Genomic DNA, 72,089 nt, shown 5'->3' on the forward strand with positions numbered 1-72,089 from the left:
AGCTCTTTGGAGCAAAAAACCAAAGCCCTTGTTTCTACTAGTGCTCCAACATAATATATACGGGATTTGTGCAGCTATACGAAGAAACGATCTAGGGCAGGAAGGATGTCAAAGCGCAAGAGCTCAGTTGACCACAGCGCCACCACCGCCAAGAGGTCGGCGGAACAGGAGCAACAATTCCTCTACCTGGTGCTAGACGACTGGGAGAATGGCTACAGCATCCGAAGGTTGAACGTGGACACCTTCCAGCCTGACGACCACCATGAGGCGCCAGAGCCCTTCACGGAGTCGTCGCTGGCTCGCTTCGACATCGTTCACGGGTTAGAGTCCCATTTGTCTTCCTTGCTTCTTTTGGATCTCCTTATTTCACTTGAACCTTGTTATTGTTTTGATAAACATGGTTGAGCGATGATCTCGCATTTGTGCATTTTGTATTCAAACACAAAATCCTAAATGGTGCACTAATTTTGGGGGAGCTCTCCTATGTTTGCTAGAACACTCCCTTGTTTCAAGAATTTAACTTTGGAAGGCAAACCTTTTCTTTTCGGTACTTTTGTGCCATCATGAAAAGTGTTGAGGGTTTGGTTTATTTGGAACCTTTCTTTCTTTGGGAGTTGGTTATCTCATTACTTGATTTTTGGTTTTACTTTCCTATAATGAGATAAGTCCTTGAGCATGCTAGTTTTGGATATCTTGCTCTATCTCTCTTGTACCTATCTTGTGTGTGCATGTTTCTTTGTGGATAAACGTCTTCGTGATGTTGTCCACTTAGAGAAACTTATACACATAAGAGATGGTGCATATCTTTTGATATCCCTCTTTGTTGGAGTCCATTCCTTTATTCTTATTTGACTTGTTAATGACTCCACAAAGATCTTGGTCATGAGTGCTTGTTTTATCCTATTTGCATCTTCACGCACTCATACTTGTTTTTAGCACAAGCTTCATTTTTACTTGCCTCTTATTAAGCTTGTGTTTCTTCTTTGGGTCATTGGATTGCTTGCTTCATTTGTCGAAGCTTTCTCACCTTCTTATTATCTTGCAATCTTTGATCCTCAATATAGTTGGATGTCCTCCCGGTATTCGTCATTGGATATGTGCATTTGATTTCACTCACAATTATGAGAAATGCACAACTTATGGAGGAACGCTCACTATATTGGCCTTCTAAACCTTTCGTCCATTTTGGCAATCGATGCCAATGGGGGAGAAGTTTGGAGGGTTTAAGGGAATTTCTTTTGTTGGTTCTTAAGCATTTGCCTTTAATGCCTAGCATTTGTTGCTTTGCATGGTTGAATATTTATAGGATACTCCGCTAGGCTTTAATTGCGGGTATATGCAATTAAATTCATGTTCATTCACACATGCATATATTATGGGGGAGTTTGTTCTAAATACTCAACTTGGGTTGTTCGCTAAATTCCATATTTAAACCCTCTCAAAGAGATTGTCATCAATTACCAAAATGGAGGAGATTGAAAGAACATGTCCATTACCCCATGTGTGGTTTTGGTAATTGATGACAATCCCTATGGACTAACGGTTGCATTGAGAATCAATCTTAGGTCAAGTCCATAGCTATGTGTTGGACTCAAGGTTGTAAGATGAAGAAGACGGAGTACAATGACGAAGATGGTGTTGAAGAGATAAGAAGACAGCGTAGAAGATGAAGAGAGAAGACGGCGTAGAAGATGAAGAGAGAAGACGGCATTGAAAATGGATGAAGACGGTGGCGTGCGTACAAGATGGAAGAAGACGGTGGCGTGTATGTTGAAGGAAGACGGTGGCATGTACAATCATGAAGAGGATGAAGACGGAGCTTGCCGACTCAAGAGGAACGCGCAAGGTTAAGGTTTGTGCTCGATAGGATAGTAGGTCGCATCATCGGAGAGAGCTCAAACCTTGCATGCATTGCATCGTATTTCTTGGTTCTTCTTGGTTCTTATGCATGAAACGGATTTCGGTTGCATCGCATGTTGCATGTGCGAGGGCGATGATTTTCCCGATATACTGTATTGAGAGGTTACACCTCTATGACCATGAGAAAATCATCACTCACTCCTTTGCATGATTTCACCTGGTAAAGATGTAGCTCTTTTCGCCCTCTTTCCAACGAAATTGGTTTCATGTCATTCCGATCTTCCTAGCTCAAGATATTGCGTTTTCCGTATGCATCTATTTGAAAAAGAAAAAGGAAAAGCTTTTTGGGCCGGGCGGTACTACCGCTGGCGATACCGGCCCAAGTACCGCTCGTGCGGTTCTGGCTTACTGGACCTTGACCGGTACCAGGCCGGTACCGTCCCGGTACTACCGTAACTCATTTACGGTACCAGGCCGGTACCGTGGCCGGTAGTACCGGCCCACCTCCTCCATCCGCGCTGCCCTGCCCCGCAGTGGGCCGCCTCGCCCACGCCAAGCCTACCACGCTGCCTCGCTTGCCGCACCGCCTCGCTTGCCGCGCCGCCTGCTCGCTGTGCGCGCGCTCGATCCCCACGCGGGGTCAACGCCGCGTACGGCTCCCGCCCGCGCGCGCTGCTGGCCGGCCCCACCACGCAGCAGCTGCTCCTGCTGCCACATTGCACCGTCGCCCGCATGCAATCACGCATGCTGCCGCACTGCTCTGCTCTGCTCTGTCTCCTCTCTTGCCTCTTCTCTGATTTGGTTTTGCTCAGATTTGCACAAGCGAGCGGTACTACCGGTTCGGGCCGTTTTTCAACTGTTTTCTGAGCAGTTCGCGCGCAAGCGGTAGTACCGCTTCGGGCGCGAATCTGACCGTTTTTCCAGCCCAACAGCTATATTTCTGGTCCCCTATTTATACCTCTTTTCCACCTCCGACCCAACCACCTCTTCCCCTCCATTCTCTCTCCTCCATTGTTGACCTTGAGTTCTTTCTTCCTCCTCTTGATCCCCCACTATTTGTTGCATATTTTTGGGGGAAAGGAGAGAGGAGATCTAGATCTAGAGCTTCACCAATTGAATCCCTCTCCAAGTGAGGGGATCTTGCTAGATCTAGATCTTGGAGTTTCTTGGTGTTTCTCCACTCTTTGTTCTTCCTCACTTATTCCCCCAATAGCTTTTCTAGCTTTGTTGGAATTTGGGAGAGAAGAACTTGTGCATCTTAGTGGTGTTCTTAGCCATTGCATTAGGTGCATCGGTTTGAGTTCTCTCCGGGGTTTTGATCTCGTAGAGTGAGTGTTCGACCTTAGTGGTGTTCTTGCCTTAGTGGCCATCTTGCCTTAGTGGCCATCTTGCCTTAGTGGCCATCTTGCCTTAGTGGCCGTGTTGCCTTAGTGGCCGCGTTTCCTTTGTGGAGTGTGTTAGCCTCTTGTGGCGCATTGTGTTCCTTTGTGGAGTGTGTTAGCCTCTTGTGGCGCATTAGCATCTTGGTGGCTTGGTGGTGCGTTGTAGCCTCTTGTGGTCGTGTACTTGAGAGCCTCCGTGTTGTGGAGTTGCCTCAAGCCGATACTTGGGTGCTTGCCTAAGTGTGTACGAGTTCGGTGACTGACATAGGCATCCCCAATGCGCCTGCCGAAGATGGTACCCGGGGTTTACTGTAGGCCCACGACCCGAACGATAAGAAGAATCGGAAGACCAAATTATTATTAAGGAAAGCTAGAGTTGTATTAGGAAGCAATACTTGTAATCTTGCGGGATGAGTTGGAAACCCTCCCGGACTCTGTAACTTGTGTATTACGAATCCCTCGGCTCCGCCTCCTATATAAGGGGGAGTCGAGGGACAAAGAAAGCATCGATTCATTGTCTCACAAACCCTAGTTTTCATATCGTCGAGCACTTTTCGGCTAAAACCTTCGAGATCTACTTGCCCTCTACTTCCGACTAAAACCCTAGTCTACGACCCGTAGGCATTGACAAGTTAATCCCCTGTCAATTGGCGCCTTCTGTGGGAATTAGAGGCGTCAAGGATCTGATCTCGATGGCACGTTCAAGATCGTCGACTTCGTCAACAGCAAGCAACGCGATGGATCGAGGTAAACAGATCGAAACTGGTCTAGTCGATTTTGTTCCTCACCCGCCCTCCCGTTTGGATGCATATGCGTATCTGGAGGAGCCCATGGAGATGACGTTCGGAAAGTTCCACTTCCGCGTCGAGAAAGAAGGAGCGTATCGTCTCGAAATTCCGATCTCGTCGGGATTATCGGCGGTCGATTCCGATTTTTCGAGCTCAACATCGTCAACCGAATCAGGCGACGAGGAGACTTCATCGCCACGCTTCATCAGCACCAGGGCAAGCTAAAAGCTTGCCAAGATCTTCAGCGACATGTCCTTCGAGTCATCTGCGGACTCCGATATAAGCAGTGACTTGAGCAGCTTCGACAGCTTCAACTTCATCGACAGATCCACTACCGTCGGCAAGGTCTTCACCAATCTCTATGATGGTGTCACCAAACCCAGCAAGGTTCAGAATTCAAAATATCATCAGATATATGCCATTGGAGAAACAAGTCGCGATCAGGAGGAGACATCAGAGGCTTTCGACGAATTGGGAAATCCATATGTCGATCCCTCTGACCTAAGGCGAGGTTTAGGCAATAAATATGTCGGGCCTACACCACGTGTTAGGGTTCAACTTCCACAAGCAGCATGGGATAGAGCCGCAAGAGCTATGGATGGTTCAGAACCAGTGGCTACAACCGCTACGACGGAAGAACTGCAAGCATACCAATACAGGCTCGCTCGAGCTGGAAGGGAATTGGAAAAACAGACAACTGCTCTGAACAGAAGAAGGGATGTGATACGTCTCCAACGTATCTATAATTTCTGATGTTCCATGCTTGTTTTATGACAATACCAACATGTTTTGTTCACACTTTATATCATTTTTATGCGTTTTCCGGAACTAACCTATTGACGAGATGCCGAAAGGCCGATTCTTTGTTTCTGCTGTTTTTGGTTTCAGAAATCCTAGTAAGGAAATATTTTCGGAATCGGACGAAATCAACACCGAAAGTCTTAGAAATACACGAAGCTTCCAGAGCACCGGAGAAAGGCCAGAGGGGTGCCAGGGGGGGCCCCACACCCCAGGGCGGCGCGGCCCAAGGGGGGGCGCGCCCCCCTATGGTGTGGGCACCCCGTGGCCCCTCCGACTCCGACTCTCGGCCTATTTAATCGTCCCTGACCTAAAAACCTCGACAAGTTCGACGGAAACAGAGAAAACCATCCAGAGCCGCCGCCATCGCGGAAGTCCAATTCGGGGGACAGAAGTCATTCCGGCACCTGCCGGGACGGGGAGTGCCCCGGAGCCATCTCCACCGCCATCTTCACCGCCATCGCTGCCTCCATGATGAGGAGGGAGTAATCCACCCCCGAGGCTGAGGGCTCCGCTGTAGCTATGTGGTTCATCTCTCTCCCATGTACCTCAATACAATAATCTCATGAGCTCCTTTACATGATTGAGATTCATATGAGTTTTGTATCACTATTCATCTATGTGCTACTCTAGTGATGTTATTAAAGTAGTTTTATTCCTCCTACACGGTGTAATGGTGACGGTGTGTGCATCCGTGTTAGTACTTGGCGTATGCTATGATTATGATCTCTTGTAGATTATGAAGTTAACTATTGCTATGATAATATTGATGTGATCTATTCCTCCTACATATGCATGAAGGTGACAGTGTGCATGCTATGTTAGTACTTGGTTTAGTCGAATTGATCTATCTTGCACTCTAAGGTTACTTAAATATGAACATTGAATTGTGGAGCTTGTTAACTCCGGCATTGAGGGTTCGTGTAATCCTACGCAATGTGTTCATCATCCAACAAGAGTGTAGAGTATGCATTTATCTATTCTGTTATGTGATCAATGTTGAGAGTGTCCACTAGTGAAAGTCTGATCCCTAGGCCTTGTTCCTAAATACTGCTATCGCTGCTTGTTTACTGTTTTACTGCGTTACTACTGCTGCAATACTACCACCATCAACTACACGCCAGCAAGCTATTTTCTGGCACCGTTGCTACTGCTCATACTTATTCATACCACCTGTATTTCACTATCTCTTCGCCGAACTAGTGCACCTATTAGGTGTGTTGGGGACACAAGAGACTTCTTGCTTTGTGGTTGCAGGGTTGCATGAGAGGGATATCTTTGACCTCTTCCTCCCTGAGTTCGATAAACCTTGGGTGATCCACTTAAGGGAAAACTTGCTGCTGTTCTACAAACCTCTGCTCTTGGAGGCCCAACACTGTCTACAGGAAAAGGAGGGGGAAGTAGACATCAAGCTATTTTCTGGCGCCGTTGCCGGGGAGGAAAGGTAAAAGGCACTCACACTCCGGATCTCGGCTACTAAGCTATTTTCCGCCGTTGTAAGTACTCGAAGCTATTTCCTTTAGATCCTGCAATTGCATCTTTTTGTTTCTTGTTTACACTAGTTTGGCATAATGGACAAGAATGAGCTTCTATTTCTATTTCCTGATTTAAAACATGGATTGTTTGATGCGAAAATTAAAAAACCTATGGAATCTTATTTGCATGCTGGTAGTAATATTAGTATGAACGCTTTGAACACCATTGTTGATAATAATATAGAAAGTTCTAAGCTTGGGGAAGCTGGTTTTCATGATCTTTTTAGTCCCCCAAGCATTGAGGAGAAAATTTACTTTGATGATACTTTGCCTCCTATTTATGATGATTATAATGATAGAAGTCTTTTGTTGCCACCTGTTATGGAGGATAAATTTAATTATGATTATAATATGCCTTCTATATTTGAGGATGAGAATAATAATGATAGCTACTTTGTTGAATTTGCACCCACTACAACTAATAAAATTGATTATGCTTATGTGGAGAGTAATAATTTTATGCATGAGATTCATGATAAGAATGTTTCATTTGATAGTTATATTGTTGAGTTTGCTCATGTTGCTACGAAAGTTATTATGAGAGAGGAAAATATGGTTGTAGAAATTTTCATGTTACTAAAACACCTCTCTATGTGCTGAAATTTTTGAAGCTACACTTGTTTTATCTCTCTATGCTTGTTGCATTATGCTTCTTGAACTTGTTTATTTACAAGATTCATTTTCATAGGAAGCATGTTATACTTAAATGTGTTTTGTATTTGCCTCTTGATGCTCTCTTTTGCTTCAAATACTATTTCTTGCGACTGCATCATTAAAACTGCTGAGCCCATCTTAATGGCTATAAAGAAAGAACTTCTTGGGAGATAACCCATGTGTTATTTTGCTACAGTACTTTGTTTTTATTTTGTGTCTTGGAAGTTGTTTACTACTGTAGCAACATCTCCTTATCTTAGTTTTGTGTTTTGTTGTGCCAAGTGAAGCCTCTAATCGAAGGTTGATACTAGATTTGGATTTCTGCGCAGAAACAGATTTCTATCTGTCACGAATCTGGGCTGTTTTCTCTGTAGGTAACTCAGAAAAATATGCCAATTTACGTGCGTGTTCCTCAGATATGTACGCAACTTTCATTAGTTTTGAGTTTTCTGATCTGAGCAACGGAAGTATTTATTAAAAATTCGTCTTTACGGACTATTCTGTTTTGACAGATTCTGCCTTTTATTTCGCATTGCTTCTTTCGCTGTGTTGGGTGGATTTCTTTGTTCCATTACCTTCCAGTAGCTTTGAGCAATGTCCAGAAGTGTTAAGAATGATTGTGTCACCTCTGAACATGTGAGTTTTTGATTATGTACTAACCCCTCTAATGAAGTTTATGAGAAGTTTGGTGTGAAGGAAGTTTTCAAGGGTCAAGAGAGGAGGATGATATACTATGATCAAGAAGAGTGAAAGCTCTAAGCTTGGGGATGCCCCGGTGGTTCACCCCTGCATATATCAAGAAGACTCAAGCATCTAAGCTTGGGGATGCCCAAGGCATCCCCTTCTTCATCGACAAATTATCAGGTTCCTTCTCTTGAAACTATATTTTTATTCGGTCACATCTTATGCACTTTACTTGGAGCGTCTGTATGTTTCTTGTTTTTGTTTTTGTTTGAATAAATGCTTGTGTGGGAGAGAGACACGCTCCGCTGGTTCGTATGAACACATGTGTTCTTAGCTTTTAATTTTCATGGCGAAGGTTGAAACTGCTTCGTTAATTATTATATGGTTGGAAACGGAAAATGCTACATGTAGTAATTGGTATGATGTCTTGAATAACTTGATATTTGGCAATTGTTGTGCTCTTGTTTAAGCTCTTGCATCATATACTTTGCACCTATTAGTGAAGAAATACATAGAGCTTGTTAAAATTTGGTTTGCATGAGTGGTTTCTCTAGAGTCTAGATATTTTCTAGTGAGGTGTTTGAACAACAAGGAAGACGATGTATAGTCTTATAATGCTTGTAATATGTCTTTTATGTGAGTTTTGCTGTACTAGTTCGTGCTTGTGTTTGCTTCAAACAACCTTGCTAGCCTAAACCTTGTATCGAGGGGGGAATACTTCTCATGCATCCAAATCCTTGAGCCAAACAACACTATGCCACTTGTGTCCACCATACCTACCTACTACATGGTATTTCCTGCCATTCCAAAGTAAATTGCTTGAGTGCTACCTTTAAACAATTCAAAATTTATCACTTCTGATTTGTGCCAATGTTTTATAGCTCATGAGGAAGTATGTGGTGTTTATCTTTCAATCTTGTTGGGCAACTTTCACCAATGGACTAGTGGCTTCATCCGCTTATCCAATAATTTTGCAAAAAGAGCTGGCAATGGGATTCCCAGTCCCAAATTAATTAACAAAAATAGACACTCCTCCATGGTATGTGATTGTTGGACGGCACCCGAAGGATTCGGTTAGCCATGGCTTGTGTAAGCAAAGGTTGGGAGGAGTGTCATCATAATAAAACTAAAATAAAAAGGCGCTCCTTCATGGTATGAGATTGTTGGCAGGCACCCGAGGATTCGGTTAGCCATGGTTTGTGAAAGAAAGGTTGGAAGGAGTGCCACCCAAAAATAAAATAAAATGGGAGCCGCTCTTTGAAGGTTTGCCTGGCAAGGGGGTTAGAGTACCCGCTACCATTCGTTGACAACAACATACACCTCTCAAAACTTTATTTTTATGCTCTCTTTATGTTTTTAAAACCAAAGCTCTAGCACAAATATAGCAATCGATGCTTTCCTCTTTGAAGGGCCATTCTTTTACTTTTATGTTGAGTCAGTTTACCCATTTCTCTCTATCCTAGAAGCAAACGCTTGTGTTAACTGTGCATTGATTCTTACATACTTGCTTATTGCACTTGTTATATTGCTTTGCATTGACAACTATCCATGAGATATACATGTTACAAGTTGAAAGCAACCGCTGAAACTTAATCTTCCATTGTGTTGCTTCAATACCTTTACTAAGAATTTATTGCTTTATGAGTAACTCTTATGCAAGACTTATTGATGCTTGTCTCGAAAGTACTATTCATGAAAAGTCTTTGCTATATGATTCAATTGTTTACTCATTGCATTTACATTGTTTCGAATCGCTGCATTCATCTCATATGCTTTACAATAGTATGATTAAGATTATGTTGGTAGCATGTCACCTCAGAAATTATCTTTTATCGTTTACCTACTCGAGGACGAGTAGGAACTAAGCTTGGGGATGCTGATACGTCTCCAACGTATCTATAATTTCTGATGTTCCATGCTTGTTTTATGACAAAACCAACATGTTTTGTTCACACTTTATATCATTTTTATGCATTTTCCGGAACTAACCTATTGACGAGATGCCGAAAGGCCAGTTGCTGTTTTCTGCTGTTTTTGGTTTCAGAAATCCTAGTAAGGAAATATTTTCGGAATCGGACGAAATCAACACCGAAAGTCTTAGAAATACGCGAAGCTTCCAGAGCACCGGAGAAAGGCCAGAGGGGTGCCAGGGGGGCCCCACACCCCAGGGCGGCGCGGCCCAAGGGGGGGCGCGCCCCCCTATGGTGTGGGCACCCCGTGGCCCCTCCGACTCCGACTCTCGGCCTATTTAATCGTCCCTGACCTAAAAACCTCGACAAGTTCGACGGAAACAGAGAAAACCATCCAGAGCCGCCGCCATCGCGGAAGTCCAATTCGGGGGACAGAAGTCGCTGTTCCGGCACCCTGCCGGGACGGGGAATTGCCCCCGGAGCCATCTCCACCGCCGTCTTCACCGCCATCTTCACCGCCATCGCTGCCTCCATGATGAGGAGGGAGTAATCCACCCCCGAGGCTGAGGGCTTCGCTGTAGCTATGTGGTTCATCTCTCTCCCATGTACCTCAATACAATAATCTCATGAGCTCCTTTACATGATTGAGATTCATATGAGTTTTGTATCACTATTCATCTATGTGCTACTCTAGTGATGTTATTAAAGTAGTTTTATTCCTCCTACACGGTGTAATGGTGACGGTGTGTGCATCCGTGTTAGTACTTGGCGTATGCTATGATTATGATCTCTTGCAGATTATGAAGTTAACTATTGCTATGATAATATTGATGTGATCTATTCCTCCTACATATGCATGAAGGTGACAGTGTGCATGCTATGTTAGTACTTGGTTTAGTCGAATTGATCTATCTTGCACTCTAAGGTTACTTAAATATGAACATTGAATTGTGGAGCTTGTTAACTCCGGCATTGAGGGTTCGTGTAATCCTACGCAATGTGTTCATCATCCAACAAGAGTGTAGAGTATGCATTTATCTATTCTGTTATGTGATCAATCTTGAGAGTGTCCACTAGTGAAAGTCTGATCCCTAGGCCTTGTTCCTAAATACTGCTATCGCTGCTTGTTTCTTGTTTCTTTGCGTTACTACGCTGCAATACTACCACCATCAACTACACGCCAACCAAGCTATTTTTACGCACCGTTGCTACTGCTCATACTTATTCATACCACCTGTATTTCACTATCTCTTCGCCGAACTAGTGCACCTATTAGGTGTGTTGGGGACACAAGAGACTTCTTGCTTTGTGGTTGCAGGGTTGCATGAGAGGGATATCTTTGACCTCTTCCTCCCTGAGTTCGATAAACCTTGGGTGATCCACTTAAGGGAAAACTTGCTGCTGTTCTACAAACCTCTGCTCTTGGAGGCCCAACACTGTCTACAGGAAAAGGAGGGGGAAGTAGACATCAGGATGCAGCTTTCGCATCAAGCAGGCGAAGGGCGGAGTTAAGTCGACATTCAGGAACTTCGGGAGATAGCCACAAAGAAGCTCGGAACAGAGCAAGATCTCGGCTGCAAAACATACCTGAAGCTGATAGGGAGAACTTGGTTCAAAACCTCGATATGTCCTTTATGTCGATAGACACAAGAGGGAATATTATCCCTAAGACACCGAAAGCTGAGTATATGGCGACGCAAGCCTTTATCCTCGCATCCAAGCCACCTCCCGGAGATCCAAGAGAGGCATTGTACAATATGGCTATGGCAGGAGTTGGGGCCATGGGAACGGCGTTTGTAACGACGCCTCCCGAAGGTTCAGCAAGGCAAAATAGTCCACGACCTGCTGCAGCAGCACCAGTTCCCGAGAGAACAAGTGGAGCAAGAGACACAACAGCACAAGCACGGGTGGATAGAGCACGACAAAGTAGAAGGGAACATCGGCACTCCCCAGAGATAGATGACGAGGATATGTGTGGGCTGCCGTGCTTTACAAGGAGGGTCCGAAAAACTCGAGTTCCTTCAGGGTTTAAACTACCCGATAATTTCAAAAAATTCGACGGCCTACAAGATCCAGAGGATTGGCTAGTTGATTATCTCGAGACGGTGAAGCTGATAGGAGGAACCAGAGCAACAGCCATGCAGAGCATCCAAGTGCATCTGAGCGGGGCTGCGCGATCTTGGATAAAGAAACTTCCTCTGGGTTCCATCGACAGCTGGGACAGTTTCAAAGATGTGTTCGTCAAGAACTTTCGATCCACCTGCAAAAAAACTGCATCATTAGAAGAGTTGAGGGCATGTCGACAAAAGCAGGATGAATCAATGAGGAAGTACATCCAAAGGTGAAACATCATTAAAAACTCGGCAGAGAACATATCTGACGAGAGAGCGATAGATGCGTTTGTCGTAGGAATCCGACGAGGAGATTTTGTCGAAGACTTGGGGAGAACCAACCCAAAGACAGTATCAGCGTTGATGGAGATAGCAAACAGGTGGGCAGATGGGGAAGATGTTGTTCACAATAAACGACACAGGTCACCAGAGGAGGACCGTGGTCGAAATTTTCAAAATAGACGACGATTTCCTCGGCAGTACTCGAGCTATGACGCTCCTGGCCAAATATCGCTGGCTTTCGAGCAAGTGCCGGAGGAAGCAATAGAGATGACTATCAAAGGAGCAACGAGCAGCGAGGCGACAATAGAGATGACTCCCGAAATAACAGGCAAAATAGTGGGCCAAGGTTTCAGAGACCTTTCGTGTCCCCTGAGGATATGATGAACGGGCCGTATCAGATGCACTTCTATCTCGACAGCAATGGGAAGAGACAGTCAGGTCATCTGCAGAAGGACTATCGAAATTTTCAGGCAATGCTAAGGTTTGCAGGGCAAGCCAATGCTCAGGCGACAAATAGAAACCCTCAAGGGCCCATGAGTGAAATTCACTTGCCACCTCCTCCCACAATCACGGACGAAAATTGACACCAGCTCAGAATAGCGGCAGCACCACAACCACCTCCATACGTTGATCCCAACTCCAACGGAGCGGTCTCGATGATTCAGAAGGGTAGGCCGTCCAATAGAGCTCAGAAAGTAATCTCGCGACAAGTGCAGAGAAGATGCCTCCACCAACGATTGAGTACCTAAATTGGTCAGGACAAGACATTGGCTTCACAATAGCGGATCATCCACAGCAAGTTCCTCGACCAGGGCAGTCAGAACTTATCTTACCAGCATTAATCGCAGGATTCGATGTATCTCGAGTATTCATAGATGGAGGCAGCAGTCTAAACCTTATGTACGCAGATACACTAAAGAAGACGAACATATCTCTAGCAAATCTGAAACCAACCGACACACGTTTCCATGGCATCACGCCAGAGAATCCGTGTTATCCGTTGGGGAAGATCAATCTCGACGTTTAGTTTGGGACCCGAGAGAACTACAGAATAGAAAGGCTGGAGTTTGAAGTTGTGGATTTCCCGTCGCAGTATCACGCCTTGTTGGGACGACCAGCATATGCCAGGTTTATGGTGGTACCACATTACACATACTTTCTATGGAGGTTACCGGGACCCAAGGGACTGATACGTCTCCAACGTATCGATAATTTCTTATGTTCCATGCCACATGATTGATGATATCTACATGTTTTATGCACACTTTATGTCACATTCGTGCATTTTCTGGAACTAACCTATTAACAAGATGCCGAAGTGCCAGTTGCTGTTTTCTGCTATTTTTGGTTTCAGAAATCCTAGTAAGGAAATATTCTCGGAATTGGACGAAATCAACGCCCAGGGTCCTATTTTGCCACGAAGCTTCCAGAAGACCGAAGAGGAGACGAAGTGGGGCCACGAGGTGGCCAAACCACAGGGCGGCGCGGCCCAAGCCCTGGCCGCGCCGACCTAGGGTGTGGGCCCCTCGTGACGCCCCTCGACCTGCCCTTCCGCCTACAAATAGCCTTCGTCGCGAAACCCCCAGTACCGAGAGCCACGATACGGAAAACCTTCCAGAGATGCCGCCAATCCCATCTTGGGGGATTCAGGAGATCGCCTCCGGCACCCTGCCGGAGAGGGGAATCATCTCCCGGAGGACTCTACGCCACCATGGTCGCCTCCGGAGTGATGAGTGAGTAGTCTACCCCTGGACTATGGGTCCATAGCAGTAGCTAGATGGTTGTCTTCTCCCCATTGTGCTTAATTGTCGGGTCTTGTGAGCTGCCGAACATGATCAAGATCATCTATCTGTAATTTTATATGTTGTGTTTGTTGGGATCCGATGAATAGAGAATACTTGTTATGTTGATTATCAATTTATATCTATGTGTTGTTTATGATCTTGCATGCTCTCCGTTACTAGTAGATGCTCTGGCCAAGTAGATGCTTGTAACTCCAAGAGGGAGTATTTATGCTCGATAGTGGGTTCATGTCTCCGTGAATGCAGGGAGTGATAGAAACCTCTAAGATTATGGATGTCTTTGTTGCCACTAGGGATAAAACATTGGTGCTATGTTCGAGGATGTAGTTACTGATTACATTACGCGCAATACTTAATGCAATTGTCTGTTGTTAGCAACTTAATACGGAGGGGTTCGGATGATAACTTTGAAGGTGGACTTTTTAGGCATAGATGCATGCTGGATAGCGGTCTATGTACTTTGTCGTAATGCCCAATTAAATCTCACTATACTCATCATAATATGTATGTGCATGGTCATGCCCTCTTTATTTGTCAATTGCCCAACTGTAATTTGTTCACCCAACATGCTGTTTATCTTATGGGAGAGACACCTCTAGTGAACTGTGGACCCCGGTCCAATTCTCTTTACTGAAATACAATCTGCTGCAATCTTTGTTCTCTTTGTTATCTCTGCAAACAATCATCATCCACACTATACATCTAATCCTTTGTTACAGCAAGCCGGTGAGATTGACAACCTCGCTGTTTCGTTGGGGCAAAGTACTTGGTTTGTGTTGTGCAGGTTCCACGTTGGCGCCGGAATCCCTGGTGTTGCGCCGCACTACATCTCGCCGCCATCAACCTTCAACGTGCTTCTTGACTCCTACTGGTTCGATAAATCTTGGTTTCTAACTGAGGGAAACTTACTGTTGTATGCATCACACCTTCCACTTGGGGTTCCCAACTGTCGCGTGTTGTACGCGTGTCAAGCTAAATTTCTGGCGCCGTTGCCGGGGAGATCAAGACACGCTGCAAGGGGAGTCTCCACATCCCAATCTCTTTACTTTGTTTTTGTCTTGCTTAGTTTTATTTACTACTTTGTTTGCTGCACTAAATCAAAATACAAAAAAATTAGTTGCTAGTTTTACTTTATTTGCTGTCTTGTTTGCTATATCAAAAACACAAAAAAATTAGTTACTTGCATTTACTTTATCTAGTTTGCTTTATTTACTACTGCTAAAATGAGTAATCCTGAAGTTGAAGTTCGTACGTTCAAACAACGAGGGGGAGAATGTTTAAGAGATGCTTGGTATAGAATTAGTAATGCCCATAATAGGTGCACTAAGAAACACTCCACCACTATTTTACTCAGGAATTTTTATGTTGGTGTCTCTAGCTGGAATAGGTATGTTCTTGATAGTCTCGCGAAAGGTAACTTCCTAAGTACTCCTGCATTAGAAGCTAGCTGCATTATTGAGAGTCTATTTGGAATACCCCCTGTTGATGAAGTTAAAACTGAAATCTCTCTTGAAGATGTTATGAAAAAATTGGAAACCATAGAGAAAAATTTTCCAAGTATTGAAACTAAATTGGAAATGTTACTTGATAAAACTGATGAACTCGATAAATCCTTAGGAGGAATTGATGAAAGAATTAGTGTCCTAGGAACTTATGTTGTCCATGATGATCAAATCAATAGGATTGACGAACTTGAAAAAGCTATGGGAACCTTGGGTTCAACATTTTCTTCTCTTAAATATAAGGAGAAAGCTTATGTGGGTAAGGAGCAAAAGTTTATGTATGTCTCTAAAGTGCCTAAACCAAAGAAATATTATTATAGGCCTAAAATTGACAAAGCCCTTAGTACCACCACAGATGGGGGAGTTTGTGATAACTATGCACCATCCTTTGATAATACTTGATACACACTTTCTGCGCCTAGCTGAAAGGCGTTAAAGAAAAGCGCTTATGGGAGACAACCCATGTTTTTTACTACAGTACTTTGTTTTTATTTTGTGTCTTGGAAGTTGTTTACTACTGTAGCAACCTCTACTTATCTTAGTTTAGTGTTTTGTTGTGCCAAGTAAAGTCGTTGATAGTAAAGTTCATACTAGATTTGGATTACTGCGCAGAAACAAATTTCTTTGCTGTCACGAATCTGGGCTGTTTTCTCTGTAGGTAACTCAGAAAATTATGCCAATTTACGTGAGTGATCCTCAGATATGTACGCAACTTTCATTCAGTTTGAGAATTTTCATTTGAGCAAGTCTGGTGCCTCAATAAAATTCGTCAATACGAACTGTTCTGTTTTTGACAGATTCTGCCTTTTATTTCGCATTGCCTGTTTCGTTATGTTCGATGGATATTTCGATTCCATTGACTTTCAGTAGCTTTGTGCAATGTCCAGAAGTGTTAAGAATGATTATGTCACCTCTGAACATGTATATTTTGATTATGCACTAACCCTCTAATGAGTTGTTCTAAGTTTGGTGTGGAGGAAGTTTTCAAGGATCAAGAGAGGGAGATGATACAACATGATCAAGGAGAGTGAAAGCTCTAAGCTTGGGGATGCCCCGGTGGTTCACCCCTGCATATATCAAGAAGACTCAAGCGTCTAAGCTTGGGGATGCCCAAGGCATCCCCTTCTTCATCGACAACATTATCAGGTTCCTCCCCTGAAACTATATTTTTATTCCATCACATCTTATGTGCTTTTATTGGAGCGTCGGTTTGTTTTTGTTTTTGTTTTGTTTGAATAAAATGGATCCTAGCATTCCTTGTGTGGGAGAGATACACGCTCCGCTGTAGCATATGGACAAGTATGTCCTTAGGCTCTACTCATAATATTCATGGCGAAGTTTCTTCTTCGTTAAATTGTTATATGGTTGGAACTGGAAAATGATACATGTAGTAATCTGCTATAATGTCTTGGATAATGTGATACTCGGCAATTGTTGTGCTCATGTTTAAGCTCTTGCATCATATACTTTGCACCTATTAATGAAGAAATACATAGAGCATGCTAAAAGTTGGTTTGCATAATTGGTCTCTCTAAGGTCTAGATAATTTCTAGTATTGAGTTTGAACAACAAGGAAGACGGTGTAGAGTCTTATAATGTTTTCAATATGTCTTTTATGTGAGTTTTGCTGCACCGGTTCATCCTTGTGTTTGTTTCAAATAGCCTTGCTAGCCTAAACCTTGTATCGAGAAGGATTACTTCTCATGCATCCAAAATACTTGAGCCAACCACTATGTCATTTGTGTCCACCATACCTACCTACTACATGGTATTTCTCCGCCATTCCAAAGTAAATTGCTTGAGTGCTACCTTTAAATTTCCATTCTCTACCTTTACAATATATAGCTCATGGGACAAATAGCCTAAAAACTATTGTGGTAATGAATATGTACTTATGCACTTTATCTATTATTAAGTTGCTCGTTGTGCGATAACCATGTTCACTGGGGACGCCATCAACTACTCTTTGTTGAATATCATGTGAGTTGCTATGCATGTTCATCTTGTCTGAAGTAAGAGCGATCTACCACCTTATGGTTAGAGCATGCATATTGTTAGAGAAGAACATTGGGCCGCTAACTAAAGCCATGATCCATGGTGGAAGTTTCAGTTTTGGACAATATCCTCAATCTCATATGAGAAAATTAATTGTTGTTACATGCTTATGCATAAAAGAGGAGTCCATTATCTGTTGTCTATGTTGTCCCGGTATGGATGTCTAAGTTGAGAATAATCAATAGCGAGAAATCCGATGCGAGCTTTCTCCTTAGACCTTTGTACTGGCGGCATAGAGGTACCCCTTTGTGACACTTGGTTAAAACATGTGCATTGCGATGATCCCGGTAGTCCAAGCTAATTAGGACAAGGTGCGGGCACTATTAGTATACTATGCATGAGGCTTGCAACTTGTAAGATATAATTTACATGATACATATGCTTTATTACTACCGTTGACAAAATTGTTTCTTGTTTTCAAAATCAAAGCTCTAGCACAAATATAGCAATCGATGCTTTCCTCTTTGAAGGACCATTCCTTTTACTTTTATTGTTGAGTCAGTTCACCTATTTCTCTCCACCTCAAGAAGCAAACACTTGTGTGAACTGTGCATTGATTCCTACATATTTGCATATTGCACTTGTTATATTACTCTATGTTGACAATATCCATGAGATATACATGTTATAAGTTGAAAGCAACCGCTGAAACTTCATCTTCCTTTGTGTTGCTTCAATGCTTCTACTATGAATTATTTCTTTATGAGTTAACTCTTATGCAAGACTTATTGATGCTTGTCTTGAAGTACTATTCATGAAAAGTCTTTGCTATATGATTCAATTGTTTACTCATGTCATATACATTGTTTTGATCGCTGCATTCACTACATATGCTTACAAATAGTATGATCAAGGTTATGATGGCATGTCACTCCAGAAATTATCTTTGTTTGTCGTTTACCTACTCGGGACGAGCAGGAACTAAGCTTGGGGATGCTGATACGTCTCCGACGTATCGATAATTTCTTATGTTCCATGCCACATTATTGATGATATCTACATGTTTTATGCACACTTTATGTCACATTCGTGCATTTTCTGGAACTAACCTATTAACAAGATGCCGAAGTGCCAGTTGCTGTTTTCTGTTGTTTTTGGTTTCAGAAATCCTAGTAAGGAAATATTCTCGGAATTGGACGAAATCAACGCCCAGGGTCCTATTTTGCCACGAAGCTTCCAGAAGACCGAAGAGGAGACGAAGTGGGGCCACGAGGTGGCCAAACCACAGGGCGACGCGGCCCAAGCCCTGGCCGCGCCGACCTAGGGTGTGGGCCCCTCGTGACGCCCCTCGACCTGCCCTTCCGCCTACAAATAGCCTTCGTCGTGAAACCCCCAGTACCGAGAGCCACGATACGGAAAACCTTCCAGAGACGCTGCCACCGCCAATCCCATCTCGGGGGATTCAGGAGATCGCCTCCGGCACCCTGCCGGAGAGGGGAATCCTCTCCCGGAGGACTCTACGCCGCCATGGTCGCCTCCGGAGTGATGAGTGAGTAGTCTACCCCTGGACTATGGGTCAATAGCAGTAGCTAGATGGTTGTCTTCTCCCCATTGTGCTTAATTGTCGGGTCTTGTGAGCTGCCGAACATGATCAAGATCATCTCTCTGTAATTTTATATGTTGTGTTTGTTGGGATCCGATGAATAGAGAATACTTGTTATGTTGATTATCAATTTATATCTATGTGTTGTTTATGATCTTGCATGCTCTCCGTTACTAGTAGATGCTCTGGCCAAGTAGATGCTTGTAACTCCAAGAGGGAGTATTTATGCTCGATAGTGGGTTCATGTCTCCGTGAATCTGGGGGAGTGTCAGAAACCTCTAAGATTATGGATGTGTTGTTGCCACTAGGGATAAAACATTGGTGCTATGTTCGAGGATGTAGTTACTGATTACATTACGCGCAATACTTAATGCAATTGTCTGTTGTTAGCAACTTAATACTGGAGGGGGTTCGGATGATAACCTGAAGGTGGACTTTTTAGGCATAGATGCATGCTGGATAGCGGTCTATGTACTTTGTCGTAATGCCCAATTAAATCTCACTATACTCATCATAATATGTATGTGCATGGTCATGCCCTCTTTATTTGTCAATTGCCCAACTGTAATTTGTTCACCCAACATGTTGTTTATCTTATGGGAGAGACACCTCTAGTGAACTGTGGACCCCGGTCCAATTCTCTTTACTGAAATACAATCTGCTGCAATACTGTTCTACTGTTCTCTGCAAACAATCATCATCCACACTATACATCTAATCCTTTGTTACAGCAAGCCGGTGAGATTGACAACCTCGCTGTTTCGTTGGGGCAAAGTACTTGGTTTGTGTTGTGCAGGTTCCACGTTGGCGCCGGAATCCCTGGTGTTGCGCCGCACTACATCTCGCCGCCATCAACCTTCAACGTGCTTCTTGACTCCTACTGGTTCGATAAACCTTGGTTTCTAACTGAGGGAAACTTACTGCTGTACGCATCACACCTTCCACTTGGGGTTCCCAACGGTCGCGTGATGTACGCGTGTCAGGGACCAATTACAGTCAAAGGAAGCCTCGCGCTAGCCGATAAATGTGACAAGGATTTTCATCGACTGTCAGAAACTTTCGGGATGTAAGCAGAATACATGGCGTCAAGGCTCACGACTGATTATGATGTGCTGCCAGATGTAGGGAGGCCTAACAAAGAACCAACCTTTAACACTGCGAAAGATTCTAAGGAGGTGCAGATTCACCCGATAGACCCGAAGAAGACGACGTCTATCGCGACAGACATGGACCTCGCATAGGAAAGCGCACTCATCGAGTTCCTCCGTGAGCACTGGAAAATCTTAGCATGGTGTCCAGCTGACATGCCAGGAGTACCCAGGGAACTTGCCGAGCACCACCTAAACTTGGATCCAATAGCGAGACCAATCAAACAACCTTTGCGGCGTTTTTTTGAGCCAAACCGCAAAGCTATGCTGTCAGAGATTGATCGACTAAGAGAAGCTGGTTTCATTAAGGAGCTGCATACAGAGGCCACGTGGGTAGCAAACCCAGTGCTGGTCCCGAAGAAAAAACACTAAAGTCCTTCGCATGTGTGTCGACTTTACGTGTCTCAACAAACACTGTCCAAAGGATCACTTTCCCCTCCCGAGGAACGATCAAATTATCGACTCCACGGTAGGATGTGAACGTCTTTCCTTCTTGGATGCATACTCTGGTTATAACCAGATCGGACTGAAAGAAGAGGACGAGGTCAAAAAAGCGTTCATTACACCTTACGGCGTGTTTTGCTATAGAACAATGCCTTTTGGTCTGAAAAACGCGGGAGCAACATATCAGCGGATGATGCAGAAGTGGTTAGCAACACAGATTGGGAAAAACGTACAAGTATACATTGATGATGTCGTCATAACATCAAAAAAGAGGGCAACACTAATCGAGGACCTGAAGGAAACTTTCGACAACCACGACAAGTTTTGTCTTAAGCTGAATCCAACGAAATGTTCTTTCGGCGTCCCTCCAGGAGAACTTCTCGGGTCCCTAGTCTCAGCAAGAGGATTGAAGCTAATCCCGAAAAAATCCAAGCTATCGTAACAATGAGGAAGCCAACAAAGTTGAAAGAAATACAGCAGTTAACTGGGCGAGTCGCAGCTTTAAGCAGATTTGTCGCCAGGCTGGGAGAAAAGGCGTTACCGTTCTACGTTTTAATCAAACAAGGAGAGAAGTTCCAGTGGAACGAAGAGGCAGATAGAGCCTTCGAGGATCTTAAACGAACAATTTCGACACCACCAATCTTGGTGGCACTGAAAGAGAAGGAACCCCTCCTGCTATATATTGCGGCCACGCCACAGGTGGTCAGCATAGCACTTGTTGTCGAAAGAGAAGAGGAAGGAAAACTCCATTGAGTGCAGAGGCCGGTATATTTCATCAGTGAAGTTTTATCGCCTTCAAAACAGCGGTACCCGCAGTACCAGAAGCTAGCATATGGAGTGTTCACAACCGCAAGAAAATTGCGGCACTATTTTTCGGCACACCCGATAATAGTGGTCAAGGAAGCGCCTCTATCCAATATACTAAACAATCCAGAAGCTACAGGTCGTGTCTCCCTTTGGGGAATAGAACTTTCTCCTCGGGACATCACGTATGAAAAAAGAAAAGCAATAAGGTCGCAAATTCTGCCAGATTTCATCGCAGAGTGGATGGAGCTGCAAAACACAGGACCCCCGGATTTATCGAGAACGTGGACTATGAATTTCGACGGGTCCAAGAGAGTAGAAGGAGCAGGAGCAGGCGTGATACTCATATCACCTGAAGGCGACAAATTAAAATATGTTTTACGGATGACGTTCCCGAACGCGTCTAACTACGAGGCAGAATATGAAGCTCTTATACACGGGATGAAGATGGTGAAGGCTTGTGGTGCAACTCGACTAAAAATCTTTGGTGACTCACAATTGGTGGCTCAGCAAGTCATGAACCAATGTGATGCAGTCAATGATAGCATGGTGGCATACAAGGAAGTGTACAATGAGCTCGAGAAATTATTTGATGGATGTGAGGTAAATCACATCAGCAGGCTGAGCAATGATGAAGCTGATGTTCTCGCAAACATCGGGTTGTAGTGCCTCGCGATTCCACCAGGTATGTTCTGGGAAGAGATAACCGAGAGATCTACAAAACCGAAGAAGGCACAGAAGAAGCAGAAGGATGAGAAAACCACGACAACTCCTAAAGAAGCACTGGAAGAAGAAGAGGAACAAGAGCTGGTGATGATGGTGCAGGTCCCATGGATGCAAGCGTACATATCATACATCTTAAAGAAAGAAATACCCGACGACCCAGTTGAAGCAAGGCGAGTTATTAGACGATCCAAAGCATTTACGGTGGTCAAAGGGGAGTTGTACAAGCGAAGTATTTCAGGTGTGTTACAAAGGTGCGCTACACCCGAAGAAGGAAGGATAATCCTGAAGGACATACACGAAGGAATATGTGGTCATCACGCGAGCAGTCGAGCTATTGCGGCCAAGGTTTTTCAAGTTGGATTTTACTGGTTGACAGCAATCGAGGACGCAAAGGAGATAGTACGAACTTGCGACGCGTGCCAGAGATTTGCCGCGAAGCCTCACTCTCCGGCAGCGGAGCTGATGCCAATACCATTGTCTTGCCCCTTTGCTCAATGGGGCCTCGATATGGTGGGAAAGTTACACAAGGCTTCGCCAGGAGGATACGAGTATATGCTCATCGCTGTCGACAAATTCACCAAGTGGATAGAAGCAAAGCCAATAAATTCACCAGACGCAGCATCAGCAATAAAGTTCGTAAAAAGCATTGTCTTTCGGTTTGGAGTACCTCATAGCATCGTCACGGACAATGGCAGTAACTTTACATCCAAGGAATTCAAGGCATACTGCGCAAAAGTAGGCATCAAATTGCACTTCGCGTCAGTTGGGCACCCGCAAACCAATGGTCAAGTCGAGAAAGCCAATGGTATCATCTGCAACGGTATCAAGAAGCGTTTGTTAGGACCACTGGAAAAAGCTCGACATACGTGGCCAGAAGAGTTGCCAAGTGTATTATGGAGTATTCGAACAACGCCAAATACAACGACACAAGAGACTCCTTTTTCCTGGTTCATGGAGCAGAGGCAGTACTGCTGATAGAAATAATAGAGCATGATTCTCCAAGAGTCACAGAGTACGATGAAGAAGCTTCTAGAAAAGCATTGGAGGACGATGTCGATGCACTTGATGAAACTCGAGATGAAGTACTATCACGGGTCACCAAGTATCAGCAAGACTTGAAAAATTATCACAGTCGACGTTTGCGGCCAAGATCCTTTCAGGTTGGAGACCTAGTTCTACGACTCAACCAAAACAGCACTGAAAAACTCGAGTCGCCATGGCTTGGCCCTTACATCGTCACGGAAGTAATCGAAGGAGGAGCGTACAAGATAAAGGACAAGAAGACAGGAGTTCCCGAGAAAAACCCCTGGAACGTGGCGCAACTAAGGCGTTTTTACGCTTAGTGTCGAAATATAGTCCTCCTTGTAAAAATAAAATGTACTGAAACGCCCGCGAGTTTTCAGACGAACTCTTTTCCTTTCAGGGCACCGAGTGGGGCTGAAAGGTTTTTAATGAGGCGGGCTCGCAGTGCTGCAATATAGTAAAAGATATTGGTGATATACATCTTTCTTCGTCGACAGGCTCGGGGGCTCATAACCCACGGCAGCAAAATATATATATACTCTCGCAAAATAGAAAATTCATTGAGACGAAAAAATAAACTTGAGCTCCGGCCAAAGGCTCAGGGGCTTTACAAGATAGATTACACTTTACAATATAGACAACTACATCGTCAAAAATAATTCGACACAAAAAATATATATGACTTCCCGCAATATAGTACAATTCAGTTGATGCCTAATATATTATCTATGGATAAACCTTTGTTATTTGCAGCAGTTGTCGTATGTTCAGCATAGCTTCCTCTCACAAAGAACTCAGAGTCCATCCGAAGAAGTTCGTCCATCATTTCTTCGGCTACAGGAGTTACAACATCGTTGATTTTGTCGATGTTCCTTTTCGCTTTGACTGCTTGGCCAGACACTTGGCGACAATCTTCGTCAGATCTAATTTTCGATAGCAGATCTGTATCATAATCATGGCGAATCTTGCCCCAGCAGACAGTTGAGCTCGCACAAAATTATGGATACGAGGGGCATCCCGAAATTTTTCCATCAGAGCAGGAAGAGTGTCTGGTATCTCGTTCCGAGGAAACATGGTACTGTAAACCAAAGACAAGGTTCTTGTACAGAAATCAAGGAACTCACGAATTTGACAAGCGCGGTCTTGAAATCTGACAATCTGTCGGGTGCGTTCTGGAGTGGCCCAGAACAGAGAACCATGGTCAAGTGAAAGGTTAACCAGGAGATTTGTCCTTGTGTCTACCCTTTGGTCTTCGGCATCAGTGTCTAGAAAGGAACCTATTTGGCGACAGCACAAGAATTTCAAAGGAAAAAATAGCGGAAAAAAAACAGAAGAAGTTTTTGTTTGCAAAAGCATACCTGACATATCCAAACTGGCTTCATTCATCAACTCGAGCATAAAATTCTCTCGAGTGGTAGCCTTTGCAGCTTCAGAAATGGCGGCTTCCTGAGCCTGCTGCAGCGCAACTTTCTCTTTTTTGGATGACTTTCGAGACTGCTCCATCATCACAAGTGTTTGCTTCTTCGCATACTGAAGTTGCTGACGAAGTTCCTCCAAGTCCTGCGCTGAACCCTTACTCGAGGAATCTTCACCAAATTCACTATCAATAGGCGTTTTCTTCGAGCGAGAGGAAGCAGGGAAAACATCGGAGGGACGAGGAGTTGAAGTGTAGTTATCAAATATCAACTGAAAACAAAAGGTTCGACATCAATCATCAAACAAAATAGAATTCCATTGATTCTCAGAATATTTACAAGGCATTACAATGGAGGACACCCTAGCGAACTAGTGGGAGAAGTGTCGCCAAAAGCTACTTTGGCGACAACATCAAAAGGAAAAAAGAAAAAGAAAAAATAAGAAAGACAGGGTGGTCTACTTGACCTCCGGCTTGGATGAGCTTGGCGCAGGAGTTGGCTTGCAACCGAGGAAGGCAAGGATTGGCTTGGAGTTAGGCTTGGCAGCCTTGATCAAAGATTGCCATTTCTTCGTCTCCACCTCCTTTACCTCGCCAACTTTGGCCCAGTCGACGTCTTGTTGGCTATCAGCAACCAGAGCAATGGTGCCCTCGACGCCAATCTTCAGGCCTTCTTGCCGAAGTTTAAGCCCAAGATCTTCTTGGGAGTTGAAGTGCTTGGCGAGATTTGTGAAAATCTTGGGCTCTTGTGTCTTCGGGAAGAAATATGGGAAAAGGCGCGACAGACCTGCTCTGGCTTCAGCAAGGCCTTCGCGTGCTTCTTCTCCATGAAATTTAAGAAGGGAAAGCTCGTCAAGCAGCTGATTGCCTTCAGGACACTCCAAGTCAAAATCTTGATGTGTTCTCCCTACAAAGAAGCGAGAGAAAGATCGTCAAAGATTGCGCAGGGATAAATTTGACAACCCGAAGAAGTAGCAAAGGTTTCAGGGGGGGCTTACTGACAGAACGTCGACTTTGCGATTGCAAGCGACTAAGGATTTCAGCTTCACGAACAGCTTGCTCGGATATGTTGTCGCTCAAGGCAGTTTCTGCGTCATGAAGTCTTTTTCGAAGATCTTCGACGGCGGCGGCGTCTGCCTTGGCCTTCTTAGCATCTGTTTCAGCCTTCTTACTAGCCTTTTCACTTTGCTCCAGTTTACGAGCAAGTGCATCAGCACACTTGTTGGCTTCCACAAGGTTTTCTGCCAAAATAGTGGACAACAATCAAAATCATGACAAGACAGGAGGGAGAGGTTATTTGCCAGAAGAAGTAGCAAAATATTACCTTCGGCCTTGTTAGCATGGTCACGGTACCCGACGAATTGGGTACCGAAACGGATGAACTCCTTAATCAAAGGCTGACAAAGAAAGATAGAGAAAGAAAGCATCAATACAGTAAAAAGTTCGACAGCAAAAAGTAGAAGAGAAGCGAAAAACAAAAAAGAGTCGACAGCATTGAAATGTTCGGAATAGAAGAGAAGAAGTGAATAACTTACATCATCCAAGGAAGGAGTCGTGGAGCCACCAAGTTGTAGGGCAGGCTCCTTGGCTAGCTCAACCCTTGCCCTCTTTGGCGAAGGCGCACGGGGGCTTGCAGGTGGAGTTGGATGCTCAATGTTTTGCTGAGGAGGCGAAGTTTCATCTCCATCAGGCTGAGCTTCAGACACAACTAAAGTACGCGACGTACTCGTTCGAGCAGTCGCGTCAATAGGTTGATCTTCTTCCTCGTCACCACTGCAATAAAATGGCAACAATATAAGAATCAACATAGACAAAAACATCGAGAGCGAAACAACAAAGAACAATCGAGAACTTACGAGCTGACAAGGGCATCATCGTAAGGGTTGAAAGCTGTTTTCCTTTCGGAAGGACCAGCTTCTTCGCCTTTGGAGGTGCCGGAATCAGTGACTTCATCCCTTTTCCTCTTGTTCCTTGGAGAAATAGCGGAAGAAAGGGAGTGTGTAGAGGCAGTGGCCTCAGACTCGGCTTATTTTTCAGAGGAATCCGCGGATTTTTGAGAACCCGCGACTTCACTCTCAGGGCGGGAAGTACCCTGGGTGTCCTCATCGACAATGGTACGTTCTTCGACTTCTCCACCTTCAGGAAGAGGAGGAAGAGAAGCCAGAACAGGGTGGTTCTGCAAAAAATAAAAAGTGTCGACAAAAAGTTATGCAAAAGACGCTAGCAAAGATAGTAGTCGACAAATACTAAAAAATTCGAGAAGTCAATATAGTAGTCAAGAGGAACAATTACCTCGGGAAGGGGATTGGTGCCACTATATGGCGAAATGCGGCAAGAGGATGGAATAGTGTCCTTCTTGCTGAGCGACGAGATCCTTCGGATCAGTTTCTCCAAATCCTTCACAGGAAGGTCTTTGGAGAGCTTGTCGACATCTTCTTCACCAGCGTACATCCAAAGGGGATTTTTGCGAGCTTGGAGAGGCTGCACTCTAATCCTAAGGAAATAGGCGGTGATCTGAATACCCGACAGTTCCCTGCCCCTTTCGTGGATGCGAGTCATCAGCGCCTCTATCGCCAATTTCTCATCTTCCGTGGCTTCAGCATCCCAGAAACGGCGGCGAAGGATTTTGGCTCCTCCGTCGAAAGGGGCGATATTGTTCTCCATTGAGTTGGAGCTCTCTTCATGCACATAGAGCCATCTCTTGCGCCACCCTTGGACGGAGTCGGGGAATTTGACGTTGAAGTACTCGACGTCAGAACAAACACAGATAACAACACCGCCGATGTTATAGGCGACGTTGTGGGAGCCATTACGGCGGAGGCAGAAGATGCGCTTCCACAGAGCCCAATTAGGTTGGACTCCGAGGAAGCATTCGCAAAGTGTGATAAAAATCGACACGTGAAGGATGGAATTGGGCGTCAGCTGGTGCAGCTGAAGCCCATAGACAAAGAGAAGACCTCGAAGAAACTCGTGGATAGGGGGAGAAAGACCGCGGATGAGGTGGTCAACGAAACTGACCCGGTACTCGATTGGAGGCGACGGATAGCTCTCCTCCTTGGGGAAGCGCAGCTCTCCTTCTTGGTGAACCCCAGATTCTTCAGCAGGTTCATATCCTGGTTGGAGATCTTGGATCTCTCCCACTCCAGATCTTCGGCGGCCATCTTGGATTCGGGAGTGCTATGCCTGGTCAGACGCGCGCGTGGTGGCATCAATGAGCGTGGAGGAGAAAGGTGCGAGCGTGGTTGAGCGCAAGAGGCAATGGGAGCAGTGGAGGATTTTGCAGAGGAGAAACAGAGGTGCGGCGCGAGCGAAAGTATTGACGGAGGAAGACGATGACCTTAAATAGAGGTGCGGTGAATCGACGCACCGTTGGATGAAGAGATTGTGGGATAGATGGTGTACACGTGGACAAGGGGTAAAAAGTAATTTCATTCAGACGAGAAAGAACAGGAGCTACAATACGTGCGCCAGGAAAAGTGGAGGACGCGTGTCCCCCACTTGCACGACGTGTCTACTTGATGAGCAATTTGGGCCCGCAAGGCAGAGAGATAGCAGTTCTCGCGTTTTCCCGATACAGCGGTCGTGACTATCGTCAGCAATGATGTCACCTTGGCAAGAGAAAAATTCGGCTATGCAGCTTCATAATAATGGCGACAGCAGAAGATTGTTGATTATTTCGAGAGCCTTTGGTCAAATACAAGTTTTTGATCAAATGCTCGGGGGCTACTTTGGAATAATGAAAACCTCGAGAGTAACAAAATAGAAATGGCGAGAGCCTATGATCAAATACAAGCATTTGTTCATAGCCTCGGGGGCTACTCCCATCGGGAGCGCTGTTCGCGCACCCGACAGATAAGAAAACTTCGAGAAAGAAGAAAAATATAGCAACGTAAGGCGTTGAGCCTACACCCAAGCACAAGTTCTTGGCTGTAGCCTCGGGGGCTACTCCCATCGGGAACGCTGTTCGCGTGCCCGATGAAATTATAATACAAAAGAGAGAGAATGAAGAACAAGTGAGCATATTTCGAGTTATGTAAATAACTCTACATATACTCCCATCGGGAGAGCAATATAAGTCATCCGTTGACTCAATAAAATGTGCTATTCCAACAGCCGAAAAAGCACTCGACAATATATTCTCAGAACGCCAAAGTTGCGAACAATTTCTGAATGCCGCAAAACTTTGCGAAGGTAAGACCACTGATCCGTTCTGTGTGGCGTCGGTTTGCTACTTTTTTCCGTATCAACAGATACGAAGAAAAATCCTAACGGACGCGTTAGGTACCCGATAAAATATGACTGGGACTCGACAGAATGGTAAGACCTTAAGCGGCACCTGTCGAAGTTTACACCAGTATCCCGAGATCATGTCCAGGGACGTGATCTTGAAGTAGGTTTTTGCGGATTGCCACTGCTTGAAGTAGGTTTTTGCGGATTGCCACTAGAGCAGTTAACTAGTACCTGATCCGTCAGATGAACTAGCCCCAACTACCATTATCCCTGTACAATATATAATTTCGTATCCAAATATATGTGATAAAGTTCAGAGCTATTGAACGAATATAAAGTTGGAGATTTTCCCTGACTCTGCGATTCAAGCAAAATCTCGGGGGCTACTGACATAGGCATCCCCAATGGGCCTGCCGAAGATGGTACCCGGGGTTTACTGAAGGCCCACGACCCGAAGGATAAGAAGAATCGGAAGCCCAAATTATTATTAAGGAAAGCTAGAGTTGTATTAGGAAGCAATACTTGTAATCTTGCGGGATGAGTTGGAAACCCTCCCGGACTCTGTAACTTGTGTATTACGAATCCCTCGGCTCCGCCTCCTATATAAGGAGGAGTAGAGGGACAAAGAAAGCATCGATTCATTGTCTGACAAACCCTAGTTTTCATATCGTCGAGCACTTTTCGGCTAAAACCTTCGAGATCTACTTGCCCTCTACTTCCGACTAAAACCCTAGTCTACGACCCGTAGGCATTGACAAGTTAATCCCCTGTCAGTGACCACCCCAAGGGTCCTTTAGTGGATCAAGGCCTTTCCTTTGGTGGAAAGGCTCGAGGAGAATATGGTGGCCCTAGTGGCTCATTGGAGTGCCTTGTGCCTCCACACCGCTCCATACGGAGACGTAGCACCTTTGTGTGTGAACTTCGGGATACATCATCGTCTCCTCGTGCACCGGTTACTTCTCAACCCGAGCTCCTTTACCTATGCGCTTTACCTTGTTATATCTATCTTGCTTGATGTGTTATACCTAGCTTGCTATCACATTGTACTCATCATGCTAGCATAGGTTGTTGGTGCTCTTAGGCAATCCCCAAGTTGATAGGCTTTGAGCTAAACTAGTAAACACCTGTGTAGTTTTATTCATCCTAGTTTAGCTCTCAAGTCGAAGTTTTTATACACCGCCTATTCACCCCCCTCTAGGCGACGTCCTAGAACATTCAGAGGAGGAGGGAGATCCGAAGGATTTGGAGCTAAAAATGGAGTATGAGAGAGAGAGAGAGAAATGTCTTGAGCTTTTGCACTGGTCTCCTTACCCCTTCAAGGTAGAAGAAGGGACTTATATAGTCGTCCCGCAAAACTAGCCGTTTGTCACTTCAGAGTCGAGGCACCCGGCAGCTGGCCCGGTGGTACCGGGCCACATACCGGGCTGCCCGGCAGCAGCACCCGGTGGACCGGGCTAGCTCCCGAGTTCTCCTGGCTTCAGCTCTTCCGTCAGTCTGGCAGCAGCACCCGGTGGGCTAGGCTGGCTGCCGACTTTTCCGGCAGCAGCACCCGGTGGGCCGGGTTGGCTGTCGGGCTGCCCTGGCTTCGGTTCTTCTCCTCAGTTCGGCAGCAGCACCCGGTGGGCCTGGCTGTGTGCCGATTTTCCTGGAGCTTCAGAATATGTACTTCTTCTCGGCACTTCTTCTCTCATCATTTTTTGTGTAAAGATTATGTGTATATGTGGCTTTGGCAAGCTCTTCTTTAGACAAATGGTCAACACACCATCACTAGTTGAGAACAACAATTGGGGGGTCTCTCATCACCTCACATCCTTGTATCATGACTGAAAAACTTTCTCGCCGCCTTGCATTCTCATATGTGGACTAAAACCTGTGTATATACTTGTAGATACCATTAGTCCACACAATAACACCGGTGTCATTGTTAACCAAAATAATTGTTAAGGGTAAAATACCCTTACATGAGTGGAAGGAGCTTGAGTCTCTCTTCTACTTTAAATTTTATCCTCCTCGTGAAATGCATTTAGATAGGAATTATATTTATAATTTTCAACCTCATGATGGAGAAAGTATTGCCTAAGTGTGGGGGAGATTGAAGTCACTAATGCTTAAATGTCCCACTCATGAGCTCCCCAGTAATATTGTTATTAATAATTTTTATGCAAGTCTTTCAGGATAATACAAGGACTATCTAGATGCTTATTTAGTGAGATGTTTCACAAGTAAAGAGGTTGCAGCTAATTGGGATCTTCTTGAAGCAATTCAAAGCAATACCGAAGATTGGGATAACAATAAAGGTAAAGAATCAGGTATAAACTATGAGTATGATTGCATTAAGTCTTTCGCTGAAACTGCTGATTTTCAAAAGCTTAGTGCTAAATATGGTTTTGATCCTAAAATTATTGTTGATTGTTGTAAAGCCTTTGCTTCTCATATTAATGTTCCTAAAGAAAATTAGGATATATATCATGAACCTTTTAAAGACACTTGCATGAAAAATGGAATTTTTATTAATGATTGCAAAACACATGCTCAAACTTCTAAAAGTACTATTTCTTATAAGCATGTTAATTTTTGTGGAGCAATTAGACCTTGTGAAAAGAATCAAATCGAAGAAGAATATTGTATCTATCACAGGAATGAAAAAACTAAGTAGTTACTGTGTATTACCAGCACCTTTTGTGATGAACTGAATCTGATGTGTGCTGTTATTCAGTGCTGGATAACCTCACCACTCTAATTAAGGGGTTACCACAACACTCAACTATCTGCAACCAAATAGGTTGTGGGCTGCACGAGCAGAAAAGAAAGTAGTGTAAACGGGCAACCAAACAATGGGCCTGGCTTTCCTCTCCGTCTCAGAAAAGGCGGTACAGGTTACCAAACGACATGCCTTTCATGGCCCATGGCCCGTTCACGATACGCAGGGAGGCCCATCTTACTGACGTAATGGTGGAAGAAATCAATTTAGACTACCAAACGCGCCCATACTGATTTTGTTTCAGATCTTTGGATCGAGGGCCGAGCAGCGAGCATGGGGGTCTGCGGGCATAACTACAAAACTACAAGCACAAGCGCTACTGCTACTAATACATCGATCATAAGCCTGTAGGTGGTCAGGGGCCGTCCACGGCGCCACCAGCCCAGCCCAATTAAAACCTCTAAGCGAACACCCACGATCAGGGGAAAAAACACGATGGGCTTCCGCTATGAGTTCGCTACCGCCGCCACGCCGCCTCGATAGGATAAGGTCTTCGAGATCGAGACTTCTCCGCTCTCCCTCGCCCCGGTCACCTTCGACGGGCGACGCGCTCCTCGACGTGCGCGAAGTGGTTGTTGCCGAGGTCGAGGTGGCGGATGGTGCCGCCGCAGGACCCCGCGACGGCGGCGAGGGATTCGGCGCCCGAGAGGCGGTTGTCGGGGCCGGGAGGCGGCGGAGGGCCGGGAGGCGGGGCAGGCCCGCGAGCGAGGAGAGGCGGGCGCCGGCCACCGAGAGCTCCTCCAGGGACGGGAAGCGGTCGAAGAGCGCCGGCGAGGGCAGGCGGCCCGTGGAGGACTTGACGGCGCCGTCGAGGGTTAGGGTCTTGGGCGCGGAGAAGGGGGAGTTGGGCGCGTTCTTCATGGACGCGTTGATGGCGCGCTCCCACGCCGCGTCATCCTTTCAGGTGGCGGCGAGACGGCGCCGGCCATGTCTGCGGTGGAGCCGGAAGTTCGGAGGCGGAGCGGACAAGTACGGAAAAGGAAGGAAGCATGGTTGCTCTGACGGAGCCGGCCATTTCTGGCAGGACGCTGGCGGGTTTAATCGGGCTGGCCGGACGCCGGTAAAGATGAGCGTATTGTACGGTCATGTAGCGGCAGCCCGTTCAGTTTGTATGGACACAAAAGGGCACTTGGTGGGCCGCCGCTAGCCTGCCCACTTACAGCCTGAATCGATCAACACTCAACAGCTAGGAGGCCAATACTACAAGTGTCCGTTTCCAATTCGTATCCTATCCACGCTACAACACCAAGTCCAAACTCTCAAAACCGAATCCAACTCGCACTTAAATATTGACTATATATAGAGGGGACCCTATATTAGAGCTAACGTCGGTTGATCTCTTGTATATGTCGTCTATCTATATAATGAGGTAACGAGAAGACAGAGAGGCGTGCAATAAGTTGATCTTGTATATTCTCACACCCGACTTACACAAAGAGCCCAGGGCCAGGAGGATGTCAAAGCGCAAGAGCTATGTTGACCACAACGCTGCCGCCAAGAGGCCGGAGAAAGAGGAACAGCAGTTTCTGTACCTGGTGCTGGACGACTGGGAGAACGGCTACAGCGTCCGAAAGTTGGACGTGGACGCCTTGCAATCCGACGACCATGGGCCGGAGCCCTTCACGGAGCCGCCGCTCGCTCGCTTCGACGTCGTTCACGGGTACTCGCACACCATCGTCGCGCACGGCAGCAAGATCGTCGCCATGAAGCCGCACGAGAGCAGCCCCGGCATCCCCGCCTTCGACACGGCCACATCGGCGGTGGGCATCCTCCCGTGGCCCGAGTTCCACATGGACTTCGGCATGCCCCTCGTGGTCTCCATGGCCGGCAAGCTCTTCTTGTTCGTCTACTCGTCCTACTACCTCGGCGACCCGCCACCGCCGCCGCCCGTCGACTACCCGCCTCCCGAGAAGAAGCCGTGGGCATGGACCACCATCAGTTCACCGGTGCCGTTCAACTTCAACTGCGTCCTCGGCTACGCCGTGCACCCGGACGGCCGCACCCTCTTCGTGTCCGCCGCCAAGTTCACCGGCTCCACCGAGAAGAAGGGGACTTACTCCTTCGACGCCGACCGCCTCGAGTGGACACGCCAAGGCGACTGGCTGCTGCCCTTCTCCGGCCAGGCACACTACGTTGCGGAGCTGGACGCCTGGGTCGGCCTCTGCCGCCACAAGGGCGGCCACCTCTGCTCCTCGGACGTCGTGCCCCTCGACGCCGGGCGCCGCACAACTCTGCCGCGCTGGAGGATCCTCGGCGGGCACAGGCTGTTCAACAGGGAGTCGTCGGTGAATCTGGGCGCCAGGCTCGTGTACATGGGTGGCACTAGGTTCTGCCTCGTCGAGACCATGTGGCACATGAACGATGGCGAGGCAAGGCGCAAGGCCAAGGAGACAGTGGGGTACGTTGCGCCTCCACGCGTCGTGATTTGCATCACCTCGTTCGCCGTCGAGCACGACGAGGGAGGGGAGCTGCGACTCAAGTCGTATGAGCTACCTCAGCACCGCAAGGTGTTCAAGCGAGCACATCACATTTGCGATATATCCGACGGGGCACCTCTAGCATTCTGGATCTAGTAAAAGGATGTGGTTTCTAGGTTAAGCTCTTAGCTGGCGGTCAGTTTGTAACACCCGCGTCAAAATACAATTGCTTTGAGATCGGAAACATGCCAATTAAGTATGTATGTGGCATTTTAATTTATTTTTTTTGACGTAAAAACACAATATATTAAGCAAACAAGCCGCTGCAGAATTTTCACATCTATTTCCACCCTGAATTCTTCCTCTCCAGATTTCCCAATCCACTTTGAGAAAATCTCCCCACTTCATTTTGTTATCGTCATGTTCTCCACTACCACATTTAAGGTGTGTATGTCCGAAGAAGCCACAAGCCCCGCAGAATTTCGACATCTTCTCAAACGTAATTTGATAAATCTCCCTTTTTCCACTCCTGACAATTGAAACATATTGAGTAAGAGGTTGGCGTACATCCAGTTTTACCCGTACCTGAACAAAATGTTTACTTGTTGCACCTCAGGTTCTACCTCTAAAACTTTCCCAACTCGCTTCTCTATCAAGTTAGTGATCAAAGCTTTGTTACGATAACCCGGCGGTAATTTGTGAATTTGCATCCACACTGCAATCGTATTCAACTCGACGGATTCAATCGGCGCCAGTCCATCGTACTTCTCTATAATGACCGCATTCTGACGGAAGAGCCAAGGCCCTCCTTTCTCCACGTTTAACCATTCACCCAGACAAAAGCATTGAATCGAGAATGGATTCTCTTCCAAAGGTTTGATCTTGATCTCATTTGCTGGACTCCAAGCAGTTTTCATGTGTTGTTCAAACGTATGAGGGCTGAAGTAATTCCCTGTATGAACTCTCACCAAAGCAAACCACTTCAGTCCCTCCCTCGGGACCTCTTCCTGTTCTTGGAACACCAAATCATCACCATCCACTTCAATCCCCAGACGTTGGAGCATGTCTTGGATTGCCTCTCCTTGCGCTGCCCCTGGTTCCCCTGGTGCATTAGATGAACTTTCTGAAGAAGTCGCCATGGCCACCTCCGGAAAACCCTATTCCACCTTGCGAGAAAACCGTGCGAGAGGATCGTCGCGTGATTGAGACCGATCTGCACTTCTTCCTCACGTGACCGAGACCGGTCCTCTTACGAGCACCTCCCAGGGAAAGAATTGGTCTCCGTACTGGCAAGAAGTCCAGCGGCGAGGAAGAAAACCCCTAGTCGCCCTGACAGTCGCCAGCACCCTAGGTCGTAACACCGCAAAGGAGAAGTTAGGGAATATCCCGATCAAGTTAGGTGGCATTTTAATCTACTTACTTCACATTTGGCTTGGATCGCCCAAGAAAAGATAGTTGATGATATTACAAGAAAGAAATAATGCTACAAGAGCATCTCCAGCGCATACCACAAATGTGCGGTCACGCTCAGCCCTCTCCACACCGTCCTCATCCTAGTGGACGAGGTTGCCAGCTGGGGCACCAACAATGACGGCCAAAAGGAATTAGGTATTCATGCCTAGAAATAAAAAAGTAGATGCAAGGAATTGAATCTCCACACCGTCCTCATCCTAGTGGACGAGGTTGCCAGCTGGGGCACCAACAATGACGGCCAAAAGGAATTAGGTATTCATGCCTAGAAATAAAAAAAGTAGATGCAAGGAATTGAATCTCCTCATCCAAAATGGAAGACTAACGCTAGAATCGAGCATCATTGTGGAATCAAGCTCATGATTTGGTGGCGTTGGGGCTAGCGGGAGCAGTTGGTGCTGAAATTTCTATCCCGCCAAGGCGCAAAGAGTTTCCAGCTTACTATAATTAGGATCCTCTAACTGCTTAAAGACTGTACGAGCGGCTTGTTTTGCAATCTGGCCAGCTTTGCGACATTAGCGGACAATTCTTTCGTTCAAAACCGCAAAAACAATTACGTAATATTTTATTATTTTGTCTCTTCTGCGATATTCTACCTTAGCCGCATTAGCAGTGACAGAAATGATTGACATTTCGTGTGTACGACAGTGTCGTATCCACCATAGGTACCAACACGTGGCCCCAACTACCTCTTTTTACCCAACATTATCGAAGCCCGGGAGCATCCTATCGTTTCTACCCAACAAATGCTCCAAGACTGTTGAGGCGGCGTAGTCAATTGTCGTCGCCTCCTCGACTGAATTGACGATTCCCAACAACGTCCAGATTTGGTGCTCCGCGTCACACTGGAAAAGGAGATGAGCCACATCTTCTGGACATTGCATGCATATCGGACATTGGCCCGAGGAGCCAATGTGGCAATTCACGAGAATATATTTTAGAGGAACAACACCATGTAAAGCACACCATAAGAAGATTTTAATCTTACTTGGGAGTTTCAAACACCATAGCACCTTCAGATTGGATTTGTTGCTGACGTCCGAGGGAGGGCCAGAAACCCAGACCTTCCACCAAAAGTATGTTTCCACCAGACCCTTTTGCACCATTTTTGCTTCCTTTTCACATAAGATACAGGACTTATCTTTTGTTCCTGAAACTTTTATGTAAACAATACATGTGTAACTCCTTTTCAGAAGTTTGTAAACTACATTGGAACAGATGACATACTCTATGATATCGGAAAATTTGTTTTCCTCTAAAATGCATCTATTTTATCACGTGCATGCTAGTAGATAAACTATATTGGAATAAAAAAGTCGATTAACTCCTTTTCAGAAGTTTGTAAACTACATTGGAACAGATGACATACTCTATGATATCGGAAAATTTGTTTTCCTCTAAAATGCATCTATTTTATCATGTGCATGCTAGTAGATAAACTATATTGGAATAAAAAAGTCGATTAACTCCTTTTCAGAAGTTTGTAAACTACATTGGAACAGATGACATACTCTATGATATCGGAAAATTTGTTTTCCTCTAAAATGCATCTATTTTATCACGTGCATGTTTAGGTAAACTATATTGGAATAAAAAAGTCGATTAAAAAACCGCTAGAAGGAGGGCTTGAACCTCCGACCTTGTGGTTAACAGCCACACGCTCTAGCCAACTGAGCTATTCCAGCTTTCTGTAGATTATGCTCAATAGTATTATAAATTAGTGGTCCAATTAATATTCGTTACGTCAAATCCACACAACTCTGCTAACCTTCTAGCATACTAGTCCTTTTAGACGTGCTCACTTATATTGCATTCTTATAATGATAACCGAGACCTGATCCTCCAGGGGGTTTCTCAGCCAACACACCTCACGATATTGAGAACTACCCCCATCACAGCAAAGTTTGTGAGTTGTGACTAGCCTTGTTCTGATCAGGAGACGGCCGCTGCAGTTCGTTGTTGTTGGTCAGTACCTCCAGGTCCAGGTACAGAGCAAACCAGGTTTCATGGATAATTCCTGTGATACACACGTGGTCCTGAACTCCTGATCTGGCCTGGTGGTAACTTGTCAAGTTGAAGCTGGTTCTAAGAGATTCTACATTTCGTAATCGACGTTAGATGAGGTGTATGCCGAACCCATTCACTGTTCTGAATATGTACCACGGTCCTGATCAGGATAGTTAACACTTCATGCATGTCTCCTTTTCTTCGTAAGCTCTTTATAATGGGATTGGCATTTCTACATTCGTTTGGGCGCTCTGTCTCTATGTGAAGATAGCATTATTTTCAGCTTTTCATCATCAAAATTAATTTTTTCAAACGATCACCAAGTGAGGAATCCTGAATTTTCGTTAAGATGAGAGGCCCAAAGTGGCAAGGCTACATCATGGACACGAGAACAGGAACAGAGACTACATGTCAATGAGTCAATCTATTTCTTGTGAGATATGATGTTGTTGTAGGCCAAGAAGAGCATAATTGGCGTTGATAAGTTACCTGCCTTCTGGATGTTCAAGTTCAAACTATCAGTTAAATGGTAATGGAATGGAACAAGCAAACACTGTAAAATGGTCTCATCACAAAATCTCAGTTACACATTATCAATTTTGTGTTCCGATCTCTATAGGCCTGAACAGGTTATCAGTAGTTTGTCTTCTCTAGTTGTATAATCTTTAAGTTTGGGTGTAAGACCTTTAAGTAGGGGAGTGTTGGTAGGGGTGTGGTGGCGCGCCCCTGGTTTGAACAAAAACTGCAGCTGTAAAAACAATGGCTATGTGGTTTCTCAAATGGAACCGATGCAAGGCCTGTTTATTCTTTAAAAAAAAACTTAAATTTGCCCACCGCACAAACAATGTGCAAAATCTAAATGCCCTCGCTTGACATCTAAACCCCCATTTCCTTCTCATCCCACCTCTCCACCCCCAACTCAATAAACACCGTTAGGGTCGAATTCTACCTTTTCATCTCATTCACACTATTTGACCCACACAAAATTCGGCAACGAATCACCAGCCGATCCAACTTCAGCAAACAAGCCCCACGCCCGCTCCCCCATCATATATTTTAATAGATTTAACAAGTAACTTGCTTGCAAAAATCAGAGAGCAAATCAACAAGGGACAGGTCTTCATGTTGCTTCTCTTTCGCTCTCTCAAAAACACCCTGACCACCGCAGCGTCTCCCCATTGTGCTCCCGAAAACTAGAATAGTGCCCATCCTCGAGCTTTCTCGACCGATGCCATCTCGACCTAAACCTCATTTCGGCATTTTCTTCAACTCGCCTCATGGTCATATAGAAACTTACCTCAATTGATGGCTAGAGCATTGGGATAAGACATTTGTATGGAGCAATAAAGATTGATTGGTTCCTTCCATTTTGTATAGCTTCTAGGCCCAAACCATGAGTTTTGCTTATTTATTCTCAAGATCCATTATGCATCAATTTTGCATGGATGGGTCCCTTCTTATATAGAACAACCGGACATGATAGAGCATTTTGTGATCTCCAACAAAGGAAGACGACTGTTGTGTGCCGTCAAGAAATTTTGATTCCATATTGGTAAAATTATCTTGACATCTTATGAGTTTCTTTTGATTTGTAATTAGTAGTATTGGAGATTGCTTTATTGCTAGTCTCTACTCGAAGGACGAGAGCAATGCAAGACTACGGGGTTCTTACGAAATGTAGTTACTTTATTTTCGACATGTTAGAAGTTGCATGTATGGAACTAATGAAGGTTACAAAAATATGGCATTCCACATGAGAAACTTTGAAGTGGATGGAAATAGGTTGACTTAATCTTATAGTCAAATCATTTGAGATGGTATAACATATTCAAAGACCTAATCAGAGAATCACTTATAGACATATATGTAATGTTACACTTTTTTTTAGACAAGCGAGTAACACATATCACGGGACATGTGTAATGGCATACCACACTGCGAAGAGGACAATAGGCCAAGACAAAGCTTGTGTGAGAAAGACGATAAAGCGGTGTAGCACTTAAGCAGTTGATCCATCCGCTTCAATAGATCTTACCTATTGGATAATCAAACGGTTTTCCTGTTTGCCTAGTACAGTTGCGGATCCGATAGTTTTCCTGTTTGCCTCGTACGGTTGTGGATCCGGAGGATTGGAGGATTTGATCCTCTCAGCGCTTCCTAGGGTTGAAAATGAAACGGAACGGATGGAAACATACTTTATCATTTTTGTTTCCCTCTATCTTGTTGGAATCTAAAATGGAATCGAAAACCCGGAAATAAATATGAGAACGGAAATCATCGGATATGAATATAAAACGGATACGTAGCGAATACGTTACGAAAACGAATATTTACCACAACACAATGCAGCATAATATCATGATTTGCAGACCGAAAGACACACATAGATAAAAGGACAATAAGATATGATATATCACTTAACTTCAACAAAACTTCAACAAGAGGCAATTTAACATAAAGTAACACACATAGTTTAATGGCTGCATGCACACATAATTATACAAAGTGATTAGGGTTAGATTAATTTGTGGACTTGATACGTGGCCAAGCCCAGTTTCATGTGTAAATGTAGGCATGCTAAATGGACGGGTCTCTCTAGGTTATGTTTCCGGGAACTTTTCGTATTTATTTTTTCGGAATTTCTTCTGCCGTTTCTGTTTCCGTCGGAAAGGGCTCCCTCATTTTCTTTTCCGTTTCCGTTTATGCTTGTACCGTTTCCGTTTCTTTTTCTCCAAATGCCGTTTCCTTTTTCGGATTTGGTCCTTCATTTCCTTTTCCTTCGGAAACAGATGGAAAGTTTCCCTTTCATTTTTTCCTGAGTGAAATGCATCAACAGTCCTCGAATTTGCTGGCTATGTCTAAAACCGTCCTCGAACTCAGGATTTGCCTCATTGCAGTCCCCTAACTTGCTCCGAATATTCATCTACGGTCCAAAATACATAGACCAACGTATACCGCTGATGCGTCATGGAATCATGCCCACACTTGCGTTCCAAGCTGGCCCCGAACGTACAATAGCTAATCTGCCTTACGTCTGGGTCCCACTTGTCAATGGTGAAGAAGAAAAATAAATCCACAGCGTTACAAGATTTGAACTCGCGACCGTACAATCGAGCTCAAAGTACCACCCACGTTAGCCACAACGTAGAAGTTCAGTTGATATTTTAAATAGGGACGCTCTTTTATTAAAAGAATAATTCAATAAACTTCAATGCATGTGCCTATCGACGATAGTAATTAATGTGCATGAACAATATTTCCTCCGAATCGATTCAACAAGCGCGCACGTAGTTTAAGAAATTGTTTTGACAATTATTTTGGTTAATAAAATATAGAATATATGTCATATAAATTATATCATTGGAAAACTTGTTTGAATACAAATCTAATGGTATATATTTTGTGGACATTTAATTTATATTTTGTTGACCAAATCATTGGTCAAACTTTATCTTAAACTACGTGCACCCCAGTTAAACCGATACAGATGAGTAGATGACTTGTTCAGTTACATTTGAAATTTTACATGTTTCCATGTATTGATTTAAGGTTAGGATGTTTGAAAATCTATGAAATATATAACAACTTAGAGCATCTCCAGCCGCGTCCCCCAAAGGGATTTGGGGCGCGCCGGACACAAAAACGTTTCCAGCCGCGTGCCCCAAAAACTCTTTTTGTCCGGCGCGGTCCAATACGGTGTCCGGCGCCCCGAGCCCGTCCCCGCTACACAGGGGACGCTCTAGGCACGCCAGACACAACGAAAAGCGAGGCGGGCTCCCACCTATCGGCGACTATTTCCATAACCGTTGGTTCGTGCCTTTTATTTCTCGTTGCGCCTTCTCTCCCGCGCCTCCCACCCCTCCGCCGCCGCTGGATTTCCTCGCCATGCACGCAGAGATCCGTGACAACAATGTTCACGAGCAACTTTAAAATGATCTCGTTGAGCATATGTGGAGGATCAAAGGATTATCAGCAAATGTTGCGGCACCTTGATCTAGCCCCATTTATTACATTTGTTTAGTTGTTTTATTGTTTGTTGTATTTTAATTTGAAAACAATCTTAGCAAATATATTTATTTGTATGCTATATTTAATAAATAGTTGTGTTTTCGAAAACCCTATAAAAAAAGTTTGGGGGCCGCGTTTGGGGGACACGGCTGGGGAGCGACGTCCCCCAAACACGGCACGAACAAAACACGTCCCCCAAACGCTCGATCCGGCGCCGTTTGGGGGACGCTTTGGGGGACGCGGCTGGAGATGCTCTTAGATATTAAAGCTAGTATCCCATCAGTACAAGATCTTCACATATAGTATTGGACTATTGAAGGAAATTTTATATCTGGTAACCATTTTCTCAGCACTTAAACACAAATATATTTTTGTATAATCAAAACCATTGTATTGGGAAACACCCAGTTTATTGCAAAATTCAAATTTAAATAGTACCGAGAACAAGTGGATGTATGTTTCCGAGAGGGAAGTCATTTATTCTAGTTCGTAGACGTATCACATTTTTCAGAAAAGAATGGTTGGCAGTTGGTCAAACTAAATAAGAGATAATACATACTTAGCGTCGTTGTACGAAACGGGAAGCAGATTGGGTTGTAGTGGTTTGCTTGTTGGGCTGCAGTAACATGGGATGTGAGTTCGAATCTTGCCCGTGTCGTTAGTTATATATTTTTCTTCGTCCACCATTGACAAGTGAACTCACACGCAAGGCAGCTCAGCTGTTTCTATGGGCCAGCTTGTGACTGTCACTTTGGGCCCGATTCAATGCCACATCAGCAGTATACGGTGGATTTTTGTATTTTGAACCGTAGATAAACACTCGGAGCAAGTTAGAGGACTGAAATAAGGCAAATCCTGAGTTTGAGGACTGTTTTAGACGTAGCCGGTAACTTCAGGGACTGTTGATGCATTTCACTCTTTTTTCCTACCGCAAACCACAATTTTAGTCTCCACACCGTATAAACGAGGTGCAAAATTGGAATGTTTTCTCATGACACAATGTCTAGATTTTAGACCATCAACATGTGTGAAGTGCGGGATTTAGCTATGCCCATGGGCCACGGCAGGCAAAGCGTTTACCTTTACCAGCAATCGTCAAGTCAACCTGCCGCGCTGCACGTAGCAATTCCTTCAATGCGGTATTCTTATCCACGTGGAGCTGCCCCATTGGCCGGAGCCCCGCACATCAGGACTCCTATTGGGCCACGTCACCCTCCGCCACGTCTCCCCGAAAAGGAGCTCGAGATCCCTTTCCCTTCTAGAAACTCTTAACCCGCCCGGCACGAGCACCAGCCACCACTGAGGAAGACGACGACCACCACGACGCCGGCAGCACCGCTAGGTGGATTCTCGAGTCGCCGGAGCCCTGACTCCTAGCCGCCGGGCGGGGAAGGTCGCGCGGGCGGAACACGCCGAGGGGGGGCATGGCGGCGCCGCGGGGGAGAGGGGCGCGGCTCGCGGCCGTCCTCGCGCTGCTGCTGCATCTCGCCGCCGTGATCCACGGGTAATGCTCGGAACTCGCGTGGTTCCTTCCGAGATCTTGTTATGTTTCCCCTCCCGAGTCGGCGCGGTTCCCCTCGATCCCGCTACCACCGAATTCAAGATCTGCATGTTCATGTTCTACCGGGTTGGCATTTTGATTCAGCTAACAATCTGCGTCGTTTCTTGTTGGTATATGGATCAGGAAGAGCTACTACGACGTGCTGCAAGTGCCCAAGGGCGCGTCGGAGGATCAGATCAAGCGGTCCTACCGCAAGCTCGCGCTCAAGTACCACCCCGACAAGAACCCCGGCAACGAGGAGGCCACCAAAAAATTCGCAGAGATCAGTAACGGTACGAGCCTGTTATAAGGTTAAAAGGGGCTGAGTAATTCGAGTATTGGTGTGTGAATGTGTCGCTGTCGTGCATTGCAGCGTACGAGGTCTTGAATGATCAGGAGAAGAAGAAGATCTATGACCGGTACGGTGAGGAGGGGCTCAAGCAGTTCCAAGGTCAGGGCGGGAGAGGAGGCGGCGGCGGGATGAACATGCAAGATATCTTCAGCAGGTGAGTGGAATGTTGCCTGCCGTCTGTTGTTTTAGTAGCTTCAATCTTGTTGTATGCCTTGTAGACAGTGTGTCTCACGCGCTGAGGTATGATCTACACATTTGAGCTATTACAATCTACTCAGTTCGCTATCTATGTAAACTTAGAGCGGTTTCAAAATACAGGGGACAAAAGTATAAACTTATAAGTTAGAACAACAAACTGTCAGCAGTCTATAATGTGTCATGCACCATGCTTGCAAGTAAAATATCATGAAACATGTTACGGTCACCCTTCGATTGCTGTACATATCACAGATATTCTATCACATGGATCTTTTGTTTACCATAATGATATAGAACACTGTCATGATTTTAGTTGCTCATCAGTCCATAGTTACTAAGGCGATTCATATGAACCTGTTGAATACTTGAAGATGGGACACTTAATTCACATGCACTTAACTAGTGAATTGACACCTCCTATTTGAGTTCTAATCTTCCCTGAGTTGTCGATTAAGTGTTCTTACATCGCTAAGGGTACGGTTCCAGTTCTGTAGGATCTGGCAGTGTTGACTACAGATATATCAAACTGTTCTAATGACTGCATTCAGTACTGACAAGTGCATGACTTTTATGTTTGCCATTGCTCCAAGAGACTAGGAATAATAATTTTAGGAAGTCAAGGGATATACTAGAGGAATTGTTGTCTTCTCTGCATATAAGCTCGTACAATTATAAAGCTATTGTCCTAAGGATCAACAACACCATTGTATAATCAACTAAAACTTCATATGTGCATACATCATTCATGAAGTCATGTCATACACAGATGTGGTGTGCTTCTTTTGCTGAAGCGCATATTTAATATTTTTTTATGTATGTAATTTCTGTTCTGTTACAATTTCAGCAGTAACTTGGACAGAGGCAACCCAGTCTTAAGATCTAGTTATGTTTCTTGTATTTGTACCGCATTAATGTTACAGTTTTAGTGACCAATTTGTTCTTTTCACGAACCTCTTTCAGTTTTTTCGGAGGTGGTGGTGGTGGTATGGAAGAGGAGGAAGAACGGATCATAAAAGGTGATGATGTGATTGTCGAACTGGATGCTTCACTTGAGGACCTGTATATGGGTGGTTCATTGAAGGTAACAAAATTTGTCTAGCTAATAAACCATGAAAATATAGCTAAGTTAGCTATCACAAATTGTCCCATAGACACTAGACAAATGGCGCGCCTAGTTATTACATTACCCAAGCGCTATATTTTGTAGCATGATCTGAGTTTTCACGCTACAAACGCTTAATTGAGAAGTAGAGCAAAAAATTTAGTTTGTTATTTTCATGTGCATAATAGATTTGGAGAGAGAAAAACATCATAAAACCAGCACCAGGAAAGAGACAATGCAACTGCAGGAATGAAGTTTACCACCGCCAGATTGGTCCTGGAATGTATCAACAAATGACCGAGCAGGTATTTTTTTTTAATTTCACCGTACTATGGTATTCTGCAGTTGATATAATTTAACATACTGGAAGTTAGACAATTTCATACATTTTATCTGTGACCAAAATGAGTTTTCTTCTTAATAATTTCGTTTTCTGTCTTCAGGTCTGCGACCAGTGTGCAAATGTGAAGTATGTACGAGATGGTGACTTTTTGACTGTTGATATTGAGAAGGGTATGCAAGATGGGCAGGTATGACCGTATGAAGCAGCTGCCATATTTTCTGTCCAGTACTTAAACTTGGTTAACTCAAAATAAATCAGTTTAAATGATCACTTAGTTGCGAACATTTAGTCAAGACTTCAGAATAAGAATTCCTTAGTTCAAATGATCGAATATAGGTACATTTGTCACTTTTGATGTGAACTGTGAATATATCTGATTTCCTATAGACTATGGTACCAAGTTGCCAACAAGTTACCTCATGGTCAAGAGACGATTAGATAGAATTGCTTAAATTTGCAAGTTTATCATGATGTAATGTATCAATTACTTTACTGCTTAGATGTTTGATTTGGCGATGTCATCTTATACTTCAGGAGGTTTCATTCTTTGAGGAAGGAGAGCCTAAGATTGATGGTGAACCTGGAGATTTGAAGGTCTGTTTTTTGCCTGCTTGGTTCAAATTACCTTGGGAACTAATTGACGTGTCTAATCTCGTCCTGAAAAAATGACTCCATGCGCAGTTTCGGATTCGGACAGCACCACATGACCGATTCAGAAGAGAAGGCAACGACCTGCATGCAACAGTTACAATCCCCCTGGTACTGTCCCCTCTTGTGTACGGTTGTACCTATTACGGTTTACATTACTTAACACTTGGTATGCAAAGAAAATTAGTGTAATTTGTACCTTGGTTGGAAACTTGAGAATCAAAACAAGTTTTTTTTTAGACTGCTGACTGCATGAGTTTGATGCTAGCCCATCTCTGTAAATTGCCCCTCTCCAAGGGTCTAGTTGATGCTAGCCCATCTCTGTAAATTGCCCCTCTCCAAGGGTCTAGTTGATGCTAGCCCATCTCTGTAAATACTCCAGCTATAACCTCCTTGCATACATCCTACATCAAACAGCCAACTCTCCAAGGGTGTTGTGTGTTTCCACCCAAAATGATCATTTAAGCATTTAGGTCCTGTTTGGTATGTAGGGTTTTTGCTGAAGATTCATAGTAAACTCTAGATCCACTTGGGGCGAGTGTCCTCTTTCCTTCAGTGTTCCAAATGGGGTTCTGTGGTCGTGTATTTGTCATTCTTTGAAACCAACCTCCTATAATCCGCCAAATTTCTCTTGTTTCCAAAATGGTGTACTGCAGTTATATTCTACATATCTGATGATCTGATCACCTTTTTCTGCTACAGCTGCAAGCTCTGGTTGGTTTTGAGAAGACCATCAAGCATCTCGATGACCATCTGGTCCAAATCGGCTCCAAGGTAAGTTACCAATTCCTGACCAGGACAGCAAAAGATTTGCATCATGTAGACTCTTCCGCATCTAATCAACCTTGTTCCATCACAAATCATTAGGGTGTCACTAAACCCAAGGAAGTAAGGAAGTTCAAAGGAGAGGGCATGCCATTGTTCCAAAGCAACAAGAAAGGCGATCTGTATGTGACGTTCGAGGTGTTGTTCCCGAAAACCCTGACAGACGACCAGAAGGCCAAGCTGAAGGATGTTCTTGCGTAAGAACTGGTGGTTTTCCACTCTTGTGCTGCAGCTAGTTGCTTGAGGGGTTGTTCCTCAAGGAAATTTTGGAAACAATGGTGTACCAATGGTGTTGCCTTTCTGGTGGGTGTATGTGATTTATCATTGGTGGCATTAGCAGCTTTTTCTTAGATCATTTTTCTGTTTCAATGCTCTTAACAGCTCTGTAGTATTAGAAAGTATAAAAATGAACTGTACCTGAATATTTGTACTGCTGGATTACAATGGCCGTAGAATTGTAGATTACGCTCCCCTAATTATTTACTGATTATATAACGGCAGATCAGTTGGCGGCTTGTTTCTCATGCCTTGTTTGCTTATGTATGGATTACCGTTGTGAATGATGTGCTTATCTTTTAGGGCCATGATAGGCGTCTGTCACTTAAGCATGAAATCTAGAACATAAAATCATTGCAACATAGAAATCCCGCATGCAAGCTAATTGCAATATATTTCCACGTCAGTAAAAGAACGTGCTAAAACAAATACTGGATCAGTAAACATTGTAGGCACCAATTTCGTCGATTCGGGTCTGCTGTCAACAAATACAGCTCGCCAGAGCTTGGTTGCCTAACCCCAGACGCATTCCCCTTGCCGAGCTCTACCTTGAGGCCATGGCAACAAGGTGTACGAGCACCATCTTGTTGTAGGAGGAAGAGTGGAGAGGAGAGACCATAAACAAGTAGTACGAACATCTCCCTAACTGAGGCCATCACTTGCAATCTCCAAGATCTCCATCCTTCTGGGGTAAAGGAGAAAAGATCCTGTGGATAACAAGCAGCAGAGGAGAGGGGAGGCGCTTCACTGGCAAGCAAATATATCAACTGGCAACTTCATTTTCAAGAGGCTGACAGCAAAGCACAAACAAACTTTAGTTCACGATATATTCTCAGAGTGTAAAGAGTTTTGTACGGTGGCCTACGCTCTATAGTTGCATGCCAGGAAGATTCACACGGATAAAAAAAAGTCAATGATATGGAATCTTCGGAAGAACGAAGCTGCAAACAGCATAGGTTTCGAAATACAGCACGTGCTGTTTACAAACTAGCCAGCTTTACGTTTCTGGCAAGTGTTATGTCGCCAGTAAAGAAAGGCCTGCATACTAACTTAACGGAGAGCCTGTAAGCAGCACCAAAAGCATCATCAGTAGTTCAATACAGATTGTACACACGAAACAGAACAGCACAAGCAGCTGATTGCATTGTATTCCGAAATATACACAGCACACTGAAAAAGAAATTCTAAGAAACTAGAGAACCGCATCAACCAAATCTGTGTAACACTAGCACTACATTGGGATGGGGTTGCGCTTGAACAGCTGACATCGAACTGATTGATATCGAACAGCTACAGTCGCATATTTGTTATAGCCAGCAGGACCTGCGTGTAGAAAGGTCTTTCAGTGAGTAAACTGTTGCAATAATGACAAACAAATGAACTACAGAGTACATGAACTGATATCAAGTATAAACCCATGATTCGCTCATCATGGAGGATCTTAAGTGTCACGAACACTGAACTGCTTTTTGTATTTGCAAGATTTCTACAGTTATTTACTACTGAAAGGTAACCTTGATAATCTTCACAAAGGAGGGTCCTTGAAGCCATGACTTAAGACAAGTGTCTCAACGCATGGCTAATGATTACCAGTCAAAGGAATTAGTTATGCCACTGTCAGGGTTGGAATATATCAATTTTCACACCACAATGTTTTACAAATAAAAGGAGATTACCAACAATGTAGTGTTCAACAATATCATGTAAGAACAAATCATTCAACAGTTCAGCAAGGTTTCAAGTAGCTATTTGATTTAATATGCCCATATAGCAAAATATATTAGGACTTTCAGTGCCCAATATTGAGACGTTACCTTGGTATTTACACAACCAACTTTGAATCTAGTGCTGCCGCAACATTTGCCTCTCCCAGCTCCTGTTTTCATAACAGAAAGCTTAGCATTGTATACTATATACAGAAGACACATTACAATGTGTAGCCTGAGAGTACCTCCATTCCCCATTTGATGTAGTCAGGTGATTCGCAAGCCTTGTATTCATCAACTAGACCCTCTATAATTTCTCGAGATTCATCGAATTCAGAGAGATCATTGTCCTGCATGATGTGGTCAGACACATGATCAGCAATTCAGCATGCACAAAAGGATAAGTTTGACTCAATAATATGTACTCCCTCCGTTCCAATGAATAAGGGGTATACATTCAGTCAAAAGTCAACATCCTCTAAGTTTGACCAATGTTATAGAAAAAAATACAAACATTTACGATACCAAATCAATATTAGTAGATTCACCGTAAAATATATTTTCATACAGAGTAATATATTTGTTTCATGTTGTAGATCTTTATATTTGCTCAAACTTTGTAAACTTTGACTTTTCACTAAAAATACAAGCATTATTCATCGGGACAGAGGTAGTACTACTCGAGGGTATATCCTAAGAACATCACGTGGGTGATTATGTTACTTAATGAAAATAATATGGCTTCAATTTTCAGTCAGCATTACATAAAACTGCTAGCAGACTGTCTCAATTTTCGCATCAAGCAGGCTCTTGATCTTGACAACCACAGTTTCGTGTGCAAAATATGCATAAATTTTATAAGCCTTATACTGTCATAACAATTTAAGAGAGCCGGCAAACAAATTGAAAACAACCAACAGAAGAAGGGAGAAATTTAGGTTCCTTACCGCAAACATCGGGAACTTTCTGTAGTTGTCAAGAAAGGCTTGCTTTTTCCTCAGCTTCTCGTATTGTCCCAGACATTTGCTGAATAAATGACGGATACTGGTATGATTTGCTAACATCAAACCACTAACCTGTGGCAGGACATTGGTTATTAGAGTGCTAGGCTTAATAACAAAAATAGATCACGAGAAAGAAGCATCAGTTTACCCTGTGGGTGGTTTGAACATAGGGTGATTTTCTTGACAATGCAACCTGTAGCAGTTGAGAAACTCATAAATTAAAATGTCAAATAATTAAAGTGAAAATTATTCTAGTTGGGTAATCACCTGAATGCTTGCAGGCCCCCACTCTACGAAGTTAACAAGCTTCCTTTCACGTATCCTTTGTAAGCTCTCATGGACCTACATCCATGAACGACAAAAGATAAGCACAGGCAAATGGATAAATCCACAGGATAAATACGGTTGAAAACTCTAATGCTAAAAACATCACTTCGCTACAGTTGATAGCTACTGACCAATAAATACTATGTAGATGCAGAAATATATTTACAAGATGGAAGGCATGTCCTTGTTATTTTTACCACTTGCAGGCTAAAAAGGAGCTTACAAGGGGAAAATAGATACGATTGTTCTTATTGCTCAATATCATGATGAAAAACTACAGTGCTGACATATCTATATGGTTTTTAGGAACTTCTGACACTTACGTGGACAGACAGGGTATGCTTCATACAAATAAAGCAAAGCCCTGTACAAATTCAATACATAAAAATAGAGCTGTCGACCATGTTTTATGTAAATGCATGATGCTGCAGTTGGTAATATCATTGAATTAATCAAAGTTTGTGTAACAATCATTACACCAGTAAATCCATTTGTCAGCGACTCAGAACTATACCTGTGTTGGATCCACCTCTCCTTGAATGATGTTAAGGATGGAGATGTATTTAGCCTGGCTAGCTTCCTTGGTACGAGCGTAAGATGATACCATTATATTCTTTGTCTACAAGATGGCGCAGATAAAGGTTCAAAGTCATGAAGACAAAAAAAAGAGTTAAGAAAGAATCCTAGAGAAGGGGCAAATAGTACCTGCAGAAGTCGTCTCATAACATCTAATACTGTTGTCTTGCGTATCATGTTAACCTGCGGTGGCACAGATACTTAAATCAGGTCAAGCCTTTGTCACAAAAAAGAGCAGGAAACCAAAATGCAGCAAGACTGACACAAATCCACTGGTCCCAAATTATAATCAACCCATGTAAGTTCAAAAGACCTAATTCAAACATGCTGCACGACCAACAAAATAACTAGGAGGCAAAGTTACCTGGCGCTCGACGGTCAATGGAGTATAACCGGTCATAAGAAAATGACACCTTGGAGTAGGGATCAAGGAGGCAAGAAGGCCAGCCAGATCATTATTCATATATCCAGGATACCTCAATGTGGTTGTGCTTGCAGACATAACAGTGGAGACCAAAGAGTTTGTTTGTGCAAAAGTAGGATTTGCTAAATGAAGACGTTCGACGGCAATTCTGTTAAGAGCCGTATTGTCAAGAACAACCACACAGTCAGCATTCAGTGTCAGCCGCTTCAGAGTTAAAAGGGAGTTGTATGGTTGGACAACAACATCACTTGTTTCCATCTGATTTGGAAAGACACTATATGTCTGTACAAGCTTCTTGCTGTATCGGTCATTTAGGGTCTCTAGCACATAAGAACCCATACCTGAGCAAGGGCAACATTGATAGCATTAGACAATTAAGCACTATCAGCATGTAAATGACTATAAGACAATACTCTTGCAATCTACAAAGGCCTGGGAGAAGGAATAGTAAAAAGAAGAGAGGAAATCAAACGAACAAGAGACAGTTACCTGATCCAGTTCCACCAGCAATGGAGTGGCATAAGACAAAGCCCTCGAGGCTATCACTTCCATCTGCTTCTCGATCTACCATGTCCATGATATCATCAACGACTTGTTCACCCTAAAATGTGAGAACAGGAGGAAGCATTATTCTAAAAGGTGTACTGGTGGCTGAAATACAAAATGCACTAGAGGCTTACAGTAACAATTACCAGTCTATTAGATAGATGAAAACCAAGACACAGGAATGCAACTGTACCTGATGATATCCACTAGCCCAATTGTTTCCAGCACCACCACCATGCTCAGACAAATATATATTCTCGTGGTTGAATAGGTTCTTGTACTCGCTGTTCTGTATTCCGTTGATCACTCTTGGCTCTAGATCCATAAGAAGAGCCCTGGGTATGTAGTGCTGATCATCCGCCTGGTAGAAGAAAACATCCTTCCTGTCTCCTCCCTGCAGAGAAACTTAAGACTTTAGAGCTCTCATCTTAACCCACCTACCAGAATAGGCATTATACATGGAAACAATAGATGATGCGTCCATTGAAAAACACAAGTACTGAAGTACATGGAAACCAGGTTCACTTTCTGGTATAATCACGCATAAGCAAGTCGCGTTCTGGCCGAAGTATTTCTCCAGGTTCTCTGGATGCTGTTTCTGGCTTAATTGCAAAAAAAAAATATTGTAACTGAAGTTTCAAGACACACTGCACTTAACCCTACATTTAGGCACTGGATCATGAACAACAAAACTTCCTGAAGAGATACTCCAAACTAAAACTAATAGCAATGAGTGTCAGAAAGATAAAACTAATAGCAGTGACTGTGTCAACTGAAATCTGTTAGGGTTCACCTTTATTAGGGTGAAACTGTCAAATTATGCTACTAGTGTTGCATTTACAGCCCTGGCAGGCTGAGAAAGTAACCATGCGAGATTTTACTGAACCCCTGAAACCCAAAGAACATAAAAACTGTGCCACGGCCATGAACAGCACAAACTGATTCGGAGAAATTTGGGCCTTTAAAGCTCTAATGCTCTATGACTCTTGTCTTATCCTACATAGGCACAATATATGCCACATCCATTCAATTTAGACAAAAAAGTACTCCGTCCATTCCATAATTCTTGTCGCAGATTCAGACTTATCTATGCACAAAGCGTGTCTAGATACATCCAAATCAGCGACAAGAATTATGGGAATGGAGGGATTAAGTAATACCAGGTGCACTTTCTGTAATAATCAAGCACAAGCAAGTCGCATTCTGACCAAACTATTTCTTGCGGTTCTCAGATGCCGTTCACATCCACCCTAGTAAAGTTTTTATGTACTTCTGAATGCAGCACAGCGCTAACCAAGGGCACTAAACCCCTACTGAAGAGCTACATTTACTGAAGAGATGAACTTCAAATAAAACAATCAGCAAGTGATCTAGCCAACTGAAATGTTTGAAGGTTCACGTTCAGGGGAAACTTGTTATTATGTTACAATAGCGTGGAGGTTGCAGCGCCCTGGCCACACTTCACGAAACCATGAAACCTAGAGAAGGGTGACAGCACAAACTTATATGTACAAGCATATGCACCAAATCCTACATTTAGGCAATTAGGCAACTGTGCCTTGTTCATGAATAACGAAACTTCCTGAAGAAATATCACTGTCATACCCAAAACCAACACTAACAGCAGTGAATTTCAGGAATAAAATCCTGACAGCAGTGATTGTGTCAACTGAAATATGTTAAGGTTCACCTTTATTAGGGCGAAACAGTTAAATTATGGTACTAGCGTTCAACTTACAGCTCTACCAAGTTGAGAAATGCCCCCGTTTCACTAAACCCCTGAAACCCAGAGAGCACAAAAAACCGTACCACAGCCACGAGCCCACGAACAGCACGAACTGATTCAGAGATGGCACAGGCCGCCGCAGCGCTCGCCGATCTACGGCAATCCGCGGCGGAAAGCGCCCGTTACCAAACAGGTCAACGAATCGGGCGGCGGTGGAGAGGGTGTGAGGAAGGCAGGGCGCGGGAGCGGAGGCGGGGCGGACCTGCGTGGCGAAGTCCTCGAGGAGGCCGTCCTTGCCGATGCCGTGCTCGAGGCAGAGCTGCTTCCAGAACTCCATCCCGATCTGGTTCCCGCATTGGCCCACCTGTATCGTGATGATCTCGCGCGGCATCTCGGCGTCCTCGTCGTGCTGCTGCTGCTGGGGCGGTGGCGGCGGGTCTAGGGTTACTGCCTCGGGGAGGACGGAGGAGCGCGGCAGCGAGGGGAAGGGGGGGCGGGGGGTGGTCGGCCGGCGAGTGTGGTCTAGGGTTTTGGGGATTGCTTGGTTTGGGCGGAAAGGGTTGAGGCGCCCACCAACTGCGAGTAGCGTGGAATGGTGCGGTGTGGGGGGAAGCGGGAGGTGACAAGACGGAGAAAAGATACGGGTTCGAGAAGCTGAAAATGCGAGAAATGCGCGCAAATTTCGAATTTTCAGGCGAACCGGGAGGCTGGCTTTTCCGCCGAGTAGGCCCTCTCTTTTTCTGAAACTTATAAAATCCAAACATATATAAATATAAAAGCAGATGAATTTAGAAGTCATATAGTATGATATATCCAAAATAAAACCACATGAAAACTTCAAAAATCAAAATCCATATCTGCAGTCACGTAGGAAAAACGCAATCTAAGAGTTCGTAGAGACAAATGGATGAAAACATGAGTTAAGACCTCAGGTTGTTTTCCTCCAAAATTTCTACTGAATAGCATATTCCTCAGAAGTTTAGCAAATGCGAGTTTTGATTGAAAGAAGTAGGATTCCTGGGACACATCTTGTCTGCAGGAGGAATTGCCGTAGATCCCGCTAAGATCAAAACCGTTGAGGAATGGAAAGCCTCAACCACCCAGACTGAAGTACGAGCATTTCTGGGATTAGCGGGATATTACCGCAGATTCGTTGAAGGATTTTCCAGCATCGCAAGACCAATGACTCAACTGCTGAAGAAGGACAAGAAGTTTGACTCGAATGACAAATGTGAAGAAAGCTTTCAACAACTCAAGCTCAGATTAACCACAGTCCCAATACTGATCATGCCCGATGTCACCAAGTCATTCGATGTCTATTGTGATGCATCCAAGATTGGTCTTGGATGTGTGTTGATGCAAGAAAGCAAGGTGATATCATACCTATCAAGGCAACTGAAGCAACATGAACAGAACTATCCAACTCATGACCTGGAGCTAGCAGCCGTAGTTTTAGCCCTGAAGGTTTGGCGTCATCACCTCATGGGTAATCGATGCGAGATATACTTAGATCACAAGAGCTTGAAATATATTTTCACCCAGAAGGAGCTGAATATGAGACAGCGCAGATGGATAGAATTAATCAAAGATTACGACATGGAAATTCACTACCACCCCGGCAAGGCCAATGTGGTAGCGGATGCCTTGAGCAGACTGCCGTGTCAGTTGAACTCCATGATCGCAATAGAGCAGCCCAGCCTGTATCAAGAATTTGAACAGTTCAGACTAGAGCTAGTGAGCGAAGGATTCTTAGCCAGCATTGAACTTCAACCCACCTTGACGAGCCAGATAAAAGAAGCCCAGAAGGAAAATACCAGCATTGACGGAATCAAGAGTCAGATAGCTGCAGGAAAAGCACCGGGATTCACCATAGATGAAGAAGGAGTTCTTTGGTACAACGGACGCCTGTGTGTACCATCAGATTCAGAGTTGAAGCAAGTCATTCTGAAGGAAGCTCACGACACCCTGTATTCCATTCACCCCGGAGGAACCAAGATGTACCAAGACCTGAAAGAACAATTCCGGTGGCACGGAATGAAGCGAGAGATAGGAAGATACATCGCCAAGTGTGATATCTGTCAACGAGTCAAGGCAGAACATCAACGACCCGTAGGACTGTTGCAACCCTTACAGATTCCTGAGTGGAAATGGGATTCTGTCGGTATGGACTTTATCACAGGATTGCCCAAATCTAGCAGAGGAAATGACTCCATTTGGGTGGTTATTGATAGATTGACCAAGGTTGCACATTTCATCCCCGTCAAGACCACATACCAAGGCCCAAAGCTAGCTGAGTTATACATCTCTAGAATAGTCAGCCTGCACGGAACCCCCAAGTCAATTGTGTCAGATAGAGGATCTCAATTCACCTCAAGATTCTGGCAGAAAGTGCATGAAGGACTAGGAACCCGTCTGAATTTCAGCACGGCTTATCACCCGCAGACTGATGGACAGACCGAGAGAGTCAACCAGATACTGGAAGATATGTTGAGAGCCTGTGTGCTAGAGTATGGATCCAAATGGGAAGACTGCCTACCTTATGCAGAATTCTCCTACAACAACAGTTATCAAGCCAGCTTACAGATGGCCCCCTTTGAAGCCCTGTATGGAAGGAAGTGTCGTACCCCTCTGAACTGGTCGGAAGTCGGAGATAGTCAAGTCTTCGGCCCCGATATTCTCCGAGAAGCCGAAGAGAAGGTGCACAAGATCCGCGAATACCTCAAGACCGCTCAGTCAAGACAGAAGAGCTACGCCGACAAGAGACGCCGAGAGATGACATTCGAGATCGGAGATTTTGTGTATCTCAAGGTCTCACCCCTCAAAGGAATGCAGAGATTCCAGCTCAGAGGAAAACTCGCCCCTAGATATGTCGGACCATTCAAAGTTCTAAGCCATCGAGGAGAAGTTTCATATCAACTTGAACTAACGGAAGAAATGTTCGCTGTGCACAATGTGTTTCACATCTCACTACTTCGGAAGTGCCTAGAAGTGCCGGAGAAGACCGAAGTGTTCAAGAACACCGACCACAGAGCCATTGATATCAACAAGGATCTAACATACCGCGAAGTGCCTATTCGCATCGTTGAAGAAGCTTTCAGGACCACCCGCACCAGGAGTATCAAGTTCCTGAAGATTCAATGGAGCAATCACACCGTAGAAGAAGCCACTTGGGAACGCGAGGAAGATATGAAGAAGGAATACCCAGATCTCTTTAGTACCTAGTTTTCTCTAGATCTCGGGACGAGATCTTTTGTAAGGGGGAAGGGTTTGTAACATCCCAAGATTTCAATAAAAGAAACAAGAGAGAGTTTCCAAGAATTCAAAAATTTGAGCCAACAAAAACTTTTTCTCATCATATAGGACTATGCATATAGCTCACCTTATTAATTATTTGAGTGTGCTTTTGCCATGATGCTTGCTTATGTGTTTACACTTACTCTAAAACCCTAACCATGATCACTTGATCATCCAAATCCAAAGGAAAAGAAATAAGAAAAGAAATTAGAAAATTCAACTCCACACACACATATGGCTTATGCCATTTTTGCAAATTCTTAACCTAGACCACTTTGGCTTGCACCACTGGTTGTAAATGGTTAATAAACACTTATTAGGACTTTTGAAATCAAAGAAACTCAAATCAAAGTGAAATCAAATACAAATTCCAAGTTACATGCAATATGGTCACTTGTGACAATTTTAGCCTGATGCCCTCTTTGAGCCCTGATATTTTGAGTTTTCCTTTCTACACTTGGTCAACTCTTTGCACCTCATCCAAGACAACATCAAGGTGAACAACTTTGCCCAAAACCATCACCCCAAATTCTTTCTCTAATTCAAATGGCAAGCTAGCAAAGTTGAGACATTGAGACATATGTTAGATCATATGCCATTTTGAGATTTTGCAAACCAATTCCAAATTGACCCAAACCACCACCATTCTACTGCAAATAATATATGATTGCAATCCACCAAAAATCATTTCAAAATTTGAAAGTTTTGTTCTTGCGGCCATTTCAACAAACACCTTGTGAGCAGCAATCTGCCAACTCGAGACATTGCAATGTACAGCAGATTTTGGCATTCCTCTTCAACCCTAGGTCATCCTTGGTACCTCTTTGACCTCTCTGGACCTTGCCAAGCAGAATGGACAAGCTGTGGTACAAGAAATCATCACCACTTTGACTCAACACACCCATGCCGTGGCATGGCATGGACATGCCATCTCTCTCCCTGGCCCTCTCCAGCACGCACCACCTTGCCAACTCACTCCCTCTCAACCTCCTGAGCATGCCAGACACGGTCGTCGACGCTGCGGTGCACTGGACACGCCGGAACGCAACGCGCCCAGACGTGCCAGTGACGTGCACACGCGCACCAGTGCGCGCACGGCGACCGCCACGGACACGCCCAGAGCACGCCTCGCTCGCCTGCGTCACCTCGTCCTCGTCTCTCTGCGCGATCAGCTCCGCAACGTCACCAGGAACCGCCCAGACATCGCCATTGGCCCGCGGGAACGTTGTAGCCGACGACCTCGTCGACGTCCTCCGCCGTGGGTACTGGCCGCCCTCGTCACTCTCTCGTCCTCGTGTCTCCCTCGTTTTCAACGCCGTCAAGCGCTGCGTCACCGCCAGAGACTCGCCAACCCCGCTGCGTCATCGCCAGTGGCCGAGCTCCCCTGTAGCTTCGTCATCGACGATGAGCTCATCGCTGCCCCACGGCCACCTTCCTCTGCTATAAAAGGAGGACCCCTCCGCTCGAATTGAGCACGCCAATCGCCTCCTCTCATCTCACAGCCTCTCCTCGACCTCTCAATTTGCTCGATTAGCCACAGCACCGCCCCAATCGCAAGATCATCGCCACCGCCAGTACACGGAGCTAGCCGGAGAAGGAGGCTGCCCCTGATGACGCAACTGCTACCGTTGGCTTCCTCATCGACGACAAGGTCCCTGCGCACATCTCCGACGACCGCCGAAGCTCCGACGAGCTCGCCGACCCCCTACCGCCGCCGCCAGTGAGTCCCTCTCTCGTCGTCGACGACGACGCATCCCGACCATGCGATCTCCTTCTAATCGCACGGCCCTCGTTCAACGTACCATTTCGCTGGCAAACTCCCACTGACGCGTGGCCCCCACGCTGTTAGCTGGCCTGCTGCGAAACTGGGCCGGCCCAATCCCTTCTCTCTCTGCTTAGCCCATTAGCGCTTCCCGCCAAGCCCACTCGTTTGAAATTCGAATTTTCCAGATTAGAGTTATTTTGCAATCTGATGCCAAGTTTAAAATTCAATAGGTACAAATCTACTTGGCCAAATTTTACAAATTTTATATCTCTGGAAAGCTTAGGATTTTATCTACAAAATGCCACTGGATTGAACCCTAGATCTATTATAGAATTAAAGTAGGAAAATAAACAAGGCAGGGACTTTTCTACCTTAGAATAATTATTAAAAATCAACCATAGATGCTTTTAAGTTAATTCCAACTCCTATAAATCACATTACACTTGTACTAATTGTTTTTGCAAAAATATGCCATGCTTACTTTGAATGGTCATGGCCTAGTTTAATTAAAGGACTTTATGGCTATTTCTAGTCAAAGATATTGTCCAAAACTATTAAGAAATCATATGGGAGTGTTTCTCTCATTTAAATCTTGTCACAACCAATTCAAAATGAGGTAGAGACTCTGGTCATTTAGGTCTCATAGGAATTGTTGGTGATATTAAATCTTTACCATGTTAGGATTAAATGGTATGAGGTGCTCACCTCATTTAAATCATTTTCTTAAATGATAAGTGTGAAGAGGTTGACTTTGGTCAACCTAGGTCACATATTATTCATGAGAGAAATTAAATCTTAATAAGATAATGAGAGGAAATTATTTCTCTAAGTAATTAAAAGTAACATCTAAATTAGTATGAGAGGAAATTATTTTTCTTAAATAATAAGAAAAACACATCCACCAACTTAATAGTAATGTGTGATGCTAGTTTAAGTTGTGTGAATCATGAGTGTGACTAGTTTAGTAAATAAGTTTGGTATGATGATTGTGTACCCCGTATTCGTATTTTAGACGCTAGTACCGAGGAGTATCAAGAGGAGGAGGAGGTCTATTTCCAAGGAGAAGAAGACCACTTTGACCAATTCCCCAACCAAGGCAAGATAATACTCTTGCAAAGTGCAAAGCTCACCATGAGCAAGGCATTACCCCATTTTACTTTATGTCCATAATCCTACTTCCCAGTTTTACTCTACAAGCTTTATTTACTTTTGGTTTTATCAAGTACTTTTTGATTCATGATTCACTTGGTTAGTATTGGATTAGTACAAGGGTAGCAAAGTTAGTCTAGAAGCAAAGCAAAGTACTTAGCACCCCTCATACCTAGATGCTAGTGCTAAATTAAAATTGACTACTCTAGATGGGAACATGTGTTTGTGAAATGATGATGTTGAAAACCTTGGAATGATGAGTCATTTCCATTGAAAGATTTTGAAGGTGAATATGACATGAATTTGACTTGGTGAAATGGCTAAAAACTGATGATTGAGTTGGATGCGATACCTTACCAATTTTTGAGTACCCCACTATACCTGATTATGGGTAAGGCTTAGCTGGAAATTTATGTGTCTTAGTATGGGTTCCCTCTGAACACACATCATAGGGGTTATGCTTGAGGCTGCCTCCGTTGTTGAGAAATGATGTGGATTAAGGTGAATTGTACGGCCAAGCCCTGTGCAGTTCCCGGGTTAACAGTTGGTTTTCACCGGGAGGCCAAGCTCATGGGGAGAGGTGCCTATACTAGGATGTGTAAGTGAAAGGTTAATGGTTGATGATCCGCGTACTGAGTTACGACTATTCGGGGTTTATCCCTGATGGATGTAATCAAATGTTGTGGCACAAGTGTGCAACCTCTGTAGAGTGTAAACCTATTCGAATAGCCGCGTCCGCGGTCATGGACAGTTGGAAAGGCCATACTGTTTTCGTCATCAGAATTTATATCTTTGTGACTTATGATTTTTGAACTTGAACGGTGACTTTGAATTTGAATCACAACAGAGTTGTGGGAATGACACTAATGTTCCCACTTGAGCTAGTTAGCACATGAGGAGTGGTTTACTAAAATGTTTCTAAACTAAAATTGGCTTTATGCAAATAACCTTAGAGCTTAGAACACTCTCAATAGCAATGTTAGTACTTACATTAGTATTAGATTGCGAGTACTTAAAGTACTCACGGCTTTGTCCCTGGCTATTCAAATGGCCAGACCATGAAGCCGAGCAGCAGTACGAGGATGACGATCAGCAGGACGTCTACCACAACTAGGAGTTTCTAACGTCAAGCGTTGGCCTGTGGACTAGAGAGTCCATTTATCTTTACGCTTCCGCTATGAACTTGTGTTTGTCCGTTGATCAATAGATCAACTATTCGTGTAATATGGATCATGTGATTCCAATTTGTAAGACATTATGGTTTGTAATGAATGATGACTGTGATATTTAACTATTATGCCTCGCAACAACAATATTCATGGGATTGCGATGTATGACATAATAGGCATCCGGACTTAAAAATCCGGGTGTTGACAAGTTGGTATCAGAGCCATTGTTTGACCTTAGGAGACCCTAGTTAGAAATGGACGTTCAGAAAATTTAGTTTCAAAAACAAATGAAGTGAGTACTTTGGAAAAATTAAGTCTTGTCTTCTCTTGAGTTCTTTGGAAAAATAAGAAGTCATGCTCTTCCTTAGAAATATAACTAAAATTTTGCCACACTTGTTCACTTCTCTAACTAAATCCTTCACTTCACTTTCAGATGGAGCCCATGAACACGAAGTTTTACCAGCTCGAGAATGGGGGAAGCTTGGTCTTCGAGCACGACCTCAACGCCCTTTCCGATCACCTTGATCGCCCGCACCCGGAGTTCCACGGAGTTCAGGTCAATGACCAACCAGGAGGCGAGTTGCAGTGGATCATCACCGCTGAATTGAGGGGCAAGATGGAGCCTCCCACTTCTGAGAGGATCCTCTTCTCCTTCAGGGAAAGCAACTGGCTGGACGGACTTGCCCGCGCTCTGCAGGAAGGACTCGCACGCTTGTGCGGGATGAATGGGGAGGCCCTCAAGCACCCTCGCTTCTCTCACCTCGCGAGGCGTAACTCCGCTGGAGAGCCCATGGACATGCAGCCCCACCCGGCGCTGAAGCACCATGTGGAGCATCTCGACTTCATCTTGTACCACACCCAGCTGGACCTCGACCGCGCTCGTGAGTACGCCAACCAGACTCACGCCCACATCATCGAACAAGGTGAAGCCATCAAGCTGCTCAACAACGACCGCAAGGCCCTCCGCCAGCAGCGGGCGAAGAAGGATGCCACCATCACCTGCCTCCGCGCGAAGATAGCAGCACTTGAGGCCACCATCAAGAACCAGGAGGAACAGATGAAGAAGATGGAGGAAGATGGAGAAGACATTCAGGGAGGAAGCGCCTTCCTGAGTGATGACGACGACTTCGAGGAGGATGGAGACACCGAGGAGGAAGACTATGAGTTCCTGGACGCCAGAGAGGATGACCACACCGCCATAGATGTAGATGAGGATGAGGAGTAGTTCACTTGTGCACTATCGTAGGTGTGAGTTGTATCCCGCCCCATGTATCATAGCTTGGAGAATAAGGGTTATTAAAACCCTTAGTGTGTTAGCTTGTAATGTGTGTTGTTTGTTATGAATGAATGTATGTTTGTGTTATCATGAAAAGACTTCAAGTTTTAAACTTTTGAACTTAAAAACACAAAACAAGCCATAGAGAATTTCCCTCTTATCTCATGATCTATCTCCATGCTCAGATGGCCCCTCCAACTCGCAACGCGACTCAAGACGCAATGATGCAAATGTTGCAAGTTATGCTGGAAGATAGAGAAGCAGAAAGAGCTGAAAGACAAGCCAACATTGCCGCACTTCAACAGCTTGCCAACAACAATCAAGGCCATCATGATCATCCAGGATCAAAGCTCAAGAACTTCCAGAACACAAACCCGCCTGTTTTCAGCAAGACTGAGGAACCCCTTGATGCAGATGATTGGCTCCAAACTATGGAGAACAATCTAGAAGTAGCTGGAGTTGAGGAAAATGAGTAAGTGTTGTTTGCCACGCACTACTTAGCAGGACCAGCAAGAGCTTGGTGGACAAGCACCCGTGCCATGAACACGGGACAGTTTATGACCTGGACAGACTTCAAGCTCAAGTTCAGCAAGTACCATGTGCCCCCGGGGCTGATAAAGAAGATGAGAGATGAATTCCGTGAACTGAAGCAAGGCCGGATGTCCGTGGTGGAATACCGCGACAAGTTTCTAACTCTGTCAAGGTACGCCCCGGATGAGACTGATACTACTGAGAAGAGGAAGGAAAGGTTCCTGAACGGACTGCATGATGAGATGCAGACTGTGTTGATCAACATCCCCTTCGCCGACCTCGAAGCCCTTGTTGACTCCGCCATCCAAATGGAGGGCAAACTGCACCAAGCCAGTGAGAACCGCAAGCACCGCATGATGAACCAGAGTGGGCCTAGCAATGCCCCTAGGTATCGCCCCAACCCAGGCGGAGGATTCTGTAGGGATTCGTTGCATAGAAAACAAAAAAATTTCCTACCGCGAGAACGCAATCCAAGCCAAGATGCAATCTAGAAGATGGGAGCAACGAGGGGATGAACGAGACTAACCCTTGAAGATTTCCAAAGCCTATAAGAGTAGGCTCTTATTGCTGCAGTAGACGATCACTTGCCGCTTGCAAAAGCGCGTAGAAGATCTTGATCACGGTGCCACGATCGGGCAGCACCTCCGTACTCGGTCACACGTTCGGTTGTTGATGAAGACGACGTCCACCTCCCCGTTCCAGCGGGCAGCGGAAGTAGTAGCTCCTCTTGAATCTGATAGCACGACGGCGTGGTGTCGGTGGTGGTGGAGAATCCCGGCGGAGCTTCGCTAAGCGTGTGGGGAAGAAGGAGGAGTGGGGCAGCTAGGGTTTGGGGAGAGGGGGGCGCCGGCCACTATAGGGGTGCGGCCACCTTGTGGTGTTGGGGTGGCCGGCCCCCTCCCCTTGGCCCTCATTATATAGATGGAACACCTAAGAGTTGGTCTACAAGTCTTCGAATAAGACCCCAAACCAAAACCTTCCATATCACATGAAACCTACCCAAGCTACGACTCCCACTAGAGGTGGGATTCCCACCCTTCCTTGGGAGGGGGTGGCCGGCCCCCTTAGGGGAGTCCACTTGGGACTCCTCCCCCCTTAGGGTTGGCCGGCCATGGTGGTGGAGTCCCTTTGGGACTCCGCCTTCCAAAGTGGTTTCTTCCGGACTTTTCTAGAACCTTCTAGAACCTTCCATAGAACCTTCCGGATCATTTTAAATCTTATAAAATGACTTCCTATATATGAATCTTATTCTCCGAACCATTCCGGAACTCCTCGTGATGTCCGGGATCTCATCCGGGACTCCGAAAAAATATTCGAACTCCATTCCATATTCAAGTTCTACTATTTCAACATCCAACCTTAAGTGTGTCACCCTACGGTTCGCGAACTATGCGGACATGGTTGAGTACTCACTCCGACCAATAACCAATAGCGGGATCTGGAGATCCATAATGGCTCGCACATATTCAACGATGACTTTAGTGATCGAATGAACCATTCACATACGATACCAATTCCCTTTGTCACGCGATATTTTACTTGTCCGAGGTTTGATCATCGGTATCACTCTATACCTTGTTCAACCTCGTCTCCTGACAAGTACTCTTTACTCGTACCATGGTATGTGGTCTCTTATTAACTTATTCATATGCTTGCAAGACATTAGACGACATTCCACCGAGAGGGCCCAGAGTATATCTATCCATCATCGGGATGGACAAATCCCACTGTTGATCCATATGCCTCAACTCATACTTTCCGGATACTTAATCCCACCTTTATAACCATCCATTTACGCAGTGGCGTTTGATGTAATCAAAGTACCTTTCCGGTATAAGTGATTTATATGATCTCATGGTCATAAGGACTAGGTAACTATGTATCGAAAGCTTATAGCAAATAGCTTAATGACGTGATCTTATGCTACGCTTAATTGGGTGTGTCCATTACATCATTCATACAATGATATAACCTTGTTATTAATAACATCCAATGTTCATGATTATGAAACTAATCATACATTAATCAACAAGCTAGTTAAGAGGCATACTAGGGACTCTTTGTTGTTTACATATCACACATGTATCAATGTTTCGGTTAATACAATTATAGCATGGTATGTAAACATTATCATAAACACAAAGATATGTAATAACCATTTATTATTGCCTCTTGGGCATATCTCCAACAGTCTCCCACTTGCACTAGAGTCAATAATCTAGTTTACATTTGTAAAGATATAACACCTTGGCCTTCCGGTGTTTTATCATGTTTTGCTCACGGTAGAGGTTTTAGTCAACGGATCTGACACGCTCAGAAATGTATGTATTTTGTAATTCATTTGCGTCTTAACGCATCACTCATTTCCAAATGAGTCGGCATTAAATATGTTTGGTCTTCTGGTGGAACCTTAATTCCGCGGTCTGAAATATGTCACTAATACTGTCATACACAATATAGCTTCAAAGTTCTGACACTATCGGAACTACACCAAGTTTTCAAAGAACCTTTTGACGCAACATCCTCAGTCATTGTCAAAACAATGACATACTCTGCCTTTCGTCTGTAGAATCCGTCACAATATTTAGAACTCTTCTAAATCTAACATAGACAACTTCTAGCTCATTGTGCTACCTTTTAAACAACACTTTGTCAAATTTGAGATTGAAATTGTATTTTATATGTGACAAAACCAATATCGGTGCAACACCTTACAACGATTTGTTTGTCATTTCTCCATACAAAATTATATATATATCCTTGGTTCTTCTAAAGTACTCAAGGATATTCTTACTGTTGTTCAATACTCATCACATGAATCATTCTGGTATATGCTCCTAACTTTTTAGAGCACAAGATATCTGATTTTGTACATATTATTCATGATCTAAAATCACTCATGTGTTTTTACTCATCGAGTGTCAGATACTCTCAAGTCTTGTTAAACCTTCACATGACAAGAACATTTTCTTAATATTTCTATATTGAACTACTTCAATATCCATTCTATGTACTTTGACTTAAACTTATTATGTGTTTCAATCTATCTTCATAGATCTTGACACTAAATATGTTTCAGTCCATATCCTTTCATTGAAGTTAATTTTCAATGAAACCTTTTAATCAAGTATATAATTACATCATTTATAACCAACTATATGTCATCTACATAAGTATTATAAATATGTCTCAGCGCTCCCACTTAATTTCTTGCAAATGCAAGCCTCTTCATCGTCTCTAATGAAATCAAAAACTCTTTGACTATTTCATCCGGTGAAGATTCCAACTCCGTGATACTCACTTCATCCAATTGAAGTTCGTAAACCTATCTAGTATTCCACGGACTAGCAAAACTCTTGGTTGTATCTTGTATACACCTTTAATACACACTTCTGTTAAGTAATGTATTTTGCCATCCTACTAGCATATCTCATAAAAGAAATATGTAGTGATTACTAGAATAATCCACATAGACTATAAGCATTGCCACGGAAGATCTAATCTTATTGTAGTCAACTCTTTGAACTTTGTCGTAAACAACTTTTCGACAAGTTGAGCTTCTGCAAGGATATTTCATCCAAGTCCATAGATCCATTTACTTTCAAGAAAGTATTCATCTATCTTGGATTTCATGGCGTACTGCCATTTTAATGGAGTCAGGGCCCATCATAACTTCTTTGTTTGTAGTTGGTTTATCATTGTTCAAAATCAATCCTTTGTCCATAAATCATTTATTTGATCACAAAGTAAACCATACCTACAAGTTTCAATATGTACTTCAATCTCCATGGCTAAAACACTTTGTAGTCATGGGAGCCATGATCGTTGTGGCCGCTTCCGGAACCAATTCCGATGCTGCGCTACTCTGATCATTATGCTCAGGTTCATAAACCTTATCAAATTCTATTGTCCTCCCACTCAAATACTTTGCTAGAAACAATTTCTTGGAAATAAGAAACATTGACAAACACTTTTGTCTTTGTCTCCATAGTGGAAAGAATTCCCAATCAATTCTCTGGGATAACCAACAAAGACATTCATCCGATTTTGGTTGTAAACTTATTTACTTATGCTATGCATACCAAAATTTTAAGAAAAGACTATTAGGATTCATACCCATGCCATAACTCGTATGGTGTCATTTCAACGGATCATGATGATGCTCTATTAAGTATAAAAGCGGTAGTCACTAAAGCATAATCCACAAAAAATATAATGGCATCAATATTTTTCTCATCATTGATCCAACAATGTTTGGATACATCTCTCAGATGCTATATCATCATTATGATACTCCAAGAAATGTGAGTTGTAGAACAATTTCATGACTCTCTTAGATGTTTGCTAAAACTCGTAATTCAAATATTTTCCCAATGATCCAATCATAGATATTTGATTTTTCTATTACGATGATTTCCACTTCATGCTGAAATTTATTTGAATCCATTCAAATGTTTCAAACTTCTTCCTTATCGAATATATCCACATATATATACTCAATTTATTGTTGGAAGTTTTCATGAAGTAGAAGAATCTCCCGCACACAACTATGCCCAGTGAACCACATATATCATCATGTATGTTTTCACTAAGTTAGTTGCCCGTTCAACTCTTGGCCTATGAACGGTATTTTAATCATTCTCTTTAGAAAAGATTTGCAAGCGCCAAATGATTCAAAAATCAAATGACTCCAAAAATCCATTTGCATGGAGTTCCTTCATGCGTTCCTTTCTAACATGACCTAAATGGCGGTTCCACAAATAAGTGGAATTCAAATCATTTGCCTTATGGCATTTTAGCGTCAGTATTATGTGTGTGTGTTTCACCATTAAGATTTATAATAACTTATCCATCGTACATGGAGTAATGTTATGATTTGAACAACTCATTGTTTTCATTTGACCAGAGCAAAATAACTATTATTAAGTTCTTTATTATAAATTCTAAGGGCTAGATAGAATGCTAACGACGAACATAATAACACTTTATTTTGTTCCAGTCGTGCATTCCTATCATATTCCTTGTCAGTCACTTAGGCCATTGTATTCTTGTATTGCGTTGTTTTGTATGACACTTCATACCAACCAATATGGTACAAATACCCAAGAATTTCATTGTGTGACCTAACTAGGAATATAACCATAACATGTATATCATTTATATACACCTGAGCTAGACATTCTAGTCTTTTCTTTCTTTCTGCCAATAATCTTTTGTAGTTTCTCTTTTAGCTTTCCTCATTATTCAGAAAAACACATCAACTTCAATAACTTCTTGGTTTGTTGGTCAAATACCAATAACCTTGAGGTTCTTACTTTGAAGTTGATCATCATATGACAAGTGTTCCGGATTTCACTATTAGTAACCTTGTAATATGATGAACAATTTCACTCATAATTTTATCCATTGTATCATGATGACTTTCTGAGACCATGTCTGTACATGCTAGGCTCATAAAGTTTTAACCTTGGTATTCGCATGTGCAAATCTAGCTTGCACCCGTTGTATGCACACGTAGAATCTATAACACCCGATCATCACGTGATGCTTCGATACGACGAGTCTTAGCAACGGTGCATACTAAGGATGATAACTTCATGGATATGCGAATATTGTTAGTGCCCCAATAGTTGGAGGATTGGGACGCCTTGCGTCTTCAACCTTCGTACATTCCCATAAAACTTATGAGTTTATGTAGTCTCACCAAATTATATTCTATCATCTTGCAATAAGGTCTTAGATATCACATATATCTCATACCTTGATTATTTCTGAAAACTAAATTTTCAGCTCCTTACTTTTCAAACAGATTTGAACTTCGATTTTCACGGAGACAAGATAACTTTATGTACTAATTGAAACCATAGCTCTTTGAATCAACAATGTGAGGTTTACTAAAAGTTTGCTATAGGACTTAATCACTTCTTGATTCTTTAACAATACGGTACCAGTCCGTAAAGTTTCTTGTCAGATTTTAACAGTATTTCTATCTCAATAACAAGACTAGCGCATGGTAGAAAAATGGATGCCAATACTACAATATTAATTCAAAATACTACTCAGACTATGTTTATGATAATTAGTTCATGTTTTAATCTAATTACTAATGAACTCCCACTTAATACAACATCCCTCATAGTTGTTAAGTGGTCACGATCCAAATCCACTACACCAAAACCGATCATCACGTGAGATGATGTAGCTTCAATGGTGAACATCAACATGTCGATCATATCATCCATATGACTCGTGTTCAACCTTTCGGTTTCTGTTGTCCCGAGGCCATGTCTGTACATGCTAGGCTCGTCAAGCAAACCCAAGTATTCCGCGTGTGCAACATGGCTTACACCCGTTGTATATGAACGTTGAATCTATCACATCCGATCATCACGAGATGCTTTGAAACGATGAACTTTGGCAACGGTGCATACGAGGGGAGAACACTTTATTATCTTGATATTAATGTGAGGGATCATCTTATAATGCTACCGTCGCGTTCTAAGCAAACATCACATGCAATTTATATGTGATATGATATGGCCATTTTGTCTTTGCGCCTTTGATCTTCATCTCCAAAGCACGGACATGATCTCCATCATAAATGGGCATGAACTCCATCATCGTCGGCGTAGCGTCAAGGTCCATGGCGCCGTCTTCATGGTTGTTCACCTCATGTAGCAACTATTACAACTACTTTGAAATACTACTCAACATGAAAATTAAAGACAACCATAAGGCTCCTGCCGGTTGCCACAATACAATAATGATCATCTCATACATATTCATCATCACATTATGGCCATATCATATCACCAAACCCTGCAAAAACAAGTTAGACGTCTCTAATTTGGTTTGCATATTTTACGTGGTTTATGGTTTTCGAAAAAGATCTAATCTACCTACGAACATGAACCATAACGGTGATACTAGTGTTGTCAATAGAAGAGTAAATTGAATCTTCACTATAGTAGGAGAGACAGACACCCGCAAAGCCTCTTATGCAATACAAGTTGCATGTCGAACGAGGAACAAGTCTCATGAACGCGGTCATGTAAAGTTAGTCTGGGCCGCTTCATCCCACTATGCCACAAAGATGCAAAGTACTCAAACTAAAGACAACAAGAGCATCAACGCCCACAAAACCATTGTGTTCTACTCATGCAACCATCTATGCATAGACACAGCTCTGATACCACTGTAGGGATTCGTTGCATAGAAAACAAAAAATTTCCTACCGCGAGAACGCAATCCAAGCCAAGATGCAATCTAGAAGATGGGAGCAACGAGGGGATGAATGAGACTAACCCTTGAAGATTTCCAAAGCCTATAAGAGTAGGCTCTTATTACTGCGGTAGACGATCACTTGCCGCTTGCAAAAGCGCGTAGAAGATCTTGATCACGGTGCCACGATCGGGCAGCACCTCCGTACTCGGTCACACGTTCGGTTGTTGATGAAGACGACGTCCACCTCCCCGTTCCAGCGGGCAGCGGAAGTAGTAGCTCCTCTTGAATCCGACAGCACGACGGCATGGTGTCGGTGGTGGTGGAGAATCCCGGCGGAGCTTCGCTAAGCGTGCGGGGAAGAAGGAGGAGTGGGGCGGCTAGGGTTTGGGGAGAGGGGGGCGCCGGCCACTATAGGGGTGCGGCCACCTTGTGGTGTTGGGGTGGCCGGCCCCCTCCCCTTGGCCCTCATTATATAGGTGGAACACCCAAGAGTTGGTCTACAAGTCTTCGAATAAGACCCCAAACCAAAACCTTCCATATCACATGAAACCTACCCAAGCTAGGACTCCCACTAGAGGTGGGATTCCCACCCTTCCTTGGGAGGGGGTGGCCGGCCCCCTTAGGGGAGTCCACTTGGGACTCCTCCCCCTTAGGGTTGGCCGGCCATGGTGGTGGAGTCCCTTTGGGACTCCGCCTTCCAAAGTGGTTTCTTCCGGACTTTTCTAGAACCTTCTAAAACCTTCCATAGAACCTTCCGGATCATTTTAAATCTTATAAAATGACTTCCTATATATGAATCTTATTCTTCGGACCATTCTGGAACTCCTCGTGATGTCCGGGATCTCATCTGGGACTCCGAACAAATATTCGAACTCCATTCCATATTCAAGTTCTACCATTTCAACATCCAACCTTAAGTGTGTCACCCTACGGTTCGCGAACTATGCGGACATGGTTGAGTACTCACTCCGACCAATAACCAATAGCGGGATCTGGAGATCCATAATGGCTCCCAAATATTCAACGATGACTTTAGTGATCGAATGAACCATTCACATACGATACCAATTCCCTTTGTCACGCGATATTTTACTTGTCCGAGGTTTGATCATCGGTATCACTCTATACCTTGTTCAACCTCGTCTCCTGACAAGTACTCTTTACTCGTACCGTGGTATGTGGTCTCTTATGAACTTATTCATATGCTTGCAAGACATTAGACGACATTCCACCGAGAGGGCCCAGAGTATATCTATCCGTCATCGGGATGGACAAATCCCACTGTTGATCCATATGCCTCAACTCATACTTTCCGAATACTTAATCCCACCTTTATAACCACCCATTTACGCAATGGCGTTTGATGTAATAAAAGTACCTTTCTGGTATAAGTGATTTATATGATCTCATGGTCATAAGGACTAGGTAACTATGTATCGAAAGCTTATAGCAAATAACTTAATGACGTGATCTTATGCTACGCTTAATTGGGTGTGTCCATTACATCATTCATACAATGATATAACCTTGTTATTAATAACATCCAATGTTCATGATTATGAAACTAATCATCCATTAATCAACAATCTAGTTAAGAGGCATACTAGGGACTCTTTGTTGTTTACATATCACACATGTATCAATGTTTCGGTTAATACAATTATAGCATGGTAAGTAAACATTATCATAAACACAAAGATATATAATAACCATTTATTATTGCCTCTTTGGCATATCTCCAACAGATTCGCCTCCAGGAACAACAAGCCCAATGCACAGATGTCACGTCCGGGTTATCAGAACCGGAGTGGAGGAAACCCCAGGCCAGGAGGCCACTACAACAACAATAGCAACTACAACAACCACAACAACAACAACTTCAACCGCGCTCCGCCGAGAGCCCCCAACAACAACAACAGCAACAACAACACCAACACCGCACCAAGGACTGGGAGCAACGCCATCCCCGTTGCGACCAAGGACAAGGCCACCATCACTTGCTATGAGTGTGGTGTAGTGGGGCATTACTCCAATGAGTGTCCCAAGAGGCTCGCCAAGCTCGCAGGCAACCCCGCAAAGACCGGCTCAAGAAAGCAACGCCGTGTCTCCACCGGCAAGAAGTTCGCCCCCAACAACCCGAACAACCGTGGAGGTCGCCTCTTCCACATGAACGTCGAGGAAGCCCAGGAAGCACCTGACGTGGTGCTGGGTATGTTCTCTGTTAACTCAATACCAACAAGAGTGTTGTTTGATTCCGGAGCATCGCATTCATTTGTTACAGAAGACTTTGTTTGCACTAGTAAGATTCAACCAATCAGCTTGAAACTTGTCATGATAGTTCAAATACCTGGAGCAACCACTAAAGCTAGAAATTTTTGCAAAGATGTACCCGTCAGAATTCATGAAATAGATTTTTATGCAAACTTGATTGTTCTGGGAACAAAAGGATTGGAATTAGTACTGGGTATGGATTGGATGGCGAAACATCATGGATTGATAGACTGCGCCAAGAAGGCCATCACCATGACTAGTAGCACCGGAATAATAATAGAACATGTGTCTGAGAGACTACCCAGAAAATTCACCTGCAACCAAAGTGTAGCCAAGCCAACTCTGGATCAAATCAGGGCCGTCTGTCGATACCCTGATGTGTTTCCGGATGATCTACCCGGTATGCCCCCAGATCGGGATATCGAGTTCATCATCGAATTAATCCCTAGAACAGGACCT

The 72,089-nt window shown here is 44.1% G+C and overlaps 2 protein-coding genes, 1 non-coding gene and 1 pseudogene across 3 annotated transcripts; 1 reads left to right on the forward strand and 3 right to left on the reverse strand.

Moving 5' to 3' along the window:
* Nucleotides 1-31,985: 31,985 nt before the first annotated feature.
* LOC127331031 (acidic leucine-rich nuclear phosphoprotein 32-related protein 2-like) lies at nt 31,986-32,356 on the reverse strand (annotated as a pseudogene).
* A 4,598-nt stretch (nt 32,357-36,954) lies between these two features.
* TRNAN-GUU (transfer RNA asparagine (anticodon GUU)) lies at nt 36,955-37,028 on the reverse strand. Its single transcript has one exon. It is a non-coding gene; the product is annotated as a tRNA-Asn (tRNA).
* Nucleotides 37,029-42,617: 5,589 nt separating this feature from the next.
* Nucleotides 42,618-46,890, forward strand: LOC127291768 (dnaJ protein ERDJ3B). Its single transcript, XM_051321088.2, has 10 exons — nt 42,618-42,862; nt 43,043-43,191; nt 43,272-43,404; nt 44,409-44,529; nt 44,739-44,855; nt 44,994-45,080; nt 45,428-45,487; nt 45,575-45,652; nt 46,244-46,315; nt 46,409-46,890. Exons 1-10 carry the CDS (start codon nt 42,783-42,785, stop codon nt 46,565-46,567), a joined length of 1,056 nt encoding a protein of 351 aa, XP_051177048.1. The 5' UTR covers nt 42,618-42,782; the 3' UTR covers nt 46,568-46,890.
* A 652-nt stretch (nt 46,891-47,542) lies between these two features.
* Nucleotides 47,543-53,542, reverse strand: LOC127291756 (tubulin gamma-2 chain). Its single transcript, XM_051321076.2, has 12 exons — nt 53,214-53,542; nt 51,419-51,619; nt 51,169-51,280; nt 50,620-51,020; nt 50,385-50,438; nt 50,194-50,298; nt 49,620-49,694; nt 49,501-49,545; nt 49,296-49,424; nt 48,594-48,698; nt 48,457-48,518; nt 47,543-47,965 (listed from the first exon to the last, which is right to left on the reverse strand). The coding sequence occupies exons 1-11, from the start codon at nt 53,340-53,342 to the stop codon at nt 48,465-48,467; spliced, it is 1,410 nt and encodes a 469-aa protein (XP_051177036.1). The 5' UTR covers nt 53,343-53,542; the 3' UTR covers nt 47,543-47,965; nt 48,457-48,464.
* Between the last annotated feature and the right edge of the window lie 18,547 nt (nt 53,543-72,089).

The sequence above is a fragment of the Lolium perenne genome, chromosome 1, assembly GCF_019359855.2.
Source record: "Lolium perenne isolate Kyuss_39 chromosome 1, Kyuss_2.0, whole genome shotgun sequence".
Taxonomy (NCBI): domain Eukaryota; kingdom Viridiplantae; phylum Streptophyta; class Magnoliopsida; order Poales; family Poaceae; genus Lolium; species Lolium perenne.

Excerpts from the sequence above, each read along its gene's own strand:
- LOC127291756 (XM_051321076.2), bottom strand. The coding sequence starts at position 53,342 with ATGCCGCGCGAGATCATCACGATACAGGTGGGCCAATGCGGGAACCAG. Across the intron at positions 51,620-53,213 it reads TCGAGGACTTCGCCACGCAG|GGAGGAGACAGGAAGGATGT; the intron begins GTCCGCCCCGCC and ends GTTTCTCTGCAG. Across the intron at positions 49,546-49,619 it reads GGGGGCCTGCAAGCATTCAG|GTTGCATTGTCAAGAAAATC; the intron begins GTGATTACCCAA and ends CAACTGCTACAG.
- LOC127291768 (XM_051321088.2), top strand. The coding sequence starts at position 42,783 with ATGGCGGCGCCGCGGGGGAGAGGGGCGCGGCTCGCGGCCGTCCTCGCG. Across the intron at positions 44,856-44,993 it reads ATCAACAAATGACCGAGCAG|GTCTGCGACCAGTGTGCAAA; the intron begins GTATTTTTTTTT and ends TTCTGTCTTCAG. Across the intron at positions 46,316-46,408 it reads TGGTCCAAATCGGCTCCAAG|GGTGTCACTAAACCCAAGGA; the intron begins GTAAGTTACCAA and ends ACAAATCATTAG.